The sequence below is a fragment of the Hyperoodon ampullatus genome (genome assembly GCF_949752795.1).
Source record: "Hyperoodon ampullatus genome assembly, chromosome: 13".
Classification (NCBI taxonomy): domain Eukaryota; kingdom Metazoa; phylum Chordata; class Mammalia; order Artiodactyla; family Ziphiidae; genus Hyperoodon; species Hyperoodon ampullatus.
The window spans coordinates 34500338-34572426 of record NC_136926.1 but is presented as its reverse complement, the minus strand read 5'-3'; the positions used below and the strand labels follow the sequence as shown (position 1 = coordinate 34572426).

The window sequence follows — 72089 nt, the reverse complement described above, 5'->3', positions numbered from 1 at the left end:
ACATGTGTCTGCATATGGCTGATTCGCTTTGTTGTACAACAGAAACTAACACAGTATTGTGAAGCAATTATACTCCAATAAAGATTAAACAAAAAAAAGGCAGTCACTAGTTTGCAATCATATGTTCTTTAAAAATAGGCCATAACAACCACATGTTGACATTGACTAGCTATAATAGATTGGGGTTAAGATCCTTGAGTTTGTGTGGCTATGGGCAAGTCACTTGACTCTGGACTAAATACCCCAGGGTTTTCCCTACAAGTCACTAATGGCTGTTTGTCTAGAAGTTTCCATGGTGAAATATACTGCAGAAATAGTTGGTTAAACAAAGATCGATAGGTTTCATTGTTGCAGAGTCTTTCATAAGTTCACGTGCATTGTCAGTTTCCAAGAGTGAGCTATGACATGTAGTGTCTTCCAACTTAGTTGCACGGAGAAAATTTTTTTCCCCAGAGTATCTTACAGGACAAGGCTCCTATAGAACTCTGAGAAATGCTATGCTGAAAGTCCCCTCAGTTCTAACATTTTATGACCACATGCGGTTAATTATAAACTATTAAAGTCAATAGTCACTATGGCTACAATTAAATACCACCGTTTCGAAACATTGTGTCAGATTTTCATACACATAACACAAAAGCAATAAAAGCCAAAATATATCATAAATTTGAACTCTGGAACTTACACATGAAGTGATTGAAAACTCAATTTCAAACGAAATTCTAAGGCAACTTTAGATTCCGTTAAGCTTATTTTTCTATTAGTTTTTGTTCCAGGAGCTATTAAAGTATCTATCCTGACGGGCTATCATTCATTCCATTTCAACTGCATGTTAATTCACTTATAAAAAGAAGCAGGAGGACACGGGGTGGGGGATGGAGAGAGCGCAGCCCCTTTATAATCTGGTTAGGTAATTGTGCATCCTTAATTAGATGAGAAAAACCTTTCAACTTTATCCCCTATTTGACAGGAGCCCTGAGATATGTTCCAGATACAGCACCAAAAAAAAAAAAAAAAAAAAAAAGCTTTAGCAAACAGATGGTATCATTCTGTAACTAAAAACATTCTCTAATCACATTTAAGTTACTAATATGCACTTTAAGGCTTATTAACAAAATACTTCATAGTATTTTTTTTTTTTTTTTTTTTTTTTTTTGTGGTACGCGGGCCTCTCACTGTTGTGGCCTCTCCCGTTGCAGAGCCCAGGCTCCAGACGCGCAGGCTCAGCGGCCATGGCTCACGGGCCCAGCCGCTCCGCAGCATGTGGAAACTTCCCGGACCGGGGCACGAACCCATGTCCCCTGCATTGGCAGGCGGACTCTCAACCACTGCGCCACCAGGGAAGCCCTACTTCATAGTATTGATCAAGATCTTCCTTCTTAGGTCAGTTAACATCTATGATATATATATATATGTACAGATTTTGCAAGTACTTATCCCTCTACTTAAGAAGAAAAGGATTCCTCTTCTTCCCATATCCTACTCCCAGTGCCCTTGACTCTGATCAAGATTTCCAGGGAAGTCTGAGGTTCCCCCAAGCCCTCAGTTTCCTCAGTTCAGCAAACTTGCAGAGAAGGTAACCTCCCCACTCTCCTCCTGCCTAAACTCCCAACTCCCTTATTTACCTAGCATTTCAAAAATACATTGACTTCTCTGCCAGACATTTTATAGTCACCTTGATCTCAACCTAATCCTCACAATGATCTGGCAGAAACACCGCGAGGAGGTTGTCACCCTGCACATTTACGGTGAGGATGTGCAGGCTGGGAAAGCAGAGGGGAAAATTAGGACCCCGTCTCCTCGCTCCGCCCGCGGTAATTCCCACTCTGCCACCAGGGTTCACACTAGGTAGTGGTCATGAGGTGCAAACAGTAGGATGCTTTCCTTTAGATTCTGATCTCACCATTTATTAGACGATGGCTTTGGTTAACTTACTTAACTTCTCTACATCTCAATTTCCCAAACTGTAAAATGTACAGATTGTGGTACACACTTTATAGAGAGATAAGGATTAAATTGGTTAGTATATGCAAGAAACTAACCATGGATTTTAGAACATAATAAATGCTAATTAAAGCTTTTATTACTTAATTTCTTTATTCTTCCAAACCATGTATATTGAGCACCCACTCTATACAAGGCAAGGGAGTTGTGGTCATGGATTCTGTAACTCATTTATTATAATTACTGTAATTTACATGAGCTCTTAACAGAGGAAAAGACCGGAAAGCTGAGGACTAAGGTATAGTAGTGCCCCATGAAGGATGAGGAGTACCCCATGGTAAGGGGATGGAATGAATCTACGTAGACACAAGTATTTTTAAGTAATAGTAATAAATCAGAAAAAAATTAAGCTTGTTAACACTTTTCTAACAGTATTCACACCTCTTCTTTCCAAAACTTCCACTCATCTCTTCAAACTGATTTCTTGGTAGCAGAATCTCTACCATGGTTTAGAGATAAGGTACACTTAGGCTTAAAGAATAAGGTACTTAAACCACTATCTTAAATTCTCAATTAGATAGAGAAAAATGTTCAAGGGACATCAAAAAACTTGGGAAAATGTCCTGTGGAAATCGTCAGTAGTCTTTAGGTCTTGGGAGTGCAGATATAGTTTTTCTGAAGGATCCAACAAACTCATTCTAATTCATTGGTTGGCTTCTATCTTGAGGGACCTTATTATAAATCACAATCAAGACTCTCCCTCCTGAACACTTTTCGCCATCTACTCAGCAGTTGTGTTCTTTTCTTGGGTTTGGTGATGCTTTCGGTACCCTTGAGGGGGTGATTCCTAATGACAGCAGAAGAGTTAGGGACAGAAATGAGCACTGCCCAGCTGACATTACTGTACACAATACAAAGTAGCAGCATCCTTATAAGACCTCTCTAGGCGGCTGCTGGAGGAGAGATCACTCTCAACTGTAATAATATGTAAAAGTGATTATTTTCTCTACAAGAGGCATAAGGATTGGTATCTTTCCTAAGAATTCTCCGATTCATTGGTTTAAGGTATGGGCTGTTATTGACATAATTCCTGTCACAAGATAAAGTAAATCTTAATCCTCCTATGCCTCTTAGTAGCTGCCAAAATCATGATAATTAGAGGTCATAAAATTCCTTCACCATTTCATCCCACTTGCAAAATAAAGAAAGGCCAGATTGAGCAGGATCTCCTTTCACCTGTGTCCCATCCCCAAAATGCAGCACAGCTCAAAATATATACATTGGGAAGTCTAAAAGTACAACTCAATTCCACATTTACTGAGTTCAAACCCTATTCAAAGCACTGCACACTATTTTGGGAGTGCAAGAATGGTTAATATATGGCCCCTACCCCAGAAGAATTTACAATCTAGCAGGGGAGATGGACACTTGGTAGCGATTGTAAAAACATGAGGCAGATCTTAAGATAGAGGCATCCCTGGGAGCTTTGGGGCACCTGGAAGGCTGTGCTTAGACCAATCTCACTGGGGGAATGAATGAAAGTATAGAGGTGTGAGAAATACTTTTAGAAAGAGAAGATTCTTGAGCTGATTCTGGAAAGTGAGTAAGAGATTCCAAGATAAAACATGTTGGGGAAAGTGCTCTGGGCTGAGGGGACTACGTGATCACAGACACATAAGTGTGAAATTAAAGAGAAACTACAAGTATTTTAGGACGACTAGAACATAAATTGTGAGTTAGGAAGTGGCGCGAGATGAAGCTAAACAGATAGAGGAGGTGATCATTTACAAGGTATTTTTGATCAATGAAAAATGTATTATTGAAATCCAAAAATTTTTAAGATAATAATTTAAAATGTTTATTTAGAGGTTGGGGAAGGAAGGATTGGGAGCTTGGGATTAGCAAATGCAAACTAGTGTATATAGGATGGATAAACAACAAGGTCCTACTGTATATCCCAGGGAACTATATTCAATCCTGAGATAAACCATAATGGAAAAGAATGTATATATGTATAACTGAGTCACTTTGCTGTACAGCAGAAATTAACACGACATTGTAAATCAACTATATTTCAATAAAATATTTTAAAATAATTTAAAGTAATTTTTATTTAAAACAATGACTTTTCTTTCCTTTTCTTCCATTTCTCTAGTTCAAAAAGATTTCCATTGACATACCCTTTCCTCCAAGGACCCCTTCCTGCTCTCCTTTGCCATTTTATATCTAAATAAACCTGTTAGTTTCTACTTTATATGATATGCATTTGAATAACGTCTTCCCTCCCTTTCCTTTCCTAGACCTTAAAATCATCTTGCAAAGTAGGATTTTCACACAGTACCCAACATCATAGCTTTTCAACAGCATCTGTGTGGCGCTTTGAACTTTTCTAAGCATTAACATGATTTCTTAAACTAACCCTCTACGGTAATGTAATAGCGTACTTTTCCCTCTAGAGGGAGTGCGAGGAACTTTCTTTCATTCCACCTCTAAAGAAGTGTTTTTTTGTGTGGGTCAAGGACAAAAGGGAATCCTCATAGGTATATAACTAGATCATTAACCACAGAACATAACTCTTATAAGACTAGGTGTAGCCTTTATGGGTAGTATAAGTAGAACTGAACTGGAGAAAAAAAATTATATTTTCTTGGAACTTTCTTCTACATGGGACCAATCTAATGGTTCTCATCCTGTCATGCATATGGTATGAAAGACTTTGCCAAGGATTACCCCTATCTTTGGAAGCCCAGAAGGAATAAAGGTGGGTTAAAAAAAAAAAAAAAAGACTCAAAGCAGGTATACAGCCAGATACTTAGGCCTTCCACTAGTCCAGGTAAAAATGTTTATCCTGCTTGTTTCACCAGGTTATGAAACCATGTAGTGGTCTTAGCTCTGATGTCTTGCAAGGATTAAGGATGCATTTGCCTCAGGAGCTCTTCATTCGTTTAGCTCTTGGGACCCTCACAGGACTGAATGTAATGACACCCGCATTTGGATACCATTCACCTACCAACTAATAGTGAAAAGTAGAACTGTGTAGACATATAGAACAGACTTGTGGTTGCCAAGGGGGATGGGAATGGGAGAGGGAATAATTGGGAGTTTGGGATTAGCAGATGCAAACTATTATGTAGGATGGATAAACAACAAGGTCCTACTGTAGAGCACAGGGAACTATATACAATATCCCGTGATAAACCATAATGGAAAAGAATATGAAAAATAATATATATACATATAACTGAGTCACTTTGCTGTACAGCAGAAATTAACACAACATTGTAAATCAACTATACTCAATTAAAAAGAAAAAAAAAGTAGAGCCATGTAATGATCCTTTGTCTCTGAAATAATGAAAACAAGCACCAGAAAATAAACTCATTTGCTTCAGGTCACAAATCTAATTAGTTTTGAAAAAGTATCAGCATCAGAGTGGTTTGTAATCGTTTAATAGTTATATTATTTCAGCAGGAACTCCAGTTTTCAATAAACTTTTAATGTAATAAAGTAAAAATAAGTCACTGGAGACAAATTAGGATATGAAGCTACTCCAAAAGGAAAATTATTTTAGTAAAGATGATGGAAGGTATTTCTGTTGTGTTGCCTTTGTTTTGTTTTTTCTAAGACAGTAGCAAGACTCTGAGTTCATAACTCAATTTGAATGAAAGAATTCTCTTTGGAAGCTTGGCTGCCAAGGTTTCCAAGAAATCGAGAGGTCATGTATCTGAAGAAGACTACTTTTTTTTTTTTTAAGGGACGACATTTATGCCTTTTCCAAATGTTACAGTAAAACCAGGTGGAAGAGAATGGTTTCAGCAGTTAGAGAAAAAAAAAATTACAAATCTGGGGTTTGGCCATTAAAAGTTATTTACAACAATGGGAGAGGGAAAAAAAAAAGACAACAAGAAGCTGTTTCACATTACATACCTCCCCCCGCCAACCCCAAAGCTTAATACTTGCTTACCAAGTCAAAAAAGAGAAACAGTTGATTCACAAGCTGGAGGTTTGAACTTGAGTAAGACATTTAAAAAACCTACACAGGGGCAGTGTCCTCCCCAGCCCAGGTGCCACTAGGCACAGCACAAGAGACTACAAACTCAACAGGGGAAGGCTGGACACTCAGGGTTTGGGAGTGTAGGCACCTCCATATCTGGCTCAGGGATTTGGGGAGTAAACAAAACCTACCTGGAAAAGAATTGGGGACGACAACCAGCAATTGCCAAGAAGACTACTTCTAATTGTCCTAATGCCACAGAGCTCTAGTCTCCGGAAGAGAGTGAAAGTCTAAGAAATTACTTTTAATGCAAGTTATTTGTTTAATACTTATGTGAGTTATTATAAAATAGGCCTACTTTTCATTTAGAACCAAGACCAAAACTATTTACTTAATTTTATCCTAAATGTGCATGTTCGGACTTAGGACATAAATACACCATAATACAGCCACACACATGCAATATACACGTGTGTGTCCATGTGGACGTGCCCATATGTGCACATTTCTACACAGAGCATAAATCTTACTCCTTTCCTGATTCACTTTAACCTTCTTTTCCTCTTTTCCCTTCATTCACCTCTTCTTCTTTCAAAGATGGATTCAGAATTGTCAAGGCACGGCAATGATGCGGAAGGTTGATGGTGGGAAAGATGATTGTGGAGGAGTACAGAGGGGTTTGCAGAAAGTTGGTCAAAAAAGACAAGAGATGAAAAGAGTTGTTATCTAATAGCACTGGATTCCTTTATTACCCACCGTGACATAATTTTAAGTGACCCTATCAAAATTTCCTTGCAGCAAAACACTGTCTATCAAAAAGCACATCAGTAGAGTAGTGTAGTTACTCAAGGTTGACTCCAAGTTGTAATTCTAAAACAAATGAAAGTGAAAATCGGGGTTTTGTTCTTATACTTGATCCCATTATTAAAAATGTGATCTGTAACTGGTACGATATCACTGGTACCATGTCTAGATGAATAATTCACAGAATCAGAGGATTTCTGCTTTGGGGAAGGATAGCAACTAGAAAAAAGAGTGGATCAATTACCAAGAGCATACTTGAAATAAAGCAGAGTGGCGGGATGCAGTGGGACCTCAGTAAACTGGAGTTTCAAATCAGGGCAAGTCTTTCCGGGGTGAGATGTTTTCTTAAAAGGAGGAGGGGAGTGTGGTCTTGGCTGATTCTGGGGCGAGGACTGAAGAAAATGAAATCAGCAAGGATTTTGGCAGTCCAATGGACTGAATGGAAGCATGAGATATCCAAAATTAGGCCAGATCTCCCCCAAAGGACTCATGCTGAATTCTGGCAGAACAGGCAGGAGGCTGGGGAACCAAGGGCTCTGAAAGGCAGAGTGAAATTCCCCATAATCTCATGATGCTTCCAAAACAAAGTCCCTTTAGAAGGATGAGGTCTGCATCAAACATATGAAGCAACTGGAACTCTCATATATTCCTACGAGCAGGATAAATTAATGTTACCATGTTGGAAACCTCTTTGATGGAATCTAGTAAACACATATATACCATGACCCAGCAATTCTACTCCTGGGTGTCTACCCAAAGGAGATGGCATATACCTACCCAAAGATATGTACAAGGGTATTTATAGAAGCTTTATTTGTAATAGCCAAAGTTGGAGGGAAACCCTAGTAGAGTTGATAGATAAGTAGTGGTATATTTATATAACAGAATACACAGCAAATTGAAAAAAAATTACCACTATTTGCACCAATATGAGTGAATCTCACAGACAAAATGTTGAGGGAAAAAGGCCCAAAAAAAGTTTATACTACATGATTCCATCTATATGAAGTTCAAAAATGAGCAAAACTAATTTTAATTATATAGGTCAAATAGTGGTTAGCTTTGTGGAGGTATCAACCAGCCAAGGAAATGTGCTTAGGTGCTGGAAACATTCTGTGTCTATCTGGTGGCACTTACTTGACTATATACACACATAAGAATTCATCAAGACGGACTTCCCTGGTGGCGCAGTGGTTAAGAATCTGCCTGTCAATGCAGGGGACACGGGTTCGAGCCCTGGTCTGGGAAGATTCCACATGCCACAGAGCAACTAAGCCTGTGCGCCACAACTACTGCACTCTTGAGCCCACCAGCCACAACTACTGAAGCCTGTGAGCCCGGATGGAGCCTGTGCCTCACAACAAGAGAAGCCACTGCAATGAGAAGCCCGCGCACCACAAGGAAGAGTAGCCCCTGCTCGCCGCCCACGTGCAGCAACGAAGAAACAATGCAGCCAAAAATTAATTAATTAATTAAAATTAAAAAAAGAATTCATCAAGCTGTACACTTACATGAAACCTCAATAAAAACATACCAAGGGGCTATCCCTGGTGGCGCAGTGGTTGAGAGTCCGCCTGCCGATGCAGGCGACACGGGTTCGTGCCCCGGTCCGGGAGGATCCCACATGCCGCTGAGCGGCTGGGCCCGTGAGCCATGGCCGCTGAGCTTGCGCGTCCGGAGCCTGTGCTCCGCAACGGGAGAGGCCACAAGAGTGAGAGGCCCGCGTACCGCAGGAAAAAAAAAAAATCCTACATAGAATCATTTAATTTTAGAACTACAAAGAAGCTTAGTGATCATCTTAGCCAACTTTTATTTTACAGCTAAGGAAACCAAGTCTCAGAAGAATTAAGAAGCTTGTTAATATCATGCAGGTAATTTATTCATTTGTTCAACAAGTAATTACTGGAAGTTTATTCTTTGCTGACACTGTATTAAGATACAGGTTATCAAGACGGACACATTACCTGCTTTCATGAAGCCTACAGTTTAGCTGTAGAAACAGAAACTAAACAACCTAAAAAATACGTAATTACAGATTGTGATAAAAGTTGTGGAGGACCAACGCAGGGTGTTTTTAGTGATCGCACCTGGAGCACAAGCCCAGCTCACCTGGCTGACAGAATAGTGCTCTCTTGATTCCAATAAACACTGCCTTTTCCCATAAACTTTGAACTTTTAAAAAACTAGGAGCAAATTCTAAGTCTACATAAATTTATTTCTCCAGATTTCAAAGGGCAACCTTTAATTATAAAAAAGCATGGGAAAAACAATAAATAAATGTAAAGGAGTGACTCTCTCAAGACTTGCCAAAAAAGACTCGATTTCAGTAGGGAGAGCACTGCTAAAATTATTGGACTTGAAATTTGCTTCCCGTTTGTTAAATCTCAGTACTTTAGATTCACGAGGCGAATGACCTGGCAATGGTCTCTCAACCACTTTCGCCTCCCGTGCCTGTTTATTTGACATTTATGTGGATCCAACTGTTATAAAGTAGCCAGAAATTTGGAAAACAGAACCGAGATAAATCAATCTCAAGACAGCCAAAATCTCTGTAATAAAATTAAAATACACAACACACCTGATTTCTTAACCAACTCACGGTCTGTTACTTTGGAGATTTGTTTCGAATGACGCCAGCTTCTGCTTGAGATCTATCTGGGGCAGATGATCTTCCCAGAAAGGCTGCTCTGATTTACCTGCAACAAAACACAAGTCATTAGTAACCTCAATTTTCAACCTCAATTTTCTTTGATAGGAAACACGCATAATACCAGTGTCTTGAGTTTGGGTCCCCCCACCCCGAGAAAAGTACACTCTGAGATGAAGATTTGAGTGAAAGTAGTTCATTTCGGAGCTCACCCTAGGAAGCGTCAGTGGCGAGATGGTGAAGAGAGACAGGAGGGAAGGGCTGTTCACACCTGGGACACATCAGACTGGCAGTGCTAGGAGCCTCGGGATTGGTCCACCTAAGGGCGAGGAGGCTGGGACCGACCATCCATCAGCATTTGAGGGCTGCACCTGGGGACTTAGCTCCCTGGTGCTTCAAGCTACCCCTTGTGTGAGCTGAGCACACAGGCAGAAAGTAACAGCTTTTGCACTGAGACACCATCTGTGCATAGGAAAATGGCAAATACTGAGGGACTATAAAAGGCCACCAACGGTGTTGGCCACACATACTAGTGGAGTGTTAGTGCAAGCGCGTGCAAAGGGGTCGATTCTTACACACAAATGTCAGGCATATACAGAAAGTGCTGGTTTAACAGTTAAGTAGAAACCAGCTAAGAGAGGATTTAAGGCACAAGACCAACTTGCTGTAAAAACTGAATAGCAGTATGTGCCAACAGGCACAGGAAAAGATGCTCAACATCACTAATCATTAGAGAAATGCAAATCAAAACTACAATGAGGTACCATCTCACAGCAGTCAGAATGGCCATCATCAAAAAGTCTACAAACTAATGCTGGAGAGGGTGTGGAGAAAAGGGAACCCTCCTACACTGTTGGTGGGGATGTAAATTGGTGCAGCCACTATAGAGAACAGTACGAAGGTTCCTTAAAAAACTAAAAATTGAACTACACTATGACCCAGTAATCCCACTCCTGGGCATATATCTGGAGAAAACTATAATTTGAAAAGATACTTGCACCCCCATGTTCATTGCAGCATTGTTTACAATAGCCAAGACATGGAAGCAGCCTAAATGTCCGTCGACAGATGAATGGATAAAGATTGGTATATTTATACAATGGAATATTAGCCATAAAAAAGAATGAAGTGCCATTTGCAGCAACATGGATGAACCTAGAGATTATCATACTAAGTGAAGTAAGCCAGACAGAAGAAGATATCATATGATATCACTTGTATGTGGAATGTAAAAAAAAAAAAAAAAAAGATACAAATGAACTTATTTACAAAACAGAAATAGACCCACAGACAGAATAGAAACTTATGGTTCCCAAAGGGGAAAGGGGTGTGGGGATAAATTAGAAGTTTGGGATTAACATCTACACACTACTATATATAAAATAGTTAATCAACAAGGACCTACTGTATAGCACAGGGATCTCAATATTTTGTAATAACCTATAAGGGAAAAGAATCTGAAAAAGAATATATACATATCTATATGTATAAATGAATCACTGTGCTGTACACCTGAAACTAACACAACATTGTAAATCAACTATACTTCAATTTAAAAAAAGAAAAACAATTTAAAAAATAGAAAAGTAAAAAAATAAAAGCAGTATGTAAATAAAGCTATTCTTTTCTTCTCATTACTTAGACCATGGACCATCTGTGGCCTAGGCGTAATAATCAACAGAATTACTTTTCCCAAGGGAAGGTCAGTCTGGGTCTTCACAGCTGCAACAGTTGCAAGTCTTGTGATCAGTTTCAACGGAAGAATGAGCGAATAGTTGTCATGTGTGGTACCAAGGGAATTTATATATATAACAATTCATTTTTAATGTAATGAAGGAAAAAGAAACTAAATGGAAACTAAAGGAATTGCTACACCTTAAATAAATCTTTATCATAAGATTATTTTCTAATACATTCCTCAAGGGTTAAGGAGAGAAATTATGAAATCAATTAAGAGATTGGAATCCTTGGGCTTTTTTAAACTAATCATTCAACTTAACATCAGATAAATTCTCTTTCTCTAACAGATGAAGTCATTAGCACGATATTTCCCTTGCCCCATCTCCTGATTTTTGTAAGTTATATTTCTATACTGTCAAGATAGAACAATACACTTTTCTTTAGCCCAATTTTTGCAATTACATCAGGTTCACTTGATATTTAAGTGAAAGCACTGCTCCTCACCAGTCCTTCTACTGCAGCTTCCCTACACCTAGATTCTTTATTTCGATTTATCTTTTTAGTTGGCTGAAGTTCCCGGCCAAGCAGTTTTTCCAAGCAGGGCCCTTGAGTACGATTTTTTTTTTTTTTTTTTTTTTTTTTTTTAATGCTTGCCTTTGTTCTTCAGTGACATCTTGGCTGGGAATAATACCCTTCCTTCACACTTCCCTTCCTTCAGAGCTACCCTGTAGCCTTTCTCCCTTATGTTAGGTTGTCACACGCTGCTATGAAGTAGTCTGATGCCAGCCTAAAGTTTTACCTTTGTAAAGGACTAGGTCTCAGCCCAGAATTTTCAAGAATTTCTTTTATTCTTGGAAATATTGCTGTTGAGCATTTGTATCCATTTTCCTAGAGTATGAGGGGATTTCTTTTTTGTTTTTTAAGTTAATTTTTATTGGAGTATAGTTGCTTTACAATATTGTGTTAGTTTCTGCTGTACAGCAAAGTGAATCAGTTATACATATACATATATCCCCTTTTTTTGGATTTCCTTCCCATTTAGGTCACCACAGAGCACTGAGTAGAGTTCCCTGAGCTATACAGTAGGTTCTCATTAGTTACCTATTTTATACATAGTATCAATAGTGTATATATGTCAATCCCAATCTCCCAATTCATTCCACCCCTCCACCCCCCAATGAGGGGATTTTTTAACATGTATTTTCTTTCTTTTCTTTTCTGTCTTTTTTCATTTCTGTAAGACCAGGTCGTCACTTCTTTTCTGAAAGGAGTCCTTTTTCCTGTCTTGCCTATTTCTTCCCAATGGTCATTTCCCCTACACTGTAGCCAGAAGACAAACAGTAATGTCACCTCCTCATTCACCTTTCTCCACATCTGGGTCAGGATTCTGCAGCTGCTGAGGCCTAAAGGGAAGAGAAGCAACTTCACATGCTCTGTTGTGATTTTCTATTTTGTTACTTCTGGAGTCTCCCGTTTCTTTTCTTTGCTGCCACTTTTCGAGGGTGATGGCATTGAGCTTTTTCTCCTGATGATGATTTTTGCTGGCCCTTTACTATGTGTTACATTTCTGATTCTGTAAGGCAGTCTGTTCCATCTTAACATAGATATCCCTGGAATTTATATTCTTAAGCTCCCTAGCCAACGCATATGCCCACAAAGATCAGTGATGCTGAGGTGTGTATTCTTACACCCAACAGTACTCACTTTTCATACTTAGCCTCTCTGAGATTCCGTGTGACTTTCTCTGCAAAAGGAGAATAAAATCTTCCCAGCTACACCTTAATTATGAAGTTGTGACAATAAGATACGTGAGTTAGTGTGTAGTCATATATTTCAGAAAACTTTCTCACGCTCAAGAGAGCTGATATTATTCTTGTATGTTCTACTTTCTCTTTACATAAACTGAGGAATTACTCAAACTGGAGTATTTCGTTTCTTTACCAGTTTGGGTACTAGAGTTGCTAAACTAGTTACCAGATTTTTCGGAGATTTTATTCTCTACTTCATTTTACTTAGGAGAGTTGCTACTGTGGATAAATGTAAAATTCCCTCCTTTTTGTAGTTTTTTTATAGAGACCTTAAACCTTGAATATAGCCTGAATGGCATAAATTCAGTGATTATCTTTAAATGTTGATTCATTTATTTGTAACCTGAAACCACACCATAAAGGAAGACTAAGCAGCTAAAAGAGAAAAAAGAGAAACAAGGATGAAGCGGTGAGTTCTTTTTACAACACTCTTCACGCTGGGTAGGTGACTACAGAAAAACAAAGCAGCAGAAAAGAATGTCTCCAGTTCCAGCCCAGGGACAGGCAAAGCCCAAGACAAACAGCTGAACACGCTGAGCTGGGAAGCCCATGTGCATTTTACTATCTATTAAGTCAGGAAGGTAAAGGGCATGAAATACATGTTCCCACTAATTCCTAAAACCAAAAGCTCTGTGCTGGTTCGTGTAATAACCAAGGGGAAGCCCGCCTTGATCCTACGCCGGATGAAGTTCTGTTGGCCCCTTCAAAACCCCTTAACTGTATACCAAGACAGATATAAGGAGGAGTTTAACAGATGTATTTATTTTTATGGCTGAGTTTTCTTAGGATTCTGCCAATGCGGCACCTACCTGTCGAGTGCAGGGATTAACTTTCTTTTCTCCTTCCAAGAACTTATCAATATCTCTGCTCCTTGCTGGAGACTTTCCATCTCACAAAGATCATGAAAGACACTCAGCTTTCCCCCATCTACTTACCTTTACTTCCTGAGGTCAAAAGGCCACTTCTTAGCACACACCCTTTTCTGCTCAAGCCTCAGGAACCCCCGGTCCCACAGCTGTCCTCAGACAGTGACAGTGAAGGCCTATTAAGAAGTGCTTTCAGGGGCTTCCCTGGTGGCGCAGTGGTTGGGAGTCTGCCTGCCGATGCAGGGGACATGGGTTCGTGCCCCGGTCCGGGAGGATACCACATGCCATGGAGCGGCTGGGCCCGTGAGCCATGGCCGCTGAGCCTGCGCGTCCGGAGCCTGTGCTCCGCAACGGGAGAGGCCATAACAGTGAGAGGCCCGCGTACCGCAAAAAAGAAAAAAAAAAAAAAAGAAGTGCTTTCAGGGTCACGAGATCTAGAGGTTTGGAACAGCCTTGGGATGCCTCGTAGTCCCATATGAAAGGACCAAAGAGTAGGGCGAAGAAAACTTGGCTATAAATGACAACATATTTCAAAGCTGGATATATTTTATTTATAAATAACATTTAGATACAGAGGTTTATCAGATATTCTCCAAGTTCCCCAACGTACTAGCATAGACACACCAGAGAGGAAAGAGAATGTGTTTCTGACATACGGCAGCAAAATCCAAGGCTGGTTATATCCAGACATCTCAGTAAACAGAGTGCCAGATCACTTGCAAACAACAAGCATTGGGTTTATTTTGTTATTTGTGGGTACTCCTGAATAATCTCCCTTAATACCTTCATTCCTATTATCTAGGCTGTACAATTATATCACATCCATTATATGACTTCAGGTCAACTTAAACTCATTCTTCAGTTGTCATGAGTACTAACTTAAAGAAAATTATGAACAAACCGTATTGAAATGTTACCCCCTCTGCTCCTCCCACAGACATTCTCCCTGTGAATTTATTCCATCTGTACATGGTGGGAGACAGTCTAACAGAACTGATAAGAGATTGTTTTCACTTATTTCTCAATAGTATCCATTCTGGAAAGTGTAACATATTGGAATTTTACCAGTATGTCTTAGTATCAGTCACACTTCATATGTTGATACTTTGCTTTTTAAAAAACTATCAAATGTAGACATTGATACTCTGAAGCCCAAACGTTTCTAACGAAGGTCAAATTCTTCATCTGTTCCCAGTAGCATCAACTCAGTAACTGTTGGGAAACCCAGGAGATGGGACTCTAAGGACACAGAAAGCTGTGCGGTACCCACATGAGAGTGGAGCGGAAGTCATTCTGTTGCAACAGAGATGGCTTTATTCATTCACACACATATGTTCCCATGACTGCTTTCACAGCATGGTCGCTTTGTTGATCCCACTGTATTTTCACGTTTCAGTTGAGGAAATGATCTTCCCATTTTATGTGTCCTGATATGTATGATTTTCATAATCTCAAAAAAAATCTAATTTGTGGATGGGAAAAGTTCCTATTAGCAAGGTACTAGAGCAAATGCATAGTCTGATGGCAACACAGCATTTATAAGTCCCCAGAGCTCCTTCCAAGGACCCTGCACCCCATAAGCTGACCCTAGGATATCTCCAAGATGGAATCTACAACTCCAGTTGCTCTTCAAGGGGCTGCCGACATTGGCGACTCATGCATTTAGATTCACCTGTCTTATTTTCATCTTGAAATGGAAAAAGAAACCCATAATATTTCCCAAGGATTTCTGCACAGAGAGGAAACATTAACTATCAAACAACTGAGAGAACTGAGACTGAGTTCTGGAAAAGCTGGGCTCCTCCTTTTTAAAAAAACAATACATACAAATACATGCTTTGGTAAGATCCTGAGGGACTTAGAATTTGCCTTTGCTTAATATGATCTTGGACCTGAACCCACTTTAGTAAAGCCTTCAATTCCATATTTGAGGAGGACTGTAACACCATTCCTTTACCTTTCCAGCATGTCTTGTTTAAATATTATAAAGATCACAGTACAGCTCTCGGTGTTTCAGCAGAAAGAACTGCTGGTTAAGGTCACAGACAGAATGCATACAAGGCCAAAGTAAATAAACAAGAGGGAATCATTTTAAAAAAAAAAAAAAGAACTTTAGAAATGAATTGTGCTGCAAAACTACTTTTGCAATGACAGTGTCATGTTTGGCCCAACTACATTTCAGAGGCACTGCATTAATATAAACAGAATCATCTAATGCACTTTTTCAGAACAGTGCTTCTCGGCCAAGGCCTAGTGTGAATTCATCCTACTGCTAGGTGTCGCTGACACTTTGGTCTGCTTTACTGGCAACATTTTTGGCAACGCATCCTATACTAAAAAAAAAGGCTGGAAACCAAGCGTGTGACAAGAGCCCCATCCACCGTGTTACTTCTTTTCATGCTTCTTGGTTAATTCCCCCGCGCCCGGCCGGAAGCTGCCCCGGGGGGTGTCGCCAGCCCTGGCTTCCCTCTGCCGACTCTCCCGGGACACCTGCTGCACAGCCCGCAGGATGGCATTCTGCACGATCTGTTTGCTGGCGATCTGCAGCTTCGCCTCTTCAGGCTCACTTCCAGGTTTCTCACCTAGCCGAGAATACAAAGGGGAGGTGAAAAGAACAAGATTAATTCATTAATCTTAATTAATTAATTAATTTTGGGAACTGTGACAGGCAAAGGCAGGTAGGAAAGGAGAGACTCTAACAAAGGTAATATCTCTAGAGGGACCCACATTAGTTGCGGGGGGCCCTACACAGCACACACCACTCTTGTCTCCACATCTCCCTTTCCAACACAATCTCCATGTGTCTGCCCCAGTGATGCACCCAATTTCTATTCTCATCATCCCAGCATCCTGTGCTGCTAGCGGTGGCCATGAGACATAATCCTGGCCAATGAGGACCCTGGGAAAGTTTTTGGAAGGGGGACGGACTCACGCCCCCTTTGGCATCTTCCCTTTCTTCCTATGCGGGATGCAGACATTACACCTTTAGGTGCTGTAGCCGTCTTACAATAAGCATGAGAAGAAAGCCAACATTCTCGGCATGGTTGGGGAGAAAAAAAAAAAGAACCCATTTGGAAAGCATCATTCAGCATCTGTACCAATCCTGGACCACGTACTTCTGGACTTCTTTGTATCCAAGATAAATACACTTCTTTTTGTTTCATCTGCCATTAGTCAGGTTTTATGGTACTTGCAGGCAAACATATGCTTAATGGATACAACTTCACTTGGGGCTGGAGAAGAACAGATTATTATTGAATTCATATTAAGCTCCATGCTGCTCCTGGAATAGCATCCCAAGGAATGAAACCATTCATTCCTCAGAATCCATCCCCCATGATTTAGAAGAACAGGGGTTGGCACACTTTTCCTAATGAGGACCAGACAGGAAATATTTTAGATTTGTGGGCTCTACAATCTCTGTAACAAATACTCAGCTCTGCTGTGGTAACCTGAAATGAGCTATTAAAAATAAGAAATAAAAATAAATTTAAAAACCAGGCTGCAGGGCTTCCCTGGTGGTGCAGTGGTTGAGAGCCCGCCTGCCGATGCAAGGGACCCGGGTTCGTGCCCCGGTCTGGGGGGATCCCACATGCCGCGGAGCAGCTGGGCCCGTGAGCCATGGCCGCTGGGCCTGCGCGTCCGGAGCCTGTGCTCCACGGCGGGAGAGGCCACAGCGGTGAGAGGCCCGCGTACTGCAAAAAAAAAAACAAAAAAAAAAACCAGGCTGCAGGCCAGATTTGGCCCATGGACCATAGTTCGCCACCCCGATCTAGAATGGTGGGAATTTTCTAATTAGAAGGCAGGCAGTCTACCCAACATTGACTCTTCTTCTTCCTTAAAAACAAGACAAAACCTTGATTTTACTTGGGCAGCTCTGTAACTAGGTAGAGCTAGGTTCTGACCAGTGAGGTGGAAGTTCATTTAGTGAAAATTCTGGAAGAGGTCTTTAAGAGGGAAAAGGAAGGTAAAGGCCCTGTGCCCCCTCCCCATCCTACTGCCTGCAACTCTGAAACAATGGTTGTCTCTACCAGGGCTCTTGGTAACCAGGAGTGAACCTTTAGAATGGAAACCGTTTTCAGGGATTTGGGAGGAAAAAGTTAGAAGGAGCTTGAGCATCCAGTGACCAAGAAACCACCATACCATTCCTCAGCTGCCCACCTCCAGACCTTTTTCATGTTAGAAAAAAAAGTAATACATCTTATTTGAAGCACTATTATTTTGAACTTTCCGTAATCATGCAGCAAACTTCACACAAACTCATACGTGGCAGAATGATCATGAATCTAACATCTGGCTGAAGTGCCATTATGAAAATTTAAAAGTCCACCTGCTTATATTTAGAACAATAAGTAGAATGGGCATCATTCCTTATTCAAAATCGTCTCTTCCAATGTTTCCACTATTCAAATATTCTGCCATAAAAATGTATTTTAAATGGGGGCTGGTTTTCACCAGGATTGATTGACTAACAACAGAATTTATACACCTGTGAGAAAAACATCACACAAGAGAATACTGCATCATTCTGGAAGACCAGACATATCTTTTCTCTTTAGACGTGTAACTGTCATTTACTCAGCATGTGTCACTAGCCCTATCCCCTGAGGGATTTACAGTCTAATGAATGAGGCAAAATGAATTTATTCAAAACTAAAGGATGATCCTCGCTCCCACTCCCACCTCCCAAAAACAGCAGAATAAAGTGAGCAATCTACACCACACCAAGCAGAGAAGCAGCAGAGCCCAGAGTCGCGATGTGTAACATACTGAGACTTTACATTGGCAGAGAAGAATACTTCGAATACTCTCTTAGAAAAAGAGTGAGCAGTGATATCAAGAGACGCGAGGGCACGGCAATTAAGGATACGTGTTTTGAAGCACTTCAGAGCCGGGTCCAAGTTCCTTCTACCACTTACAGCCATGTGATCTTGGGCAAGTCACCTCGCCTCTCTAAGTCTGTTTGCACATCTGTAAAATGGGCAAGTAGTATCTATTTAGGGGTGGTTGCTAGAAGATCAAGTGACATAACACCTATTCATCACTCAGTGAGGTCCCTGAGCACTTAGTGTCCACCACTGTGTACTGGTTGGGGTATAGACTGGGCAGTTGTAACAAAGAAACTCAAACACAGAAGAGCTGACACGGGAAGACATGTTGCCTGCTCTCTCCTGTAACAGCCCAGAGGTTCTCCTGCGAGCAGGTGGTCCTGCTCCACCAGGTTCTCTCAAGAGTCCACTCCCTTCCCTCTCATTACTCTGCCCTCAACTGCAGGGGTGGAGCTTATTAACCAAGATCCCATCTGGGGCTGGAAGGACACCAAAGAGAAAAGGGAGGGCAGGTCAGTTCCTTTTGAGGAATTGCCATAGACCCTGTGAATATCACTCTGCTTGCATTTTATGGCGGGAATCTGAATCATGTGGGCACACCTACCACACAGGCGACTATGAAATATAGTCTTCAACCGGGTAGCCATATGTCCAGCTACAACTCAGGGAGGTTCTATCGCTAAAACAAAGAAGCAATTACTTCCACGCAAGGGCAAGGCTAAATTGAAAAGAGGGAGGATATACACTTCCACTCCCTGATCCTCAGGGAGCTCTGGCTACGACCAACATAGAGCACAAGTGTGTGGACAAACAAAAAAAGTTCAGGGGGCTTCCCTGGTGGCGCAGTGGTTGAGAGTCCGCCTGCCGATGCAGGCGACACGGGTTCGTGCCCTGGTCCGGAAAGATCCCACATGCCGCGGAGCGGCTGGGCCCGTGAGCCATGGCCGCTGAGCCTGCATGTCCGGAGCCTGTGCTCCGCAACGGGAGAGGCCACAACAGTGAGAGGCCCGCGTACCCCCCCCCCCAAAAAAAAAAAAAAGTTCAAAAGGTCCATGTTTGCTCCTGGAAAGAGTATCTTAGCCAAACCAGATCTGTATTAACTCTAAAAAGTCCCTAGTGTGAAGCTACTTTTCAATCTTTGGGTGGAGGAAGGAAGAATCTAAGGATAAGAGTAAGCTGATTTCTTAGAGAGAAAGAGAAAGAGAAGAAAATCTACTCTAAATTTACTTGTGACTTAATATCTGAGCTAAATTGTCTTCCCCTCATCCATCCATTATGAAGACAGGGACTTCCCTAGCGGTCCGGTGGTTAGGACTTTGCCTTCCAGTGCAGGGAGTGTGGGTTCCATCCCTGGTCGGGGAGCTAAGATCCCACATGTCTCACGGCCAAAAAGCCAAAACATAAAAAAAAAAAAACCAGAAGCAATATTGTAACAAATTCAATAAAGCCTTTAAAAATGGTCCACAACCATTATGAAGATAAATTGACTAAAAAGTCAAAGGCAGTCTGCATGATGCTGTGTCTGGAGCATCCCTTTGGTGACTTGCAAGGCTGGTATAACCTTAACTGCCCTCATTACCACTTTGCTCTGGGTCAGGAATATCTATCTACGGTGAGGATGTGGGATAAAAAAGAGTCGCAACAAGCTGGAACACAGAAAGAGAAGGATGAAAATGAGGGTAAAAGCCACTCAGAGCATTTAGAGAATAAAAGCAAAACAAAAAGTTATATATGGCGCCACAAAAGACCCTGAATAGCCAAAGCAGTCCTGAGAAAGGAGAATAAAGTGGGAGGCAACACACTTCTCAATTTCAAGCTATTTATAAACACTACAGAAATCAAAACCATATGGTACTGGCATAAAAACAGACATATAGACCAATGGAACAGAACAGAGAGCCCAGAAATAAACCCATGTATATACAGTCAACTAATATTTGACAAGGGAGCCAAGACTACTCAATGGAGAAAAGACGGTCTCTTCAATAAATGGTGCTGGAAAAACTGGACATTCACATATAAAAGAATGAAACTAGACCCCTATCTCACACCACTCACAAAAATTAACTCAAAATGGATTAAAGACTTAGATGTAAGACCTGAAACCATATAATTCCTAAAAGGAAACATAGGGAAAAAAGTTCCTTGACAAGTGTCTTGGCAACGAGTTTTTGGCTATGACACCTAAAGCACAAGCAACAAAATTAAAAATAAGCAAGTGGGACTACATCAAACTAAAAAGCTTCTGCATAACAAAAGGAATGAAAAATGAAAATTTCAAAAAGGAAAAGGAAACCTATAGAATGGGTGAAAACATTTGCAGATCATATATCTGAAAAGGGTTAATGTCCAAAATATATAAAGACCTTATACAACTCAGTAACAGAAAAACAAGTTATCCAATAGAAATATGGGCAAAGGAGCTGAACAGACATTTTTTCCAAAGAAGATATTCAAGTGGTCAACAGCTACATGAAAAGATGCTCAACATCAGTAGTCATTAGGGAAATGCAAATCAAAACCACAACACGATATCACCTCATGTCTGTGAGAATCCTATAATCAAAAAGCAAGAGATAAATGCTGGCGAGGATGTGGAGAAAAGGGGGCCCTGGTGCACTGTTGGTGGGATTATATATTAGTGCAGCCACTATGGAAAACAATATGGAGGTTCCTCCAAAAATAAACAATGGGACGACCATATGATCCAACAATTCTGCTTCTGGGTACATATCCAAAGGAACTGAAATCAGTATCTTGAAGAGATGTCTGCGCCCCCATGTTCACTGCAGCATCATTCATAACAGCCAAGACATGGAAACAACCTAAGGTGCATCAACAGATAATGGATAAAGAGGTTGTGAGACACACACACACACACACACACACACACACACACACACACACACACAATGGAATACTATTCAGCCATTAAAAAGGAAGGAAATCCTGCCATTGTGACAACATGGCTAGACCTTGAGGACATTACGCTAAGTGAGATAAGTCAGGCAGAGAAAGAAAAATACCATATGATCTCATTTATATGTGGACTCTAAAAGAAAGCAAAAAACAAAAAACTCAAACTAATAGAAGAGATCAGACTTGTGATTACCAGAGGTGGGAGATGGGGGTGAAGGAATTGGATGAAGGTGGCCAAACGGTACAAACTTCCAGTTATAGGATAAATGAGTACTGAGGATTTAATGTACAGTACAATGGCTACAGTTGTCATTTGAAAGTTTCAAATATATATTTGAAAGTTGCTAAGAGAATATATCATAAAATTCTCATCACAAGAAAAAAAGTTTTTCTTTTTGTTTTTTTCTTTGTATCTATGCAAGATGATTGATGTTAACTAAACTTATTGTAGGAACCATTTCACAATATACATAAGTCAAGTCATTATGCTGTCCACCTTAAATTTTTATGGTGATGTATGTCGATTATATCTCAATAAAACGGAAAGAAAAAAGTTACATAAACCTCAGATACATGTTGTGTGTTAGATTCCTTGGCATGCAAGGAAAGATACTCTCTTCTGCTTCCTTAAGTTTTTTTTGGGGGGGGGGCGGGTAGGGGGTGTTACTGTGGGGATACAAGTGTCATAGCCAGACATCATGGAAATGGTCGGCTGAGTCTTACATTTCAGTTCAGAAATTGTAATAACCCAATATAGCTCCAGTGATTGGATTATCTAGATTATTCTCTGCTGTTAGAGAGTTTCACCTCTCCATCAGCTACTTCCAACTAACAACTCTCCCTTTCTTCCAGCCTGACTCCCTGACTTCATGGCTTTAACTTATTCATGACCTGTAGTGCTTCGTGATTTTGCACACTGCCTTCTCTCTGAGAACCTTTCAACTAAGATTCTATTTGCAACTGCCTGATTCTGGCCATTTCTTCAGTTGAAATTCCTGTGCAAGAACATGAACGACTCAACCACCATCATCCCTGAGACACAGGACTTTCATGCCAGGCCATCGATTGAATGCCTGGGATTCATTCTGACCCAATCAGGTTGGATCAAGAGGCGGTGGAACACAGGAAGGAACCACCCAGGCCCCCTGGGGGGCAGAGCACGGGGTGCCGGTGAGGGTGGAGGAAGCAGGCACGCATCCAGTGTAACAACTCGCTGGTGCTCCTCTGGCATTCATGTAGAAGGACAGGGTCTTTGAGAACATCCCGGTGGACACCCTGAATATAAGTAAGTGTAAGTGCATTACGCTGGGCAGAAGGCAGAGCAGCCACAGAAACCCTCAGAGTCTTGCCATTTAATTACACACATTAAATTTACTTGAAATTAATGAATCACCTACATGTTGTAGGTGGCCAATTGCCTAGTGTTAAATGATGTAAACGTCCTCTAGCCTAATTAGTGTTTACCAAATCCTTTTGGTATTTCACAAAAGATGATGCATCAATTTAATTAGCTTTAAACTCAAAATGCCCAATATAAATACGCTGAAATCAAGAATGTAATCTAATTTGTCTTCAGTGTCTTTCCACCCTGAATCATAACCCACTCCCCCCCCACACACACACACTCAGACATCCCTGTGGTCGTGCTTCCCTGAGCCCCCCGGCTCACCCCGCCCTCAGATCCTGCTCTTCCACCTGCCCCAGCCCCGGAAGGCAACTGAGGACCTCCACTGCAATGTGGTTAATAACTGGTCTTAATTCCTTATTTATATCCATTAAAACCATGCCTCTAAGGACCATAGAAAGGTCCTCCTGATAAAAATATACACTGTTTGGGCTTCCCTGGTGGCGCAGTGGTTGAGAGTCCACCTGCCGATGCAGGGGACACGGGTTCGTACCCCGGTCTGGGAAGATCCCACATGCCGCGGAGCGGCTGGGCCCGTGAGCCATGGCCGCTGAGCCTGCGCTCCGCAGCGGGAGAGGCCACAACAGTGAGAGGCCCGCGTACCGCAAAAAAAAAAAAAAAAAAATATATATATATATACACACACACACACACACACACACACACACACACACAGTTTTTTCCCCTAAGAACCTAAGTGTCATTTACCTCTATGACATTAACCCTATTATATTCCAGTTTGGTGGATTTGAGAAAAGGTCAGTGTTCCCATTTTTGAGGCAGAATCCAATTAGTGGTTCTCCCTTGGTCGTACAGAGGAGGGGGGCAGAGGCTGTATCAGAAGCGGCATCTCTAGCTGTTGCCTCTCCCCATTAAATATGCAAATTACAGACGTCCCTATCAGGACAGGATGGGGCTCGACCACCACAGCCTGCCCCCTCCCTCCAGTGCAGCGCTGCTGCTGATGACCAGGGAGCATATTTTTTATCTTCCCCTCTGACTGCTTGAGACTATAAAGACAGGATTATCATTCATCAATGACTAGCACATGAAGCACAGAGAACAAGAACTAATTCTGGTCCCTTTATTAATGGAATGACAGTCTATTTTCCAGCTCTGTAACTACAGGAATTTTCCATGATGGACCAGATGTTAGCTCTCACTCATCTAGGCCAACTGCCAACGAAGCCCTCCTGGCTGCCCTGCTTTGCCACTGAGCAAGGTGAAGTGACATGAATTCCCAGGGGTTTCCAAAAGGTAGACTTGAGATACGGAAAGCAAGACAGGTATGGCAGGAGGGGGACACTTCTAAGTCATATTTGATTACCACTACCACCCCTATCAAACCAAGTACAGGGCCTGAAGAATCACCCTGAGTCTGCCTGCAATGGCCAGGCCTCTCAATTCAGAATGTGGCAAGCTACTCTTACAAACTACACAGAATTCGTTATTAAAATGTCCTATAGAACAAGGTAAGATGAACAGAAAGATATTTATAGAGGATGTGCATGCAGGGCGCTGTGAAGAGTAACACAGGCCACGAGGCCAAAGTGTTTCATTCACGCATGCATTCATTCATAGAAGAATTACCGAGCACTTGCTATGTGACAAATACTAGGCCAGATATCAGAGATGAAAAAGGATGAGTCCTGGATCCCGCCTTACTGGAGTTTAGAATCTAGTGGAAGAGTCAGGCGTTGATCAAATCATCCACTATGTTCATAATTTCGAGCTGCGATGTACGCCATGAAGGGGGAGCATATTACAAGGGGAGCTGATGTAGTCTGGGGGCCAGGGAAGGATGCCCAGATGGAGGACTTGAAGGGTTCACAAGGCATCAGCCCATACAAGGAAGGCTGTGGGAACAAGAAGCAAAGAACTGCGCAGAGGCAGAAAGATCAAACCCAAATGGAAAGTCCCCGGAGTGTGTGGGGCAGAGCCCTATGGGAACCTGAAGGCTGGGTACCACGGGGGGAGGGGGAAACGGGAGATGCTGTGGAAAGTGGTCCAGCCCAGACGGCGGAGGTCCTGGGAGGCTGGGAGGCGTCGGGTCTTTTCCTGAGTAACACTGCATCATCGCCAAATCGGTGCCATGCAGGGCGGCTGGGCAAGTGTGAGGGGAGTTACGTAATCCAGGCGGGAACGTGCGGCTTTGGAGCAGGCCTTGAAAGACAGTTGGAATTTGGAAAGAGAAAAAAAGGGAAATTCTTCCCCTGACCCTGGCGGGCAGGACAGACGTGTGACTCATGGACTTACCGTGTCCTAGAAAGCTTTGCCCTTGGAGAGCTATCTCATTATTTTAGAACATAATTAAACTTACACTATATGACTGGCCTCCCATGTGTTATTTTTAGGAAAGCCATAATCATGCCCATAAAACTTGAAAAGACAGTTTTAATCTAGAAATCAAATTTGAGTATTTTGGCCAAAAAGAGCAAAGGTAATTTTGAAAAAAGAATAACAAACAGGGACCTGTTTCAACAGCTCTCAATACTAGTCATAAAGCTATAGTAATTAAGAAAGTGGGATATTGATATAGCAGTAGAAAAACTGACCAGTAGAATAGAATAAGGAGTCTAGAAACGGCCCTACACACTTGGGGTCACCTGATTTACGGAAAAACCAACACAGTAGTGGAGTAGGGAAAGCACGGCATTTTCAAGCAATGAGGTCGGGCCTAGTAGTTATTCATATGGAAAAACAAAGAATTTTGACTACCTCACATTATGCCTAAAAATCAGTTCCAGGTGGATTTTATATCTGTATTTGAAAAGCAAAATAAGCTGGGGCACTGAGGATTTTTAGGGCAATGGAAATATTCTGTGTGACACTATAATGGTGGATACACGTCATCATACATTTGTCCAAACCCATGGAATGTACCAATATAAACCCAAGAGTGAAGCCTAATGTAAACTACAGACTCTGGGTGATGACGTGTCCAAAGAAGGGTCACTGACTGTAACAAATGCACCATCCTGGTGGGGATGTTGATTAGGGGGGTGGCTGTGCATGTGTGGGGCAGGGGGTATTTGGGAAATCTCCCTACCTTCCCCTTAATTGTGCTCTGAACTTAAAACTGCTCTTAAGGAAAACAGTGTTTAAAAGACTATCAAGCTTTTAGAAGAAAATATAAAAGAATATTTTTATGACCTGGGAGTAGGCAAATATTTCTTAAACAGGACACAAAAAGTAACAACCATAAAGGAAAAAATTCATAAGTCAGGCTACCTTAAACTAAGCAGTTTTTGTCATGGAAACACACACACACACAAACACACACACACAAAGAGAAAAAAGCTTTTCACTGGAGGAAGCTGAGGCAGGAAAAATGTCTGTAAAAATGCCATCTTGGAAATGCTTTAGGTGTTTAATTTTCTGAACACTTGGATAGCAAATTAACTCCATCAAGACTGGGTTATGAGTTCCGAGAGACGCAAAAGGCGGTTTTGACCTCCACATGCATTTCTGCAAAATTCAGCTTCAAGTTTCCCTCCTTTCGCCCCAAAGACGAAGGAACCCCAACTCCTCTGGTTCCTAGTTTTTTGTGGTCAGTAGCAGCTCTAGAATTTCTGTGCAGGAGGGATTCGGGAATGGCAATGCAGAGGAAAGGGGAAACCAAGAATCTGTCCCCAAACTACGGTGTGCGTGACACTTTCCATGAGAATGAAAACAAGTCCATTATCCACATCAAACAACAGGGGGCGGGAGGGGGAGATGGGCCCCCGACCACCCTGTGACAGCCACTGCCCCTCTTCTCAGCTTTTCTAATCAGCTCACTTCTCCCGAGTGGCCATGTCACCCACTGCCTGTCCTCCCCTCCCAGGGCCACCAAACAAACCCAGCTGGCCAAAACTGTGGGCTCCCGCAGTCCCCCATGCCAGGGATGTGCCAGGAAGGGACAGTAGGTGGGGTCACAGCCCAGATGGCCACTCTGGAAATATGGGAGCCCGGTACTAAGGGGACAGAAAAGGTAAGCACCATGTGAGCGCATGTTTAAAAAGGCGACATACTAGACCCGAAGAGAAAGCAGAACCAACCTGGGGACGCTGGGGATCGCGGGCGCCCCTCCCACCCTCGGAGCCAGGTCCCTGCCCCAGGCCTTCCCTCCACCCCCGAGGCTCGGATCCCCCCACCGCCCGGTTCTGCAGCCTCTGCTTCCCCCTAGTGGCCACTTCTGGGGTTGCTGCAGACCCGGGAGGGACGGGGTGTGCGTGTGTGTGAGAATATTTTGAGTGTATGAGTGTGTGAATGTGTGAGTGTGTAAATGTGTGTGTGACTGTCGGCAGGGGAAATCTTTGATTCATGAGACAAGCCTGTGGTTTTATTTAATCAAACACAGAATAACCAGCACATCCATGGTACTTTCTGACCACAGAAACTCTCACAAGGCCATTTATAGATTTGTCCTCCCAAGAGTTCTGGAGCAGCTGGAAATACAGTCCAGAGGTTTCCTGTCCTCATTCAGATGAAAATTACTTGACCGAATTACCAGATCTCTTAAATATTTAGCAGAAGATTCTGAGTTCCTAGGCAATACTAGCCACATGCTCTCCCTTCCTACTCAAAATGGAAAGGGAGGAAGGAGGAAGACGAGGAGGAAGGAGGAAGACGAGGAGAAAGAGAGGAAGGAAGGAGGTGATATCAGCTCTCTGAGTGCCTTCGGAGGAATCCTTAAAAAGCAAAAACAAGGGGCTTCCCTGGTGGCGCAGTGGTTGAGAGTCCGCCTGCCGATGCAGGGGACACGGGTTCGTGCCCCGGTCCGGGAGGATCCCACATGCCGCGGAGCGGCTGGGCCCGTGAGCCATGGCCGCTGAGCCTGCGCGTCCGGAGCCTGTGCTTCGCAACGGGAGAGGCCACAACAGTGAGAGGCCCGCCTACCGCAAAAAAAAAAAAAAAAAAAAAAGCAAAAACAAGGACTTCCCTGGTGGTCCAGTGGTTACGCCTCCATGCTGCCAGTGCAGGCGGCGTAGGTTCGATCCCTGGTATCCTGCATGCCACACGGTGCAGCCTTATAAAAAAAAAAAAAAAAAGAAGAATCCCTCTCATACTGTCCTCCCTAAATATAAACAGCGTAATCCTCACAATCACCATTTTTCTGCTAAAGAAGGAATCAAATTCCCAGCTGTGACAAGTCTTCAGTGCAAGATTAGATTTTAACGTCTTGTCTAAATAATCTCTCAATAGTCATTCTTCATCCCTGGACGATGGGAGTATATTGCAGGACTCTCAGGAGGATAACCAGAGGAACACTATCCTCTGATGTAAAGTAAAAGCATTCCTACTCTCCTTGAAGGAGCAGCTCCCAACCTTTTGAAGATGATTCCTTTGTCATGTCAAAGTATTTCACATAGCCCCTCATGACCCAATGACAAAAAGAGGCTATGAATTCAGAAGTGTTTTTAGATGAATGTAAATGTTATTAATCTCCACAGCCTCCATATACGTTTGAAAACTTGCAGGAGTTCTGTGAGACCGTCTTCCAGCCACAGGAAGTGTGTGCTGCAGGCGCGGCATCCCTGTCCCTTGAAACAGCTCCATGGCCCCCAGGGTCCCTCTTGCTCCCACATCACCCTAGAGGTGCTAGAAGCAGTGAGAGGCAGACAGATGTTATACACGAATTCCTGATGGAGGAACGTGAGCAGAAGCCGTGGCGTGCTGTGGAACTAGCCTTCCAACAGCCATCCTCAAATCTACCTGCTCCTAAATAGTCACTCACGAAACACTGGTTACATGTCTAAATGTGCCAGGTTCGCACAAGACAGGCTAAGTTTTCACCTTCCAGAAGGATGTGATGTCTAAGCTTTCTCGCGGTTTTTAAGGACCATAAAATATTTTAAGACTTAAAAAGATGAACAGGGATAAAGAATCAAGTCTCTCAGTTTTTTAAGCAGAGAAATGGAGACCCAGATACTGTGTGAAGCCACTCACTGGGGTCCCACTCTGTACGTCCCTGAGCTGGGAATAGAACTGCCTGCCAGGAGTCCTTTCCATGACGCCTCCCTGCTGTCACCTGGTCTCCAGAAGGCAAGGAGTTGGCAGCTCGGAATGCAGCCCAAAGATGAACTCGTCATCTGCACAGCATGGAAACCACATGAACACACGCCTGGGCTTGCTTCCTAATTTTTTTTTTTTTCCCCACATCAAGTCATTGTCCTGTTATTACACCTTTTATTTATCCTTCCACTTGCTCCTCTGACAGCAGCCAGAGGAACCTTCTTAAATGGAAACCCAATATGTCACTCCACGGCTCAAAACCTCCCCTGGTCTCCCACTGCAGCTGGAGTGAAAGCTCACCTCTCACCATGGCTTTCAGGGCCCTGCTGACCAGGCACCTGTCTCTCGTCTGACCCCAAGCGCTCCCTCCTTCTCTCACTTGGCTTTGTGTTCAATTCATCACTAGAAGACCCAGTGTTGAATGCACAAATAGCCCGTTAGCACTCACTGTGTGTCTTAGTCTGTTCAGGCTACTATAACATAAATACCACAGATCGAGGGGCTTAAACATCAAACATTCATTTCTCACAGTTCTGGAGGCTGGAAGTCTAAGATCAAGGTGCCCACAGATTCGGTTTCTGGTGAGGGCCTGATTCTTAGCTCACAGATGCCTTTTCACTGTGTCCTCACATGGTGGAGGGGTGGAGAGATCTCTCCGGGGCCTCTTTGATAAGAGCACTAATCATATTGATGAGGGTTCCACCCTCATGACCTAATCACCTCTCTAAATCCCCACCTCCTAATACTACCACCTTGGGGGTTAAGATTTCAACACATGAATTTGGGGGAGGACCCAAACACTGAGCCCAGAGCACTGTGAGACCCTGAGCAAGCCAATTTCCTCCCCTATAAAGTGGGCACAATAATAGCACCTCCCTCATAAGACTGTTATGAAGATTCAATACGTGAATATTTGTGTGCTTAGAACTGTGACTTAAAGCAAGGAGTACCAAAGTCAGGGGTCCCCAACCCCTGGGCTGTAGACCAGTACCGGTCAGCGGCCTGTTAGGAACCAGGCCGCACGGCAGGAGGTGAGCAGCAGGCGAGCCGGTGAAACTTCATCTGCTGCTGCCCATCGCTCCCCCTCCCTCGCATTACTGCCTGAACCATTCCCACCTCCTACCCCCTCCCGAGGAAAAACCGTCTTCCACGAAACCGGTCCCTGGTGCCAAAAAGGTTGGGGACCCTGACCAAGGTGACTGTTAAATAAATTAAAATACAAAAAGCAAAAGAGTTTGGGTCTACATGGATTTCAAGCCGTCCACCTTTGTCTAAAATTCAAAACCTTTAACATGGGGCACTTGACCCTTGGTAGCAATGCCGCATTCAGTTTTCTGAACTTAATCCCGAGAAGAACAGTCTTCCTTATACTGCGGCTCTTTGAAAGTCTCTCATCAAGAGGGAATAAACAGCTGTCAGGAATGAACCTACCACCCATCTGCTGGCAGCAGCCTGGCCTGTGCTAATGGTCCGTCCTTCCTCACGAGACCATCAGCCCCCGGCGGCACAACACCATCTGTTCTGCTCACCACCTCTGACCCCAGGATCTAGCACAGCCCTGGTTCACAGCAGACACTCAGGATTTGTTGGGTGAAGGACTGCTGCACTGGGTGCCCAGTTTCCGTTCTCCAATCTGTTCTGTCTTCTCTCTCTCTGCTCCCATTAATTCCCGGCTCTTGGCCGCCTTTGCTACGTTTTGCTGCTTCACTGCAATGATTGTCCAGCTCAGGAGGCAACAGCTGAGGAGACGTCCTTTTGGCACCAGCCCGGGCCTCCGTGCAGAAGGCACCCTGGCGTAAGAATATCAGAAGGGCTGCTCCAGTTTCTAGGCCACATCTAACCAGGCCAATGACGACTTTTGACATTTTACAGCAAGTCCCTCTCTCTCGTTTTCTATCAGCCTGTTTTTCTCCCTTCTCTCCTCCTTTCCCATCCTTACAAGCCCCCTTCGTGTCAGTTCTCAGCACCCTCCATTTGGTTTCAAATACTTTTCAGAGCAAGGCGGTGTGAAAAGTCCCTTCAGAGGCTGAAGCGTGATTTTGTTCCTCCTGGTCAATCGTTTGCCATGAAGACTCTCCAGGCGTTTATCAACTCCCTGAACCCTGCACACATCGGGCTCTAATGAATCAGGTCTCACAGCAGGTGCTCAGAGGCCGTCAGCCTGTGAGGAGGGGGCCCCTGTCCTAGAGGTACTGGGTTCGAACCCCACCTCCAGACTTCTCTGAGCTCACAGGAAGCCTTGCCTTCCTCACACAATACACGCAAAAACACCTGATTTGTTTTTGTAGCAGAGGAGTGAGAAGGCAAATCACCATGGCTTCCCCTACAAACTGGACAAAGAGAGAACAGAACGCCTTCTTCAACCATGAAGCCGAGTTTCCCTTGAGCAAAATTCTAGTAGACGTGGCTTTTCTTTATTATACCTTTTTATATAACCATGAGAATCTTGGCTCTTGTAGCTCTTGTGTTGGGGTTAATTAGAAAATGAGAACAGGTGGCTGGAAATAGAAAAGGAAGTGAAGAACAAAATCAGATGTTGTATGTCTTTTTTTCTCTCCAGTGATATTTCAGAAGGAAAAAGAAGCTGAAGGAAAATAAACCCAGACGGTAGGAACCGTTTGTTAGACCCACGTGACGGGGGCTCATTTCGCGTCTCGCCCTGGGTCTCAGGGAGCTTTGGCTGTCAGCCTCAAAACTCCAAGTCAGAGCACAGCAAATGCACTGAGCATCTGGTCTGAGAATCAGATTCGGAGAAAAGAAGGGAGGGAGGGATGAAGAAAGAGAGAAACAGTTTCTCTGAGGATGCAAATTAGCTACCCCAAATAAAATTAAATCACACGCGTCTGACTGAAACTGTAGATAGTAAAAAAAACCCAGCTTCATAAGACACATTATAACTAGTTGAAGACTCAAGACTTCACATTTACATATTATTTAAACTGCTGCCATTTTTGTTTTAATGAGTGAAAATAACGTATTTGCATAGGCTTGCACAGAGATCACAATAGAAATGCTTTCCCAGGCGTATTACATAAATATGAGGATTAAAAAATTTATAATAAATATTCAGATGCTATCAATAGTTGAATGTGTTATGTGTTTGCATCGTGGTATATAGCAAATGCGATATGTGTTTGCATCATGGTATATAGCAAATAAAGCTGACGGGATTCTTTCAAATTCTGCCGTAAGTTCAAAATTCCCATTTTGTACAGATTTCTCTTTAGAAAGACCTAAAATCAGCACGACTAGGGGCATAAAGAGCAAAAGGGTCGCCCAGTCATGGCACAGGCAGTAGGAAACAGTGAACTAACAGAAAAGTAATAAAGAGGATGATCCTTCACTGAAAAGGTCAGATCGAAGTGACGGGCCCCAGGCAGGTCACTGACCCTCAGGTGGGTTGGTGGTTCCCGAAACCCAGCATCACCAGAGCCACGTAGTTATAGTCATGTCACAGGGAAGACGGTGGGGGATGGGCTCAGGAATTTACATATTTAGTCACCACGGCAGGTAATTTTGATGCAGTTTCAGATGTTACTTAATGCTCACCCTATTATTTAATGCTCACCTTCAGTCTATACCCATGGAGCATGAGGAAATTCAGTGGACAAGTGAGCATTTCACTGTTTACTTAATTAATGGGGACAACCAAACCGATAATAAAAGCCCCCAAGTGCGAGGGGTGTCTTTTCCATTTACTGAATTAGCTAATTGCCAGATCCCAATGGCACTCTGGGAAACACTAATCAGACATTCATCTTCAACAAGGTTTGACCCATTAATTTCAAAATTCTAACTGTTGCTACATCTATGCCCCTCTCTTGGTCTCCAACCAGGGTTATGGAGATTAGTATTATTTCCAGGGTTTTTCTCTTTAATTATAGTTAAATTTGTCAAAGCTCTCAGGTTCATGGACAATGTAAGAAAACAACTTTTTTTTGAGGGAAATGGGGCTGCTTCTTTAATCATTTTTGGATCATTGAGAGATGGAAATAAATCAAGGAGAAAACCCTCAAAGCCTGCTTTGTTTCGAGGCCAAAGGCATTATTGACCAGAAACACTCTCAAGTTAGAAGCTCTTATCTATGAAAAAATTCCTTCTCATATACATGCTTTAAATGCTTTGTATGTTAAAGTCATGTTGTCTTCTTGGCAGCCTTCAAGCTATTTATTTCAATACTTGATTGGAGTTAATAGATATGAATTAAAATGGATTCTAAGAAGTAAGAAAATTAGGAGACATACTTCCAAATCTCTGAAGCTTTAACAGGTAGAATATTTGCAAATGATAAAAAAAAATGCTGGCAGATAATGTTATCAATATGTGTGTTCAGGCTGAACAATATGACTCGGTATCTTCTGGATCCATCTGGTATACTTAGTGAATCACATAATATACTGGGCAGTTTATTTTAAAATCTAATAGTACAACAATTAGGCCTTTTTAGAAAACTGTGAAAAGGGTGGAGGTTGTAATTCTATCAAATGAACAGAAAAGATGATACACATTTGAATATATATCATAGGCAGATATTACACCTGTATTTGGAATATATTCTCTAACTGTGTGCAGAAAATCTAGAGCAAGATGAAAAAAAAGGATGGTTGAAAAAAAAACCCAACTCATATTTGAATTTAAAATGCACATGGAGGACTTCCCTGGTGGCGCAGTGGTTAAGCATCTGCCTGCCAATGCACGGGACACGGGTTTGAGCCCTCGTCCGGGAAGATCCCACATGCCGTGGGGCAACTAAGCCCGTGCACCACAACTACTGAGGCTGCGCTCTAGAGCCCGCGAGCCACAACTACTGAAGCCCGCGCGCCTAGAGCCCGTGCTCCGCAATGAGAGAAGCCACCGCAAAGAGAAGCCCGTGCACTGCAGCGAAGAGTAGCCCCACTCGCTGCAACTAGAGAAAGCGCTGGCGCAGCAACGAAGACCCAACACAGCCATAAATAAATAAATAAATAAATAAATAAATAAATAAATAAATAAATAAAATGCACATGGAAATGATGTTATGTAAAAAACCATGTTAACCCAGGGGGAGGGAAAAATTAATCCTAGCAAGATGACAAAAAGATAACAAATATACCCTATTAGTGTCTACTCCTATTACAAAGTTCATTTTCCTACACAGGCTAGAATTCTGTGAAGTTGAGGAGCAATCAGTTCACTGCTTGTGGCTTGAGGCAAGGTTAGCACAATTTAGAGGCACCGGTGGATTGCAGATATATGATAATTTTGTATTTATTTTACTAAACGAGTTCTTCATTCACTCAAAAGAAAGTTAACTCTGGAAAAGCAAGTGAAAAATGTGTATCTAATTTCTACTTCATCATCTCTAATCCAGTAAACTCAACTGTTTTGCACAGAGCTAAAACGGTCAAGGTCGTACAATCTGGGATGAGCCAGGAGGCTCCAGTCCTTTCCAGAAATAGGGATTGCAGCTCTCAACATGTAAGCTTGCTTCAGTGTATCCTCAATGGTCACAGGGGGAAAAGGTGCTTGAAGGTGAGTAGCTTAACAAAAATTTTATCACAACATTTGAAAACAACTGTAGCACCTGCCTTACAAGTAATACATAGGACATTAGTGTCATCCTTTATACATAACATTTATATCATGTAACATAAAAATGAATTGGTACAATAATGCATTCCCAGTGACAATGCATAAGGGAAATTACCATATCACTGGTCTTTATGAATGGATATTAAAAGTTGGGAGTAAAAACCATTACCTTTTATTCCATTATGTCTAAAAACAAAATGTATAAGTAACATTGTCCTCAATGATTTGAATTAATTTCCACCTTTCCAGCCCATTAACTGAATACTTCTCAACTCATTATTTCAGCTCCTGCTGTAGACAGCTGGTGTCTCTCTTATGTGTACTCTAGTCTACCAGCCAGATAGGCTGCAGAGCATGAAAACTCACTGAGGAAATATGCATCAGTGCAAGTCCCCATTAAAAAAGAAAGATGAACCCAGCAAAACATTCTATTGAAATGTTTCAACGTCTGTCTACTGCTCATCAAGGGGAGATGTCATCTACGACTTTAACTGGTGCCTAAGAAAAGCAAATAAAATGGTCCATCAGCTACTGGCTCCATCCCATGCTCACCTGGTAACTGGAGAGTGGCGAGGTCTGCAGGGCACATACGTGCCAACACCCCAAGGGTGGTATGAGTGAAGGGCAAGAAATAACAGCAGTAATGACAAAGCACTTCACTTCCTGTCCTCTGTCTGCTCTCTGTAATTACAGTATGACCTTTAACCCCTCAGAGCAGCAGGAACACAGGGACACTCTGGGGTCACGCCCAGTTTTCAAATAAAGTAGAGATGAGAGTTTTCCAAGATGGGATGCTAAGGGTTCTATCTGGGCACTTGTTCTGTCTTCAATCCCTGTCCTTAAATCAGGTACCAGGGAGCTTCACACACACATCCAATGTGGCCTAAGTGGAATCCTCAGCGGATAAGCTAAGAACATCCATAAACTTATCTCTCGGAGTACAAGAGAAGTGCAATACAGTGTGAGCAGACATAGGCTGCATGTCTCACCTCACCTCTTTCTAATAAGGCTGGCACTGCTAACCCTCCTGTCACTTGTTAAAAGTGAGCTTGGCTACATCCCCAGTCTCCAACCAGTGCTCCAGACAGCCTTTGCCAGTTGATTCTTAGAGAAAGCAGTTTGCATCTCCTACATGACAGAACCCACACTGGTCTTTTTTTTTTTTTTTTTTTTTTGGCCGCGTTGGGTCTTCCTTGCTACGTGCAGGCTTTCTCTAGTTGCAGCAAGCGGGGGCTACTCTTCGTTGCGGTGCATGGGCTTCTCATTGCGGTGGCTTCTCTTGTTGTGGAGCACAGGCTCTAGGCACCCAGGGTTCAGTAGTTGCAGCACGTGGGCTCAGTAGTTGTGACTCACAGGCTCAGTAGTTGTGGCGCATGGGCTTAGTTGCTCCGCAGCATGTGGGATCTTCCTGGACCAGGGATCGAACCCGTGTCCCCTGCATTGGCAGGTGGATTCTTAACCACTGCACCACCATGGAAGTTCCCACAGTGGGCTTTGATAAAGGTCTGATTTGCAGCCAGCTTCACCCCTAAGTTACTAAGCAACTTGACAATTCATTTGACCTGTCTGGGTTCAAGGTTCCTTTTCTAAAAATCCTCTGATACTCAGCATTCTAAAATGTGCTATGCAATTATTGTGATAAGCTACTATTTTCATAGCTTTTAAGCTATGTGATTTTTGGCAAATCAACTACAATGTACACAGTATCCAGAAGGATTATAAGCACCTATTAGTGAGAAGGTTCCCTAAATAATTACTTAAATTACCTAAAGTGCCCTAACCCCTCCTCAAAACCAAGCCCCCCTCAATTATTATATTACTGATTATTGGTAGGAATTAAAATGTTCACATCTTATAGCAATGCATTTGGGTTTTTTGCCATTTTGCCCCAACAAAATGCTAGAGTTTTCATTTTTCTGAATTAACACATTTGACTTTTCAGGCACTAGTCAGTTGCCAACTTTTCCCTTTCTGTTTTGCTCTAGGGGCACAAAAAAGTCTGCTTCGCTCTTTCTCCCTGTCTGTCCTCCCCCACAGCAGGCACACAGGACCGCCGTCTAGTGCTGCTTCATGAAACAAGGCACCATTTTGTGTCCAAAAGCAGAAAATCTGATTCTCACCACAATATTTCCATATGCTCCATGGAATAAGAACCATATTCAAACCACATCCCCATGATAAACACACAGGAAAGACGAAAGCTGTTGATAAATATCAGTTCCAGACAGAAAAGTCTGCTCAACACAGATAAAAAGGTCAGAACCCGATTTCGTTCTTGGATCCTTGCACAATCAATGCACAAAATGACATTTGAAATTGTTTTCTTAGAAGTTGACAGAGCATCATTTAAGGTTACAAGAATGTTAATCACAGTAAACATCTTCAGTAACGCTAAACCAGAGTTCAGTAAAACATGTGAGCATGTTTCCTTTTGAATCAGTCATAGGCACTACTTTTAAATATGCTTCTGCTCCTAAAGTCACATCTACCATAATATTTTTCACCATCTGCAAAATGTAAGGCGTGACTGGCCTAGGTGACAGTGACTAGCAATTTGCTACACTAACATACATAGATGTGCTAGTTATTAGAGAATGGTCCCCTTGTCTATCATATTAAAAAAGAGAAAAGAATTAAATGACACAGGAAGAACATCACATGTGATTTTCATTCCTGCATACTCAAATGTTTTTAAATTATATAATCATTAAGGTAGTATGATCTTAGCACCAAAGCAGTCAGATGGATAAATGGAACAGGTTAGAGAGCCTGGTACCTGACATTTGGTAAAGAAGGCAATTTGAATGAACAGAGAAAGATAGTGAGAAAACTGGGTAAATTTTTTTTTTTAAGTTTTAAATCTCTAACTCCAGATGGAGAAAAAATGGTGAATGTTTTTTAAAATGAAGAACTTACACTGGATGCATTAGAATAGATGTATGTGGTTGGAGAGAGAAATGGCCCTGAGGATGGAGGATAAAAGGAAAAAAAGAAAATAAAAAAACAAGAGCTCTGCATGGACCAATGACGATGGTGTGCCGGAAGACAGAGAGGAAGGGAGAATCAAAAATGTAGAGCGAATATATATTTGATCTCGGGGAGAAAAAGTCCCTCTAAGAATAAAAACAAAGAAAGAAACCACAAAGAAGATTGATAAATCTTACTACGTGACAATATAATCTTCCATATGCCAAGAAAAACACAAACAATTTTCAAAAGCAATAAACTAGGAAAAATGTTGGTTATATATGTGAAGAGGGGTTGGTATCTTAATATGTAAATAGGTCTTGCAAATCGATGACAACCCTAATATAAACAGAAGTTAATTATAATGAGCAATTTACAAAAGAAATAGTCATACTGATCCACTAAGCACAAGCATTAGCCTGTGTACTTTCCCATATATAAAAGTACAAAAAGGACTAAACCCACAAACACAAAAAGAAGAGAAAATGGAACAGAGGGCACCAATGAAGAAAGAGCTTTACAAATTTCTGGACAAAGAAAAGCATATAGGATTCAGTAGACATAGGAAATCGTCAGAAAAAGCCACATCCTAGAATATACTAGAAGAGGACTGTCAAGAAGGTGGGACTCAGTCAGCCCAAGAGAGCAGAGAGACTCTGGGATCAGAATCCACAGTATTGTGGAGCAGAAGTAAGAAGTAGGGTTCAACAAAGGCAGAATGTGCAAAAACAACAGCAATATGCATTCATCCTCCTTCTTCAGTCCTATCTTCATCCAGAACAAAAACATGACGGGATGTATCTCTCCGCAGGCAAAAATAAGCCAATAATAATAATAATAATAATAATAATAAAATGATGGCTGGTCTCTCCCTCATGTCCACAAGATGGCTGCAATAGATCCAGGCATCACAACCTCATAAAGCAACATCCAGAGGTGGAAAGTGGACTCCTTCTTCCTTCTCACTATTTCTAAGAACTAGGAACCTTTTACTAGATGCTTTCCTTCCTCCCTTTCCACCCTCTCCACACATGTCTCAACCAGCAGGATTTCTTTCTTATCTATTTGGTTATATGGCCACCCTGAACCAATCACTGGCAACAGGAATGGAACCATCATTATAGCCTAGACTAATCAGTGTTTACCTGAACCACATGGGTGAAAGGTAGATACCAGGACAAAATCAGGGCTCACCCAGATGAAGGAGTTGCTATTGTCTAGGCGAGCATCAGTGTCTGCCACAGCCATGTTGTTAACTTTGCAGAAATATCAGGCAACGCCATCCCATCAAGAGTTTATAACAACAGACTACAACAGAAGTGATGTTTTACAGGGCAGATTCTCATAAACCACTGTCAAACAGCGGTAGTAATAACCATACGACAGCGTTTTGAGTTTTATGACACTGCCCTGGCTCTACCTTAAATATTTTACTTTTCCCTAATCCCCACTGAAAAGTTTTCCCTACAGTCTAGTTGGCATCAGAATACGCGTCACGTTTATTTTCCCACGTGGCCTTCTTTCATACTTTCCACCACCTGAAGTGCTGGACGCCAGTCTTTGTAGTAAATGACTGCTGCCACCGCTGCTGCTGTTTCTAGCTAACCATTACTAAGCACTTGCTATGCTCCTGGCACGGTGAGCACATTTCATGAATTACCTCCTTTATTCCTCTAACCGCCTACAGGAAGTAGTGCTGTTTCTCCTACCTGCAGGCAGAAAGACAGGACCACATGCTCTGCTTACTGCAGAGGAGACCACCATTTCTGCCCCTGTCCCCCAACCCAATCTGAACATGATTGCCCCTGAATTATGGCTATTGCCAGAATTTCTGTCGCTTTTGCTTTTCCTTAAGCCCTATTATGGAAAAGGGTAACAATGGGTGCTGTTCTGTATCACTTATATCTTGAAATGAATGAACAGTCTGCAAGCACAGTTGGGTGAAGTAAAGGGAGGAGACCAATCTGAAAACTGTTTACTCAGCAGAGCAGAAGGAAACAATAAAGAAATACGACCCACCGCATCATTTTGCCATTGCCCTAATGCAGCCTTTCTTAATAACCAAAACAGCCAAAGTAGCCACCAATGATTGAGCACCTACATGATCTACTACTCACCAAAAAGTGGATGTCATTTCGCCTGTTTTACAGATGAGGAAAGCTGGAGCTCAGAAAGGTTAAGTACCTTTTTTTTTTTTTTTTTTTTTTTTGCGGTAGGCGGGCCTCTCACTGTTGTGGCCTCTCCCGCTGCGGAGCACAGGCTCCGGACGCGCAGGCCCAGCGGCCATGGCTCATGGGCCCAGCTTCTCCGCGGCATGTGGGATCTTCCCGGACCGGGGCACAAACCCGCGTCCCCTGCATCGGCAGGCGGAATCTCAACCACTGCGCCACCAGGGAAGCCCCTAAGTACATTTTTGAAGGTAACTCAGCCAGGAGGCTGCAGATCACAGTTCAGATCCAAGCTGCCCAGTTCCAAAACTCATGCCCATTCCTCCTAGGCACCACCCTGTCTCCACACTTCTATATCTTATATTGTTTAAAATGCTCCTTTATCCTGAAACCTACTACCAAGTTTTTGTATCTTTGTCTTAGTGTAAACACTGTCCTTATGGTTCCTGCCTCCAAAGCTAGCCTCGCTAAGAAATGTGCCCTTTGGATGACAAGGACCATAAACAGGTGCTCTTCTCTTCACAGGAAACAATTCTTTAAAAAACAAACAAACAAACAAAAACAGTGTGGGGCAACTACATAAGGGATCTAAAGGAGGTGCATCTCTCAGGGATCTTCAGAGAAACAGAACCGACGGGATAGAGACAGAGCTAGAGACGGAGATTTAAAGGAACTTGCTCACGTGATCGTGAGGGCTGGCAAGTCTAAAATCTTCAGGGCAGACCAGCAGGGAAGGGTTGATGTTGCAGGCGAGTCTCTGGAGGAGGAATTTCTTCTTCCTCCGGGAGCCTCAGTCTTTTCTCTTAAGGCCTTCCAGGGATGGGATGAGGCCCATTCATATTTGACAAAAATCTGGGGACCATCGCCTCGCCAAACTGACATGTGGAATTAACTACGGTAGGAAGGCTGGGTGAAATTTACAGTGGGGATAGCAAATGCACAGCATGTCGGCACAGCCAGCGCCTCTGCCTGAGCCACCACAGACACCCTTCGTCAGCCAAGGCCGTCTTCCCTGGCGAGGTTTGCACAGCTTAGCTCCAGGAAGCCAGGCTGAACTGCAAGACGAGATGAACCCACTGGCCTTCCCCACACCAGCACCATGACCATGGGTCACATTCCACACTCCCACCACCAACAAACTTGGCAGCTCCAGGCTCCTCTGAGGTCCCTAGAGGGTCTAACAGACAGATTTAGAAAATCCTGATAAACAAGAAAACACTTTCTCTCAATTAACATATTTCTGAGCAAAAAGATACAGCTTTATAATAAACTATACACATAATTTTCTAGGAAAGAAATGAGTCCTCATTAAAACATGTTTATATTAACTATCTACCATTACAGCCAGTGCCCAGCCAGTATAGTTACTCTTCACCTGCAGCCCCTCAATCCCATACCGGTCTGAAGTTTTAATAACTGTAACCAATGAAATTTTACATTGGGAAAGTGTTATATCTGCCTTTGGGAGTCAGCAGACAGAGGCAGCTGAGAGTTCCTGTAGACCCTTTTTTGCCCCAAGGTTCTAGGAGGACAACTCAATCAGCATGAGCTTGGCCGAGGCCAATGGAAACGTGCTTTTTCTAGGGAGAGCGCTGGTCAAGCTATGCCAGCGTGATGATGATCACAGAGGCGTCATTAAGAAGACAAAGTTTATCTGCAAAGAACTGGTCCAAGGTAGCAAGACTCCCATAGTCCCACGTCAGCATCTCAGCCTATGGGAGTGGACTCAGGCTGGGGCTTGCTGGGCCCTGGGGTGGCAGGTGAAGGTTTCTGAAATGAACAAGGGCCAGGCAGAGGAAAAAGGCCCGCCACACATCCCAGCCCCCTCCCGCCACCTGAAGCCCTGGACTGTGTCATGTATACCTCCTGTCCACCCACTTTATCAGGTACAATCTCCTCATACAATTATATTTGTATATAAGACTGGCACACCTTCACACATTTGGCATAGTCAAAAATATTCTGATTTTTAACAAAAATACTGCCTTGTATGCATTATGTGGCAAAATATGTGGTATTAGCAATTTTGGCAGAATTTCATCTGATCCTATCAACCACAAAATAAAGGCCAAAAAACCAACTTTGCAGCTGAACACAAATATACTACAAGTTAGAGAAAAGGCCTATTCCTTTTATAATCAGGTCTATCTTTGTTTCCAAGGATCTCTGGAGACAGAGCATTTATTACTTAACTAATTATTTAGAGGTCTATTTCCATGACTGCCAGCTCTGTAAGTTTCCATTGTCTGACCTTAAACAATAAGCACTCACAACTTTGGTCTCATGATCACAGTTCTTTCACTGGATGGCTGAGCAAATTGACCTCTGGCCTTCAGTTTCCTTATGTTGAAATTAGGGGTTGGACTAGTAACTCCAGAGTTTTCTGTCTCTGCTAACCAAAGAATTTATACAGTCCCCTAGTGCATTTTACATGCTCTGTAATAACAATAGCACACATATTTAGTGCTCCATATTTGCTAAACATTTTATTTATGAATTGACTCACAAAAACCATATCAAGTAAGTCAAAGGTTGTGTTTTCCCAATATGACCACAACAACATCTCTGGTCCCCCATGTTCTTCAGAACCTTGCCATTCCTCATCAAGAGATGGAATCTATTTCCCTTCCCCTTGACCTTGTGTGAGCATTTCGGACTGCCTCAATTAACAGAATATGGTAGAAGGGATGGCTTGACTTCCAAGGAAAGGCGATACCGCGTCCACTTGGCTTTTTCTCCCTTGGGGTGCGCACTGTGGAACCCAGCCAACATGCTGTAAGGAGACCCAGGCCACGTGGGGAGGCCACGCAGAGGTGTTCCAACCAACAGCATCCAGCTAGGATCTCAGCTGATAGCCAGCATCAACCATCAGTCGTGGAAGAGAACATGGCCTCAGATATTCGTCATCCCAGCTGATGCCAATGGAGCAGAGACAAGCTATTTCTGCCTTCCCCAAAGTGAAGATTCATGACCCAAATGACTAGTGTCCTTTTGTTAAGCCACTGAGTTTTGTGGTGGTTTGTGATGCAGTAATAGATACCTAGAATAAGGCTGGTAGTATCTTATCCTCATTTTACACACGAGGAAACAAGCAAAAAAAGACTATGTAAGTTGCCCAATATCATACAGCTTGTAAGCAGAATTTGAACCCAAGCACGTTGACTCCACAGACTGGGCTCTGAGGATGCTATCTACCTGCTTAATAAGTAATTGGTGATAGATAGAATGATGAGTCCCTGATTCATAGCCCTACTTATTCCTTGCGATATTTCACTGACCAAATTATTTAATATATTTTACATAATTTTTATACAATTATATGTATTTTCCCCCAAGAAATCATGTTACCAAAGGCTAAGATGGTCCATAACAACATTTTCAGGAAGAAAAAAAAGAAAACAATACCCTGTATCAGAAAGAGTTTTTCTTGGTCTCTTCTATTTGTACTTCCCAAGAATATAAGAAATAGAATTTTTACTGCCTGGAGAAGCAATTTCTCAAGTGCCTGACTCAATTCATTTATACCAAATCTATAAAACTCCCTCCTTCATATTAAGACTGTGAAGATCAGGTTGCTGCCAATGAAGGAAAGAGTTACAGTGGAAGAAAACAGGGGTGAGATCTAGATAACACACTTTTTGTTTGAAAGTTTACAGCATAATCAGATATTTTGAAGAAGGACAAATGATTTGGTGAAAAGTCTTATTTAAACATTGTCTGAGTTCTAATGCATGAGAAATGTTTCATTTCACAACTGGTTAAAAATGATTTAATCATTCAAATCCTATAATTTGATATTGTAATATGCAAAATAAAGAGCCTAACAGAACCATCGTAATTACTACTAACCATGAAAATGCTCAGATCCTCTGCCAGGAGAGAACTTGCTTTGACTGACCATACGCTGCTGCATAATACATGTGAATTTCCCTGGGATTCACTGCATATAATTGCTGAAAGCCTTTTGTGAAATTACACACAAAAAATTTTTAAATATCACATCATGGGGCATAGTAGGTGTTTTTTGGTGTGTGTTGTATTTCATTGTGTAGCTTTCTCATCTTCTGTACATTTTCTGTTTTCCAAATCATTGGTTCAAGAAACTGACATTTTCCCCACATCCAAAGAGAAGAATAGCCATCAGTGACATAAAAGCCCAATAAAAAGCAGCTGGCAGGCTTCCCTGGTGGCGCAGTGGTTGAGAGTCCACCTGCCGATGCAGGGGACACGGGTTCGTGCCCCAGTCTGGGAAGATCCCACATGCCGCAGAGCGGCTGGGCCCGTGAGCCATGGCCGCTGAGCCTGCGCGTCTGGAGCCTGTGCTCCGCAACGGGAGAGGCCACAACAGTGAGAGGCCCGCGTACCGCAAAAAAAAAAAAAAAAGCAGCTGGCAACTGGACTGTGGGCCAAAACAGAAATGAGGGGCTGACTTTGCTTATATTCTAATTGGAATAAAATCGTGTCCTTTCCTGTGACAGAGAAAACAGAGTCAAGACACCGGGCAGTTGTTTTTCTAGTCTCTGTGCCTAAGCATGATAAGCCCCCTGAGGGCAGGGGTCACGTCTGTTTCACTCGAGCCCTGGTCTGGCACAGAGTGTTTGCCTCATAAATTAATTAACATGAATCAAGCTCTGGGAATTCAGAGGGAAGCTTCAAAAATCATCCTGGGGGACTTCCCTGGTGGCGCAGTGGTTGAGAGTCCACCTGCCAATGCAGGGGACACAGGTTCGAGCCCTGGTCCAGGAGGATCCCACATGCAGTGGAGCAACTAAGCCCGTGCGCCACAACTACCGAGCCTGTGCTCTAGAGCCCGTGAGCCACAACTGCTGAGCCCGCGTGCCACAACTGCTGAGGCCCGTGTGCCTAGAGCCTGTGCTCCACAACAAGAGAAGCCACCGCAAAAAGAAGCCCGTGCACCACAACTAGGAGCAGACCCAGTTCTCTGCAACTAGAGAAAGCCCGCACACAGCAGTGAAGACCCCATGCAGCCAAAAAATTAATTAATTAATTAATTAAAAAAAAAAAAAGAAGAATCATCCTGAACGCTGGGGGCACAGAGCCGTCATTAAGCCCTGGACCACTCTGACGGTGGCCAGCGGCAGCAGCAAGTGCCATGTGAGCACCTGTCCAGCCTGGCCCTTCTTTGCCATCATCCCCGCCCCTGCCATCTGCTGTGCATGGTTACGGACCTAGAAATGGGATACCTGGCAGAAAAAGGGGGTGGGGGGATTGATTCTGGGCTGTCTGGGATCTTTGCTCTCCCACCCCCAGCACACTTCCTGCCACGTGAAGACAACAATCCAAGAAAGATGCTCTGAGCTCCTACCCTAGAGCCCCCCCGCCCCCGCCCCGGACCCCTCTCCGCCCCAGGGTTCGTTCCGCACCTGCTCTGCCCCCTGCCCTACGTTCTCTGGCTTTTCTCCCACGAACACTTTTTTTCAACTTTCAGACGTGCAGAGAAGTTGCAATAGTGCTGTGGACTCTGGTATTGGAGACAATCCAGCCTGGCTAGGAACAACCCTGGGAACCACCGCACAAGAAGGGCCAGGCCTCTCAATGTCCTGCCCTGTGGGAGAGGCGGTGCCCATGAGGGTTCCCTTTCAAGGGGTCACTGCCTACAGGGACCCTGAGGGCCATGTACCACATCCAGGCGTGGTCAAGGTCCACCTTGGAGAACCTGTCTCTCATCAGCAAATTGGCAGCAAAGAGCAGTAAGCACAACTGCCCACTTAGACGAAGCACTGAGGGGCCCGACTACTACAGAGTAAACAGTCCCTCCCCGCAAGGAGCAGAAGGCAGTGGTCTCTGGTGGCGTGACCGTGACATTGAGGAACATGGAGCAGAGCCCACCAGGGGAACAATTCTACAGACAAAGAGAGAACCGGCCCTGTGTGCAGGCCTCTGATGCTCTTCAGAGACAGAATACCAACCTTTGCAGCAGTGCCTTTGTTGGGGAGGCAGGCAGCAGTACCGTACGATGTTTAGCGGCATCCCTAGCCTCTCGACCAGATTCTAGTAGCCAGGGCCAGCTTCATGGGCATGTGACTGGTGCAGTCACACGAAGCCCCACATTCGGAAGCCTCCTGGGCTTGATTTAATGCTCTGCTGTTACCACCTTGAAATTCTTAATGATCTTATCTTTGAACTTGAGTTTTGGGATGATGGAACAGAGGCCTGCCCAGAGAGATCCATGCAGTATGTCATTCCCTGCCACCCCATACGCATATAAATATAGCTTTAGTGATGCCCCATGAGCACAGAATTCCAGTGGATCATGATGTGTGTGAGTCCAGTGAGGCTCGAAGCCTCCATGCGAGTATGAGGTAAGTGTGTTATGTCTACAACTGGGGGAGGGGTTGGGGGTGGCGACACTTGCTGTTAGAGCCACAGCTTGCTTAGAACACAGGAAGAAGGCTACAGCAGTCTAAGAAACATGCACGACCAATGGACCCCCTCATAGTCTTTCTTGTCCTCACTGCTCCCGTGTATTAGCCAACAACCTAAGCTGAAAACAGTGACATAGTAGGAAAGGGAAAGACAGGGTGATCCTCAGTCCTTCCTGAGTCATCAGTGAGCCTAAGGTCACATGTTGGTAGAACTTGTGCGTTCAGGAAGTGAAATAAAGACAGTTCAGTACATTTTGTGCAGCATTTCCACTGTTCTGGTCAGAAGTATATATGCATGTTCAAGCTACAAAATTCAAACTGTGTAATTTCATTACCAATAATCATTTTGAACAGTAAATATATACATAATCACCTCTTGTAGTAGTATTACAAAAAAACTCAGGCAATTCAAGCCCAGGGTCACCAAAACCAAGTGGGACACTTAGCATATTAAATAGAATTAAATATTTATTTTCAGACTCATGCATTGTATGTAATACTCTATAAATAATAAACATACTCTTCCTATTTTATGATATGTAAATTGATTCTAAGTTAAATTACATAACAAAAATATGTCTTAAGCCTAAGGGAAAACTGATTTGATGATATACTTATCTTGATTCTTTTCTTCTGTGTTTGAAATCTGCAGTGCTATGCCCTTCTGAAATGTGGAACCAAGAAAACTGTCCCTATTTCTCCATTTGACCCAGACTGTTGTAGGAACACCAAAAGCTACTTAGAACATCACTGTAGAGCATATAGAATCGACACTGCCGGGTGGAATTCCTGGTATATTCCAGGGGTTCTGCCTATTCCTTCTTCAACTGTGATACCACACCCATCCAAGAGTCATGCCTGCAGGCAAACCACCGGGCAAGAAGGTTATATCCCAGGGTCTCAGTGCAAGTCCCCGGTTGAAATCCCTCTAGGTCTGTATGCTCCTGCATTGGAGGACTGGGCTACCTTGGCTTTGACCCCTAGCCTTACCAAGGTGGCACTCATCTGCCTACGATATGCAGACCCTCCTGCTAATTGTCATGATAATCCTGCTTGTCTAGCTGCCATGGTCACTGAGTGACTGTCATCTCCTCACAACAAGTGGGACAAGACCACTCCCAGTATCTAAAGAGTGACGATCCTACAGCCCTGCTAATAACGAGAAGAGAGGTATCTTCCTTCAACCAGAGCAGGGCCTGGCTGGAAAGACCCCATGTGGGCAGAAGAGTCAGAATCTTCTCTTGCTTTTTACTTTAATGGGATGACTATGCGCTGAAAAGAAAGATGACCATTGATTCATTCGTTCATGCATTTATCCGGCATGTACCAAGTGCTTGTATGTGCCCCGTTCTGAGAAGAGAAGACACAGGAGGGACAGGAGTGAGGAATCAGGCAAGCTGCCTGCCTGGTGCGCTTGCCCTTTGACGTGAGATCAATGGTTCTCAGCCCAAATGCACAGTCAACCACCTGGACAGCCTTTAATGAACACTTACACTTAGGGCACACCACTAGAGATTTTTATTTTACCAGCCTGGCTTGGACCCAGAGCACTGATAGATTTTAAAAGCTTCGAGTGTGTAGCCAGCATTGAGAATCCCTGAGCTACAGCACAGATAGTTACAGGTGGGCTGGAACCCCACTGGGACCAAGGAGTAAAATACCTGTGATCACATCAAAATCCCAACCCTTTTAATGTACTGTATGCTGATTTCCTTTGGGTTTTCCCTTGATGTTTAATAAAAGTCCCCCTGGCCCTGCTTGGAGAAACAGAAAAAGACCCATCTGCCCAGGCTGGAGGTAACTCTTTAAGGGGAACATAGCACATCTTAGTCCTGTCCTGCTGGTGGCAGCGGTCCTTAAAGGGAGATGACCTCAAACAGAGTCAGGCCCAGATCAAACACATCTGCTCACCTTACAGAATTTCCTTTTAGGTCTTTAATATACTTCTGCCTTGAGGACATCTTTACTGTCATTTAGAGGTTATAAAGACCATTTCTTTAAAAAGTACATTTATGTGCCTAAAAGCAAAGACAAAGGGGGCTCTGCTTCTCCCTTGGTGGTCCCTGTCTCCCCAGCCCACACTCACACACGCAGGGTCCTTACGCATGGTGCAGTGGCACTGAGGGATGGTCAATAGAAGAGGGTTTCTCTGGACTAAGGCTTTCCTATTCCCCAGGGCAGGCTTCCCAGGAGGAATCAGACCCAGGGAAAGACAGTCACTTCCCGCCCCCAGCAGAATCGACCCACCCCTCCTCTTCGTGCCCCTTTACTCTCTGCCCTTCTATCACAGAATTCTAACCCTTTACTGTACTTCTGGATATCAAAGTCCCGGTGTCCACGCCCAGCAGAGTGTCTGGCTCAGAGAAGATAGGCAGTGAACGAATAAATAGATGAAATTATCTAAAGTGTGTGTCCCCCACCTCCACCCACCTATCCATGGCCTTCCCTGACATCCCCAGCTCCATCCTCACCAAGGACACTATTGCTCTTTCCCCAGGTCAGGTTGCAAGTGGTTCTAAGGGCTCTGCTCTGCTCCAAGGAATCGGAGGGGGAGTGATCATACCTACTCTTCTTCCTGAGTTCCATTCTGAGGGCTAAGAGTTCCACCCTACTAGCCATGCCCCAAAGGCACAAGAAAGAATGGCAAGATAAGTGAAACTTTAAATGTTGTCCTTCTTGACCTAAGTTATTTTTAGAGCAAAACAACTATCATGTATGGATTTGTACAGCATGGCCTGATTGGTGGTGAAGTAATTTATTCTGAAGCATGAGTCAGACTGCAGTTAAGGCTATAGGGAACTTCATTCCAAATTCCCTGGCTAGGGGTGATCAAAATCTCATCTACGGTACTGCAATAAAGACAGAATTTCACTTTTTATTCCTGCAAAAATGTAAAATTAAAATGGAAAGGCAAAAAAAGCAAAAAAAAAAAAAAAAACAAAACAAAACACACATACACACACACATAGAATGTTAGAAATAAATTCCATGGAAAGAAAAATGAACAACTTCTGTCAGACAACACAGATGTAGATTCCATGGAGGCCTCCTGTCTAAATACCAAAAAGACCCATTATATGTGGTTTATGAGATGTGTTCAGAACAGAGACTTTACATTCGTAATCTGAAAATATTTCTTGAGTACCATAAGCTCTATTTCTCTCATTTGGAAAAAAAACAAAAAACAAAAAACAAACATGATATTTTAAAGGGAAAGGAGAAGGCATTTCATTTTTGTCTACTAATTTCAGCAAGTAGATCCTCCGTGACTATTTGGAACATGAAATAGCATTTTAGCCACAAACTAAAGAAAGGCAGTTCTAGGTTGGCATTTTTTTGTGCCTTGCTTTAAAAAATAATGCATGTGACACACCCAGCACATAGTAGGTCTTCTACAAATGTAGCTCCCTTGCCTCTTCTTGCATTCATCTTCTCTGCCCAATAAACATCTGTGCTGAGAACTAAGATGCTAAACCTCTAAGATGCTGAGGAGGCCTATTGAGAAAATATTTTGGAAAGAGGGGCAGGAAGCACATCACTTACCCAAAGTCACACAGCAAGTCAGGGAAACTTTTGAAGAAAAACTCCAACCTCTCTGGTAATCTCTGGCTCATGACTGTGAGGTGGTCTCAACAGGACAAAGTTAATGGTTTTCTTCCTAATGAGATTTATGTAGGACCAAAGATAATGTTCAAAGAATAATATCTAAGAGTGTGTGTGGCCATGACATACAATCACGAAATGGGAACTTAAGGCTCCAGGAAAAAAAAAGGCATAGAGAATGTGAAACAGTATCTCAAATCCCAAAATACGAATTTACCCTATCTACATAGTTAAATATTAAAAATATACTGCATTATACCTTTACCATAAAATCATCATTCAGCTTTTAAATTTAGAGAAGATCAGAATGATTCAGATCAGCAAGACCGCCATCTGCTTTCAAGCATGCAGCTGCGAGCCTTTAAACAGCAACTTTCCGTGATTCATAACTTATTCATCCCAGGATGCACTCCGACACCTGCTTTATCATCAATTCACCTTGTCATGGCATTTTACTTTAAAGTTTTGTAACCTCTACCCAGGTGACACAGTGAACCAGTAAGCCAGTCTTCTTCTACGGAAAGAATCAACTGTATAGTTCCCTAAGATGGATGGTCCAATCTTGAAATCATATACATGCATATATATATAAAACACACATTCTTAGTCATTGCCTTTTAAAACAATAATGTCAGTAATCGCTACCATTTAGCACCCCGTAGTCCAGGCACTTCATCTTTATCGTCACCACCCTGGGAAACAGATATTCTGATCTTCATTTAACAAATGAGCAAATCAGCAAGATGGGATGACTTAGCCAATGCCACAGTGTGGACATGGCAGAGGTAAGCTATTTGCACCCAGGCCTATCTGTCCCCAAACCCAAGCTTCTGCAGCAATCAACTCTGCTTCATATTTGAATTGCTATCAAATAACTGAAATATTCTCATCAGTTGTATAGAGGAGGAGAGACTATACTTAACCCAATACCATTTATTCTCAACCCAAGAAATGTCTTGCATATGGCACTTAGTTAATATGAATGCTTTAGAAATTATAAAGCACTGTGTAAATCTGTTAGAGCTTTTTATTCTCCCTTCTATTTTGGCAGTTCTGGCTGTCCACTGTTTCACCCTCCATCACTGGCAGTGGCTGGGAGAAGATGAAGAATCCAGGAAGTGTGAAAGGACAGAGCCCATTTCAGGGTGGTTGAGAGAGTACCTCGTTTCGTCTAACTTGGAAGAAGAGATGCTCAATATACAGAGATTCTCCCCAAAGGAGACCAGTTTTACCTCTTTTTCTTTGTCTCTAATTCTAGTGTGCAAATTGTCTGTTGCTTGCTATGTATTTAAAACTACGTTGTGTATAGAAAATAAGTGCACCCAATGTCAAATCTTGGTTCTGAAACATCAAATTGATCAGGCATTCTGAACCTTACTTTTATCATCTATAAAAATGGGGGGCTTCCCTGGTGGCGCGGTGGTTCAGAGTCCGCCTGCCGATGCAGGGGACACGGGTTCGTGCCCCGGTCCGGGAGGATCCCACATGCCGCGGAGCGGCTGGGCCCGTGAGCCATGGCCGCTGAGCCTGCGCGTCCGGAGCCTGTGCTCCGCAACGGGAGAGGCCACAGCGATGAGAGGCCCGTGTACCGCAAAAAAAAAAAAAAAAAAAGGGAACAATGGGCTTCCCTGGTGGTGCAGTGGTTGAGAGTCCACCTGCCGATGCAGGGGACACGGGTTCGTGCCCGGGTCCGGGAGGATCCCACATGCCGCGGAGCGTCTGGGCCCGTGAGCCATGGCCGCTGAGCCTGCGTGTCCGGGGCCTGTGCTCCACAGCGGAGGAGGCCACAGCAGTGAGAGGCCCGCGTACCGCAAAAAAAAAAAAAAAAAGGGAACAATGACAACTCTGCTCTACGTCTTTTTTTAAAATGATATGTAGAAGACAACTGAATGGCATGAAAAGATAATGGTACATCCTGTAAACAATCATGTCCAAAAATAACAGCCACGTCAGGATAATCTTTTTGTTTAAGAAAGTGAAAGACGTAATTATAGAGACAACATCTGAGAAGTTGTATATAAAAAATTAACAGTTGTTACTGCTGGAAAATATTGTGATTTTTATTTTCTTTTTGATTATCTATGCTTATTAAAATTTCTAGAACTATAACAACAAAAATTTTCAAATGATGAAATATTGTTTGACTTTAAATGATAATGGGGAATTAGAAAAATGCAGTAATGGGCTTCCCTGGCAGCGCAGTGGTTGAGAATCTGCCTGCCAATGCAGGGGACACGGGTTCAAGCCCTGGTCTGGGAAGATCCGACATGCCACAGATCAACTGGGCCCGTGAGCCACAATTACTGAGCCTGCGCGTCTGGAGCCTGTGCCCCACAACAAGAGAGGCCGTGACAGTGAGAGGCCCGCGTACCGCGATGAAGAGTGGCCCCCGCTTGCACAACTAGAGAAAGCCCTCGCACAGAAACGAAGACCCAACACAGCCATAAATAAATAAATAATTTTTTTAATGAAAATGCAGTAATGATAGAGAAAGACATCTAGGCAGTCAGTAGCTAACTTATCAGCTTTAAAACTCTATGCATTTGATTAAAAAGAAGACCCAACAATATGCTGTCTACAAGAAACCTACACTGAATATAATGATAAAGATATTAAATGTAAAAGGATGGAAAATGATATACAGTCAATTCTCATTTAGAGTAGTTATATTATAAAGTCACTGGAAATAGTGAATTAGCAAATATGGAACCACTGCTCCCAAGGGAAATACAAGGGTTAGGTTCCTGCAAGCCTCTGGTCACAACATTTTTGCCAACTGATCAATACATAACTTTGTTGTATGTATGTTTCTGTTTAAAGACACCTTATTTATTTGTTTGTTCATTTGTTTGTTTTATTTTTTATTTTTTGGCCGTGCCATGCAGCGTGTGGGATCTTAGTTCCCCGACCAGGGATCAAACCCATGCTCCCTGCAGTGGAAGTGTAGAGTCTTAACCACTGGACTGCCAGGGAAGTCCCAAAAACACCTTATTTAATACATGATGTTGATTTCTTAACATCTACCTCACAGCCAACAGCACTATAACTGATGCCTGAATGGAGCTTATCTAATAATCTCCTCCTCCATATGGCATATCACAACTTTCCTGTACTTAGGACATTAGACAACACCTCAGCACCACACCTGAAGGCCACATTAAACAATGAAATCACCAAGAAAAACACAAATGTGTAAAAAACTAAATAGACCACAAAAAGCACATCTGTTTACAGTATGAGAGCTGAAACAAAAAGGTAAAACATTGCCTTGTTCAACCTCAGCTGGGAACATGTATATCAAGCAACTCAAATTTTTTGCCATTCTATACATGTCCTTGAATGACAGAGAAAGCACTGCAAATATTGATTTCCATTGATCTATTTTACTAATAGATTTTAGTGAGTAGGAAAACTTATGAACATGAATGATGAGAATCAACTGTACTGTGCAAACACTGCTCAAAGGAAAGGTGATATGACTAGGTTATTATCAGCCAAAATAGACTTCAGAGCAAGAAAAATTACCAGAGATAAAGATACAACAATCTTAAATGTATATGCACCTAATAAAAGAGCAGCAAAATCATGAAGAAAAGGTGATAAACCAAAGGGGAAACGAAAAAATCAAGTTTTTGCTAGAGGCTTCAGCACTCCTCTCCTAGTAATCAACAGACCAAGTAGACTGAATATCAGCTAGAATATAGAAGAATGAACAACATCATCAACCAACTGTAACAAAATGACGTTTATAAAGCAGTTCACCTGAAAAGAGCAGATACACATTCTTTTCAAGGGCACATGAGCCATTCACCAAGATAGACCACACTCTGCCTCAAAAACAAACCTTACCTAATTTAAAACAACTGAAACCATAGAAAGCTTATTTTTCTGACCATAATGAAATTAAACTGGAAATGAATAACAGAAAGATATGTAGGGAATCTTCAAATAATTGGAAACAACACACTTCTAAATAATTCATGGGACAAAGAGGAGGTATCAAGGAAAATTAGAAAATATTTTGAACTGAATGAAAATACAACATTAAAATTTATAAGATATTCTAAAGCAATGCTTAGATGGTAATCTATAGCATTAGATGCTTATATTAGAAAAAAAAAAAAAGAAAGAAAGAAAGATCCCAAATAAACAATGTGTCATCTTAAGTCTGGAAAAAGAGAGGCAAAGTTAAGGCAAGTAGAAAGAAAGGAATGATAAAGAGCAGAAACCAATGACATTGAAAATAGGAAAAACAATAAGGAAAATTCATGAAACAAAAAGATGTTTCTTTGAAAAGATTTTTAAAAATTAACAAACAAACCTGTAGCCAAAATGTGAAAGAAAAATAAAAACATAAATTTCAGTATCAGGAACAAAAGGAAGCGATCACTACAGACCCCACATAGATTAAGCAGATAATAAGAGAATATTACAAAGAAATTTATTCATATAAATTCAACAAATTAAATGGACTAATTCCTTTATTTTTTTTAATCTTTATTGGAGTATATAATTGCTTCACAATACCATGTTAGTTTCTGTTGCACAAAGCAAATCAGCCATATGAATACACATGTCCCCATATCCCTTCCCTCTTGAGCCTCCCTGCCATCCTCCCTATCCCACCCCTCTAGGTCATGGTAAAGCACCGAGCCGATCTCCCTGTGCTATGCTGCTGCTTCCCACCAGGCAACTATTTTACATTCGGTACTGTATATATGTCGATGCTACTCTCACTTTGCCCCAGCTTCGCCCTCCCACTGCATGTCATCAAGGCCATTCTCTATGTCTACCTCTTTATTCCTGCCCTGCAACTAGGTTCATCAGCACCATTTTTTTTTTTTTTAGATTCCGTATATATGCATTAGCATATGGTATTTGTTTTTCTCTTTCTGACTTACTTCACTCTGTATGACAGACTCTAGGTCCATCCACCTCACTACAAATAACTCAATTTTGTTTCTTTTTATGGCTGAGTAATATTCCATTTTATGTATGTTCCATATCTTCTTTATCCATTCACCTGTTGATGGACTTTTAGGTTGGTTCCATGTCTTGGCTATTGTAAATAGTGCTGCAATGAACACTGCGGTGCATGTCTCTTTTTGAATTATGGTTTTCTCAGGGTATATGCCCATTAGTGGGATTGCTGGGTCATATGGTAGCTCTACTTTTAGTTTTTTAAGGAACCTCCATACTGTTTTCCATAGTGGTTGTATCAATTTACATTCCCACCAACAGTGTAGGAGAGTTCCCTTTTCACCACACCCTTACCAGCATTTATTGTTTGTAGATTTTTTGATGATGGCCATTCTGACTGGTGTGAGGTGATACCTCATTGTAGTTTAGATTTGCATCTCTCTAATAATTAGTGATGTTGAGCATCGTTTCATGTGCCTCTTGGCAATCTGTATGTCTCCTTTGTGAAATGTCTATTTAGGTCTTCCTCCCATTTTTTAACTGGATTGTTTTTTTTGATATTGATCTGCATAAGCTGCTTGTATATTTTGGAGATTAATCCTTTGTCTGTTGTTTCATTTGCAAATATTTTCTCCCATTCTGAGGGTTGTCTTTTTGTCTTGTTCATGGTTTCCTTTGCTGTGCAAAAGCTTTTAAGTTTAATTAAGTCCCATTTGTTTATTTCTGTTTTTATGAAATGGACTAATTCCTTTAAAAACTACCAAAACTCAGCCAAGAAAAACAGAATGGTCCTATATCTATTTAAGAAATTTAATTCATGGTTAAAGAGCTCCCTACAAAGAAAACTCTAGGCCCAGATGGTTTCACTGATGAATTCTACCAAACATTTAAAGAAGAAATTATACTACACCATCTCTTCCAGAAAACTGGAGAGGAGAGACCATTTCCCATATCATTTATGAGGACAGCATTATACTGATACCAAAACCACATAAAAATAGTGCATGAAAAGCAAACTGTAAACCAACATTCCTCATGAACATTGACAAGAAATCCTCAACAAAATATTAATGAACTGAATAATATATCATGACCAAGTGAGTTTTATCTCAGGAATGTAAGGCTGGTTCACTGTTTGAAAATCAATGTGATCCACCATATTAACAGTCTAAAAAAGAAAATCCACTTGGTCATATCATCACAAGCAGAAAAAAAACACTTAACAACATTCAACATCTATTGATGATAAAAACTTGCAGCAAACTAGGAACAGAAAGGAACTTCCTCAACCTAAAAGAGTATCCACAGAAAATCCTACAGCTAACATCATACTTACTGGTAAAAAACTGCATGACTTCCTCTAAGACTGTAAACAAGGCAAGAATGTCCACTCTCACTACTCCTATTTAACATTGTACTAGAAGTCCTTGCCAGTGCAAAAAGGCATAAAACTGGGAGGAAAAAAAAAGGAATAAAATGGCCTCTATTTACAGACAACATGATTGCCCACATAAAAACTCCCAAGAAATTTACAAAATAGCTCCTATAACTAATGAGAGAGGTAGGTAAAATCATAGGAAACAAAGTCAACATGCAAAAACCAATCATATCTCTACACTGGCAATGAATGTTTAGATACTGAATTTTTTTTAATGTCATTTAAATGCTCCTCCCCCAAAAGAAATACTTAGGTATAAGTCTATCAAAACATATGCAAGATCTGAAAACTACAAAATATTGATGAAAGAAATAAAAGACCTAAATAAATGAAGAGACATATCATGTTCATGGATTGGAGACTCAACATGCTTAGGATATTAATTCTCCACAAACTGATCTATAGATTTCATGAAATTCCAATCAAAATCTCAGCAGATTTTATGTAGATATAGGCAAGCTGATTCTAAAATTTATAGGGAAAAGCAAAAGAACCAACCAAAAAAATTTTGAAACAGAAGAACAAGGACTACTCTTGTCCTTCCACAAGGACTACTTGACTTTAAGACTTGCTGTAAAGCTATAGTAATCAATATGTGTTGTTAGTGGAAGGATAAGATGAATGAAATAGAACAAAGAGTCCAAAAATAGGCCCACACAAATATAGTCAAATAATTTTTTAACAAGTTACAAAGGTAATTCAACAGAGAATAGCGTCTTTCCAAAAAATGGTATTAGAACAATGGGACATTCATCTGCAAAAAAAAAATTAAAATTGACCTGTAATTCACATCATATCCAAAAATCAACTTCTTATGGACTGAATATTTGTTGTCCCTCCAAAATTATCATGTTGAAGCCCTAACCTCCCATGTGATGGTATTAGGAGGTGGGGCTGTTAGGAGACAATTAGGTTTAGATGAAGTGATAAGGGTGGGCATCAAATCCCATGATTCAATCTAAATGGAAAATTATAAAACTTTTAGAAAGTCTGCCTGACCTTGGGTTATGAAAAAGTTCTAAAACATCATCAAAAAGTAAAATTAACAGAAGAAAAAAATCAATAAATTAGACTGCATCAAAATTTAAAACTTTTGCCCTTAAAAAAGGTAAAAGTGTTAAAAGAATGAAGTCAAGACACAAACTAGAAGGAAATATTTGCAAATCACATATTCAAAAACAGATTTGTATCCAGAATATACAAAGAACTCTCAAAACTCAACTATAAGAACACAAACATCTCCCCGCAAAATGGGCAAAAGATTTGAACAGACACTTCACGGAAAGAAGATACACATTCAAGAGGGACCTACTGGACTTCCCTGGTGGTGCAGTGGATAAGACTCTGTGCTCCCAGTGCAGGGGGCCTGGGTTCAATCCCTGGTCAGGGAACTAGGTCCCACATGCATGCCGCAATTAAGAGTTCACATGCCACAACTAAGGACCCTGCCTGCCGCAACTAAGACCCCTGCTGCAACCAAATAAATAAATATTTTTAAAAAACAAGGACCTACTGTATAGCATAGGGAACTCTACTCAGTATTCTGCAATAATCTATATGGGAAAAGAATCTGAAAAAGAATGTATATATATATATATGTATAACTGAATCACTCTGCTGTATACCTGAAACTAACACAACATTGTAAATCAACTATACCCCAATATAAAATAAAATTAAATTACAAAAAAAAGAAGACACACCTATGGCAAATATTGATAAAATCCTGAAAAAAATTACCAAAATCATTAGCCATTAGGAAAATGCAAAATAAAATGACAAGGAATACCATTATATGCCTGTTCAAAAGACAAGGATGCAGACCAACTGGAATTCACAAACATTGCTGATGGTAATGCAAAATGGTACAACCCTTCTGAAGAACATATACTTACTATAAGATAGTAGTATAGTATAGTAGATAGTAGTCCCAAGCCTAGGTATTTACCCTAGATAAACGAAAACCTATGTTCACACAAAACATGTACAGGAATGTTTATCACAACTTTATTCATAATCACCAAAAACTGAAAATAACCTAAACTTTTGGGGAAAGGGATAAACACCTGTGAGGCTGTTCATACAATGGAATACTACTCAACAATTAAAAGGAATGAATTCTTGATATAGGCAACAATGTGGATGAATCTCACTGACATTATACTGAGTAAAAGAAGCCAGTCTCAAAAGGTTATATACTGTATGATCCCATTTATATGACATTCTGGAAAAAGCAAATCTGTAAGAGTGGAAAACAAATCAGTGGTCACCAGAGGTTAGGGGTAGGAGGAAAGGTTTGATTACAAAAGGGGTAGCAGGAGAAGATTTTTTGGTACAATGGAACTGTTCTGTGGTCATTATACAACTCTATGCATGAGTTATAACTCAGAGAATTGTACATCCAAAAAAAATGTCAATTTAACTGTATATAAATTTTTTAAATAATAAATTAATTAAAGTTTTAAAAAAAGCCCTTTAAGCCAACAGAAGAGAATTTAAGTTGGCAGACTGTAAACCTTACAGTTAAGACAGTCTGCTATATAATTTATTCATTCATGGATCTCTCAAGAATTGGTAAGAGATTTATATAAAGAAAAGCTATAACACCCTTGCAATAATTATTTTCTTAAATACTTTTGATAGCTCACTCTAGAACTATTTTTGCCAAATGTTTTTCAAACTAATCTTAGAAGTCAAGGGACTGGCTAATGGCTTATAATTATACCATTTTTATTCCCCCCTGAAATCCTTATCAGACCTTGACTAATTCATGTGCAAGAGAAGAGAGATCGTTTTGCTGAAAGAACCTATTACTTGAAGGCAATCCAAACAAAGTCAAGTATATATTAGGTCCATCTACAGAGAGGTGCATTTTAACCCCTGAAGTATATACTAATCACTGGGGGAAAGGGAGGAATTGCCCAGGGATGAGGAAGCTTCTGTCCTCACTTTCCACCCATACTCTATTCTTTAATAGCTCTTCCTTAAGGGAGGAGGGGTTGCTAATCTGATTGTTCGTAGTCTTGAATTCTTTGGGTGAAACCATGGCACTGAAAAGACATTTGAATTTGTGAGCATCTTCTTTCTCATACTGGAATAGGCCAGGAAATATCCTGACATTCTCCTGTGTGCTTTTTTTCACTTCCAACACCAATGTCCAGTGGTCTTTCTTCTTTCTTCCGCTTTGACTTTATCCACAAATTGGTAAGAATGCCTTGATACTCCCCCACAAAACCAACAGTACCATTTGGGAAGTCCAGACATTTTCTTCCAGAACTTTTTCCTTTTCTCCCAAGTGGGAGCTTTTGCTATAGTCACAGACTAAGTAACCTGGGTCAATTTAGTAGCATGCACAGGAGCTAAAATATTTTGCCATGTTGTTTGTGTCACCCTCTTTCCTTTAGCACTGGTGGTATGCATCTAAATCTTCTCAAACTGCTCTAGGAAGAAGGATTCTAACCACAGTTTGGGAGTAAGAAAGCAGGAGGAATAGATTAGATATTTAGGAAAAGCAAAGGGCCTGCCTTTGACCTTTTGCCTCAGCCATGCCTCCCCCCCCACCCCAGCTTAGTTTAACCTATGTTTAGGGATATATGGTATTTACAGAGAAATTCTGTAATTTTTTATTTCTCATTTAACTGTTATAAATTTTGTGTAATTCCTTTAAAGGGAAGAAGCAATGAGTGATAGCAGCCTTCAGGTAACTGAATTCTCAAATAATTAGTAGCCTTGGCCCTTACCTTTAAGGGGTTTAACATTGGTATGCACAAAACTAAAACCCTCTTAAATTACAAAGCCTATGAAGGGGGAAAAGTGTAGAATTGAATTGTCTACCCTATGTAAACTGAAAAACCACCCAAAGAACCTGCCCAACTTAAGCCCTGTTCCTTATAATCTGTAGGTGAATCAAAACAAGAGAATGCAAGACTACTTTATACTATATGATGAGAGTGAATCATAACTAGAGTTATATAAGGTTATTTCTCCTTCATTCCATTATACTCTGGACTTAAATTTGCTTCATGAATCTCTGTCACTTTTCACCTTGCCTTTAAGGTAAGCAAAAAGGCAGCAGAACCATTCAAAGGCCGGCCAGTCTATACAGGCAAGGCCGGAACTAGGACTCAGGCTTCTTGTCTCCCTTTGCTAAAATCCAGAAAAGCTACAATGGGTTTGGAAGGGCACAGTACCCACTAACCCAATTTTATGAACAGCTCACTGTTAATTTGTTATTATATTCATCTTGAATTTTCTAACACTTTTTATTAATTTTGGAATAACCATAGCAGTTGCCTCTGTTCCCTCCCTTCCTATCAGGTTGGCTTGGAGAAAGGGATGGGGGAGTATTTCCCCTCACTTAGTGCAAAACATCTGGATCCCCAGATTAAAGAGATTTAGAAGAGCAAGAGTCCTAGAAATGAGGTTGTAATGCTGAAAATCCGGCAGAATTAAAAAGCAATTCATTGTTCTGATTTTCTTTCAGAATAATATCACTACATGAGTTAGAAGACTTATGATCAGTAGATGAGAAGGTAATTGACATAATATTTTTAGCACCCTGTTCTTACTGCCGCAAAATGCTTATGACTTTTCAAGAGAAACTCAAAATTGAAGAAATGACCCAAAGTGTTTCCCTGTGAGTTTCTGTACATATCCTATTCAGGTCAATTTGTGCTATCTCTAACAGTTATGGAAAGATGGAACTAATAAAAACTTGGGGAAAAATGGAAAAATAAAGCCCTACCCAAATGGTGGGCTCCAGAAATCCCCCACTGCTCATTACACAATCTTCCACCTATTACCATGCTTTTATAAAACGCCTAGTTAACATCACCCAACAATCCTCACTCCACAACACCAGCCCATCCCCCACCTCGGAAGTGTAAGAACACTTCCCTTTGGCTACGTCTGACCTAGGACCAAAAAGCAGCTATCCCTGAAACTAAGGTACTTTGTCTGAGGCATAGAAAAGAAAGAGAATCTGAAGTCAGAAAACTCCGGCTGAAGCTGGCAAGACTATCTGGAACCACCACCTCCCTGGGGGTTGGTAAACTAGAGATGACACTGCTTACCTCAGAGGGTAATCTGAAGATCGAATGAGATAACGACCTGAAAATGCTTTTATAAAGTGTTAAGTAGCTTATAAATGCAACAAGGAGCTGCTGTTTCCCAAAGTCACAGATTCTGGGTTGATTGAGTGTCCTTCGCTGTACAGAACACTGTCTCCCCTTGAGTTATTTGGGGTGGGCAGCAGAAGGGCTCCTGGGCTTTCCTCTAAGGCATTTCTCTGAGTCACTGCCTGTGGTGAGTGTCAGAACTACAGGAACTCATTCCTGCCTCCTCAGCTAGCCTGCTGATTGGAGGCGGCGGGGGTACTTCCTTTTCTCCAGTTTTGCTATTTGAATTTTTTGAAGGCCAGGCTCAATTCTTACCTTTTAAAAATTCATTATACCTCTCCTCCTATCTGAGGTCAGTGGCCACAGCAAATGCAAACCAACCTTTTAAGTTAAAGAACCATAACAAAATTAAAGACTTCCAGGCCCCTCTACTCTTTTCCTTACTTTTTTTTTTCTTTTTTCCCCCACAACGGTCTTCAATGATAGCAGAGCCTGTCACTTAAGAGAGGGGGAAAAAAGACTGAAGCTCTCTTCCCTAGAGAGAGCTTTCTACGTTAATAATGACCACGCTTTCCCCGCCACTCCCTAACTCTCCTGACCTCACCCGAAACACACGCCCATGTCCTTGCTGGGGGGCTGGGGAGGCTCACTCAAATACACACGCGCATACGCCGGTCCACCGGTCAACCGCAGGCAAATCTGACTCTTCGCCAACTTGTAGCCACAGAGAGCAGCAAAGGGACTGAGTCCTTCACCGCCAGCTCCAAAAAGACACTGCAACCGCCAGCGGCGCCGCAGGAGCAGCCTCTGTACTGCAGCCTCCGGCCGCTGGAGTTTCAGATCTAATTCCTTAAGGAGTACTGCTCCTCCGCCCTTCGTCCCACTCCCTGGGCTTCACACGCTTCTCTCCCCAGGAGGAGGTCGGGAGGAACGGGGTCACTCGATCACTTCTACGGAGGGGGAAGTGGCACTGAAGAAGGGTCCCACGGAAGTAGCCCGAAACCCACTACTCTTTGCCCCACCTCTCCACCCTCCCGCTCAAGTAGGCGCCTGTGCTGCCGTGAAGGTCCCAGTTCTCAAGGTGCCTGAGTCCGACGGGATACAGCGCAGCAGGCGGCATTAGCAGCGGCGGGGCAGGACGAAGGCTGAGCTTCTTACAGGACAGATGGGGCGGGACTGGGGAGAGGGACACTCTCCCTGCCGTCCCCCGCTCACAGGCAGTAATAACTCCAAAACGCACAGGTGGGCCGAAGAGAAAGATCTTTTCTCCCTATCCTCTCCCGTCTCTTCCCTGCTCCCCTTCCGGACAGCTGGTGAAAAAGCAAGGTGCTGATGTACCTGGAGCGAACACCATGATTTCCTCCAGCCGCTGCGCCCCAAGGTAAGGAGAGACAGGCAGACGGACGGACGGACGGAGGGTGAGCGGCAGACCAGGTCTTGGGGTCCGGTGCAGGTGGGCGCGCGGGGCACGCGCCGGCCGCGGGTCGGGACGGTCAGCACGTCGGACAGCTCCACGGCGCGCGATCCCGGGGCCGCAGGTCCCGCCGCAGCGGCGCGCTCAGCCTCCACAATGCACTGCTCTGCCGGCGGCCACCGCGGCGGCGGGAGGAGCAGAGCTGATGCCTGCTCAGTCCGTCCCTCATTCCCGCACCAGCTCAGCGTACACTGCCGCTTGGGGAGCAAAACCCTTCTACCGCTTCCACAGAGAAGGACGGACGGAAGAGGAAGAGAGAAAAGGTAATTGCCCGGCTTCCCGGCAGGGGGACAGCTAATTGCTTCTAATTACCTGCTGTCTCACGCCCCCCTGGATACTGGACTGACATTTAGGATGGGTTTGCCCTTTTTTTTAACATACATAACTCAAAGAGCTTTACTCTAGAGGCTGACTCTTGAGTTCTCCGCGTTGGGCTAGCTCTGAACCGAGGGGTGGGGCCTCCAAGTTCATCGGTCCTTGAAGTCCAGGGCTGCTCTCTCGCCCCAAGTCCCAACCTTCTAGTAACGTCAGAAAGGAAGCTGGAGGGAAGGACAGGCTGACGATGGAGCGCGTGAGGAGGGCGCCGCTATCAGGCCCCGCTCCCAGGCGACTCTGAAAGCTCCCAAGCTTGGAGGCCCCCAAGGTCATCACATTAGGGACAGCTGGGCTGGCCAGCGCAGAGGAAAGACCTTGGTGGGGCGGGTCTCCTCCACCAACACACACACACCCTGTGAAAGGTAGGGCCAACAGAGTTCCCTTCAAGTGTGAGAACAGCCCTGAGGCCCATCCAGAAACATCAATCTTTCACCTGCCTTCACCCAGCTGAAAACCATGCCCCGGTGTACACCCTGTTCTACTCTAAAGATGCCGGGACGTGGGCTTCCCTGGTGGCGCAGTGGTTGCGAGTCCGCCTGCTGATGCAGGGGATGCGGGTTCGTGCCCCCGGTCCGAGAAGATCCCACATGCCGCGGAGTGGCTGGGCCCGTGAGCCATGGCCACTGAGCCTGCGCATCCGGAGCCTGTGCTCCGCAACAGGAGAGGCCACAACAGTGAGAGGCCCGCGTACCGCAAAAAAAAAAAAAAAAAAGAAAAGAAAAAAGATGCTGGGGCGTGCCCCCAGGCTCACTTCATGCTTCAAATACGCTGCTCATTTTAAAGCATTATCTCGTTCCCCCAAGAAATGCTTGTGCAGTGTGGACAGCCCACACTAGATATTGCCCAGATAGAAACAAATCCATCAGGGTTACAACCCCTGAGCTAGGGTGACTTAAGAATACTCTAGCCTCAAATCAAATGTCAGTGGCTTTGGGTTTTAGCCTCTATTTCTGCAGCTGAATGGAGTTTTCCAAGAACGAAGGGTGATCAGGGTCATCTCCAGTGTTTTACAGGGCTTCTTCACTTGCACCTCTCCCTGGAAAATGGAGCTTTTCTGAAAATGCAAGATTTCTTAATAATCTGGTTGGTGGCCGTACGTTCTACACTCTTTTGGCAAATATCAAGCATTTTTCAAATAGCTTTATTGGCACTAGTTTTGTTCAAAGGCATCTGATAGATTGCAAATGCAAATAGTTCTACAGCTATTGAACTACAGTTTGCATGGAGGCATATGGGCAGCCTAAGCATAAAACAATCAGTACTGCTCTTAGCACCTGGCTCAACATGGGCTTGAACAGATGGGGCCTACCTCAGCAGCAACAAGATACAAGTCAGCTGACGGGCAGGATGAAGTGTGTGCATGTCAGGATGCACTCTTCCCACTTCCCTACGTTACTCCAAAAGCCAGGGACCAATGATGCTTCACTCTGTCTTCTTTGCTTTATCACCAACAGAGGTGCGAAGCACTATTTGAAAAAATCTTTTTTTTCCCCCAAAAGATAGGTATTATATTATCCCAATTTATAAATAAGGCAATTGAGGCAGAGTGAATCGTTATTTCGAGGTTTCGTAAGTTTTGCCTGCAGAGTCAGGAGTCAGAGGATATTCCTGGCCCCCTTACCTATGACTTTATAGTTCCTCTTTTATTTATTTACTATTTATTTATTTGAATTTTATTTTTTATACACCAGGTTCTTATTAGTTATCTATTTTATACATGTTAGTGTACACATGTCAATCCCAATCTCCCAATTCATCCCCCCCCACCCCCACCCCCACCGCTTTCCCCCCTTGGTGTCCATACATTTGTTCTCTACATCTGCCTCTATTTCTGCCTTGCAAACCAGTTCATCTGTACCATTTTTCTAGATTCCACATATATGCGTTAATATGATACTTGTTTTTCTCTTTCTGACTTACTTCACTCTGCATAACAGTCTCTAGGTCCATCCACGTCTCTACAAATAACCCAATTTCGTTCCTTTTTATGGCTCAGTAATATTCCATTGTATATATGTACCACATCTTCTTTATTCATTTGTCTGTCAATGGGCATTTAGGTTGATTCCATGACCTGGCTATTGTAAATAGTGCTGCAATGAACATTGGAGTGCATGTGTCTTTTTGAATTATGGTTTGCTCTGGGTATATGCCCAGTAGTGGGATTGCTGGGTCATATGGTAATTCTATTTTTAGTTTTTTAAGGAACCTTCATACTGTTCTCCATAGTGGCTGTATCAATTTACATTCCCACCAACAGTGCAAGAGGGTTCCCTTTTCTCCACATCCTCTCCAGCATTTGCTGTTTGTAGATTTTCTGATGATGCCCATTCTAACTGGTGTGAGGTGATACCTCATTGTAGTTTTGATTTGCATTTCTCTAATAATTAGTGATGTTGAGCAGCTTTTCATGTGCTTCTTGGCCATCTGTATGTCTTCTTTGGAGAAATGTCTATTTAGGTCTGCTGACCATTTTTTGATTGGGTTGTTTTTTTAATATTAAGCGGCAGAGCAGTTTATATATTTTGGAGATTAATCCTTTGTCTACTGATTCCTTTGCAAATATTTTCTCCCATTCTGAGGGGTGAAATAATCTTTAAATGATTGAAAGACCTCTTTCTCTAAAGACGCTCAAAAGGGCTCTCTTTTACAACCTTAATTTTTTAATGAGTTTATTCTCCCAATGCATAAACAATTACTCATTATTAAGTTCAAGAAAAAGCAATATAGTGTAGGAAAAGAAAAATAGGCTTGGGAATCGGTCAGATCCCAGTAGAACATTTCCACTGTTTACTAGCTCTGTGATCTTAGGTAAGTTACTTAACTGCATTATCTGCAACAGAAGGATTAAGGTATCTTGAAGGTTTGTTATGAGGATTAAATGTGATAATGGATTAATAGATTAATTAAGAGAGCACAGCCCCAATTAAACACATTCCAGGAAATTATTGACACACTGGGAGTAGATGACACCCTACAGGAATGCCAACTAAATATGTTAGATCAGCACTTCTCCAGCCTGACTGTGCACATGAATCCCATGGAGATCTTGTTAAAATGCAGACCAAGATTCAGCAGGTTGGGCTGGGGCCTGACATTCTGCATTTCTAACAAGCTCCCTTGTGATGTCCACACTGTAGGTGCTGGTCCATAGACTATATTTTGAGTAGCCGGGTGTCGACGTGTCAGCATTTAAAAAGAAAGAAATTACTCTATCTTCTCCAAGGTCAGAGTTCATCTTTCCAAGTGTCATAAATTTATTTATTTGCTTGTTTGTTTGTTTGTTTATTTATTTATGGCTGCGTTGGGTCTTCGTTGCCGGGTGCGGGCTTTTCTCTAGTTGTGGTGAGCGGGGGCTACTCTTCGTTGCGGTGTGCAGGCTTCTCATCACAGCAGCTTCTCTTGTTGCGGAGCACGGGCTCTAGGTGCGCGGGCTTCAGTAGTTGTGGCACTCAGGCTCAGTAGTTATGGCTCACGGGCTCTAGAGTGCAGGCTCAGTAGTTGTGGCACACGGGCTCTAGAATGCAGGCTCAGTAGTTGTGGCACACGGGCTTAGCTGCTCTGCGGCATGTGGGATCTTCCAGGACCAGGGCTCAAAACCGTGTCCCCTACATTGGCAGGCGGATTCTCAACCACTGCGCCACCAGGGAAGCCCCCATATGTTAAATATGGAAGGAACCTAGATGGATTCCCACTGATTTCCAAGCTACACAGAGGCCAAGATGGTAGCAGAAAGAAAGAATGCCTGAAAAAGGTCCCAGAGCTCATTTGATTAGCCTGCTATGGCAACAGGAAATAACACGACCCAGTAAAAACCAAAGCAACAGGTCAAGGACAGTTCTCAGCCCCATCCTCAGCTCTTCTCTGTCTTTCTTCCTCCCATCATCTCTTCATTTTCTCTACCCAACACACCACTGCTACCTAGCCAGAGGACAATATACTCCCATTCCGGTGTTTTGTTTTTTCGGTCACATGGCTTGTAGGATCTTAGTTGCCTGACCAGGGATCGAACCCGGGCCCTCGGCAGTGAGAGTGTTAAGTCTTAACCGCTGGACAGCCAGGGAATTTTCTCCCATTCCAGTTTTTGCTTGTTTATATTTTAGTAAGAACAATTAATTTTATTCCCAATAAAACCAAGGCACTTTAATAAATTTTTAATTTACAGTTATTTCATTAGTAAATTTTATATTCAACAATACTATCTCTAATTTGTACTACTTAGTGGAATTGTTTTGATGGTTTACTTTCAATACCCTAAAAATGATACTAGATTTTTTTTATATCTTAATGTAAATGATCCATTTAATAATAGAATGCTTTCTAGGAAACTAAAAATTCCCTTCTATTCTACCACAACAGCCAGATTCTTTGATAGATCATTTATCCAATCTTGGCCCACAATGTCACTCTGGTTTTTTGTTGTTGCTGTTGTTTGTTTGTTTGTTTTGGCTGTGCCACACAGCATGTGGCATCTTAGTTCCTGAACCAGGGACCGAACCCGTGCCCCTGGCAGTGGAAGCATGGAGCCCTAACCACTGGACCGCCAGGGAAGTCCCCTGTCTCTTTTTAAACACCTCCACTCAGGGTGAGTCACTCTCTACTCAAACAATCCATTGCATTTCGAGACAGTCACCTACCAAAGAGGCAGCCCCCAATCACCACCACCATCTGTCTCCTCCAGGACCCTCGTTCCCAGTTAATGATGGTAACGGTGACAGGAAGCAAGAGAGTAAACAAGTTGGACGAGATGCCCAACTTTCTTGCTCTGGTGCTGAGCTTGTCACACTGGGCACTCCTACCCCTACAGACACTTGAACAAGGTGCTGGATGGACTGAAAGGCACAGGAAAAAGAAAAAAGTCATCTAATAGAATTATTTTACTTGCAGACTTGGGAGACTATTTTATACAAAAATGAACATGGAGGGGCTTGCCTGGTGGCTCAGTGGTTAAGAATCCACCTGCCAATGCAGGGAACACGGGTTCAAGCCCTGGTCCGGGAAGATCCCACATGCCGCGGAGCAACTAAGCCTGTGTACCACAACTGCAGAGCCTGCGCTCTAGAGCCCGTGTGCCACAACTACTGAAGCCCGCGTGCCTAGAGCCCATGCTCCGCAACAAGAGAAGCCACTGCAATGAGAAGCCTGCGCACCGCAACGAAGAGTAGCCCCCGCTCGACGCAACTAAAGAAAGCCCATGTGCAGCAATGCAGCCAAAAATAAATAAATAAATTTATTTTTTTTTAATGAACATGGATATACTATGAAGCAGTGATTCATGTGACGTACGAACATTAAATTGGAGATGCCAAAGAAATCACCATAGGCAGATTAGGGCTGTAACTCTCAGACTTCCCCAAGTCTCTATCCATCCCCTCTAACATTTATTTATTCCACTTTGTCTTTAGAGCTTTCACAGATATAAAACTTTGAAAACCCATTCTGAAATATGCCCACTGTTTCCATGATTTGCAGTTTACCTTGGCTCTAGCCATACCCTGATTCTTTCCATCTATACTCATTTTAAATGCATTACTCAATCAACTAAAATTTAAAATTTTTTAGCATCTCTGAGGACAGTTGAAATGGACTGAAAAGAAGCATTTTCATTATGAAGCATTAAACCATAACTGTTTCCGAATGTCTTAGTTTGTAGGTTTCAAATGATTACAGAAATGAAGTACTGGAGAAGAACTCTTTTCTTCTTCTAAGAGCTGCCAGAAGTTGCTGAATTGGATCTAAGGAGAAGCATAGATGTGAATTAAGCAGAAATTTTTAAAGGAATAAGAGAATGTGGTATAGAGGGGCAGGAAAATAGAAAACCTGAAGGGGGAAGAAGACACTGAAAGAGCAATCATTGTGCTATCCAAACTGTAAAGCCTTAAAGAGAGTGCAGTAAAAATATACAGAGAGAGCAAATGACATAAATTGGAAAAAAATGAAGATAGAATATGGAATAGAGAAAGGGAGAATAAAAATAATCACTGTATGGGCTTCCCTGGTGGCGCAGTGGGTGAGAGTCCGCCTGCCGATGCAGAGGACACGGGTTCATGCCCCGGTCCGGGAAGATCCCACATGCCGCAGAGTGGCTGGGCCCGTGAGCCATGGCCGCTGAGCCTGCGCATCCGGAGCGTGTGCTCCACTACGGGAGAGGCCACAACAGTGAGAGGCCCGCGTATCGCAAAAAAAAAAAAAGAAAGAAAGAAAAAAAAATCACTGTACCACATTAAGAAAAGTAATGGGAAATGTTAAAGAATGTTGCAGGCTTAAAGAATACAGGACAAGGTCTCTGTAGGTTTGCATTTTATGAAGCAGTTTATAAGTCCTGTGAGATTCTTTAAAAGGGACTATGAAATAGCCATATTTTCTGAAAGAAAACATCAGCAAAACCTCCCAAAGTACATTAGAACAGTTAAAATTTTGTACAATGTTTATGCAAAATAAATATTTTTCTGAAAAAACAATCTAACTTTGAAGATTTTTTTCCCCTACCAAAGAGCTTTGTATCCGTGCTCATCTTTGTACAAAAAGTTCTTCCAAATTACCAAATAAAACTTCATTCTACCTGATGATAGGAGAGAGAATCAGTTGAGAACAATATTCAAATTAAAACCAACTTGGTCAGTTTTTAAAGAGAAGCATAAAGCATTCAACTCATCTTCAAAATTGTGAACAGATACTATAAAACTCTACTCAAATTCTGAATGCATAGTTCTGTCTGTTTATATATAGGTTCCACGCTAAGTCAATTTCAGAAGGGAATAATCAGTGAGAAAAAAAAAACTAGAAATAGAAGAGGTGAAGAGAGAAGTAAAAAGAGATAAGAAGGGAATATGGGAAGGGAAAGAAAAGAGGCAAGAAATAAATGGACCTCTCTGGGAAGAGCAAATATAAAGGGAAAAAGATACAAAAGACAGAAAAAGTGGCATATTGAGAGACTCAAAACAGATTTTTTTTAAACAAAAGGAGAAAGAAAAAGGGAATGACAAGCTTGTTTTGTGTGTGTGTGTGTGTGTACACACACACACACACATACACACATAAAATGACAAAGAAGAGAGCCTCAATACAGTCCAAATTGGGAAACTGGATGCTCTTCTCATATCCTGCTCACTTGGGCTCTATGTTTGGGAATAAATGTAATCATTACCTTTGGAAATACTTATTAATTTTTTAAACAACTGTTCAAAGCTCTTCATCTCTATTCAAAGGCTTAGTTCAGAATTAGGAGAGTCACAGTTTACTACACAGGGATTTTGGTATCAGAGAAGAATTATTCTTTAGACCACAGTAGCTAAACTAAGATCATAACAATGCTGACTCACTGGTTAGTTTTTAGCCTATTTTAAAAATCAGCTAAGAGATTCTTTGCAACCACGGAGTAGGCAAAGATTTCTTAGATGAAACACAGAAAGCATGAATCATAAAACAAAATAATTGATAAATGGGACTTCACTGAAATTAAAATTTTCTGCTATCTGACAAACACTGCTAGGGAAAGAAAAATGCAAAGTACAGACTAGGAGAAAATATTCACAATATATATATCTGACATATATATTGATAACTCTTGCAACTCAATAAGAAAACCACCCGGATAAAACTTGCCAAAATGTTTAAACTAACACTTCACCAGAAGAATATATTACTAATTGCCTATAAGCACATGAAGACTTGTCAGCATCATTAGTTATCAGAGAAATGTACATTTAAACCACAGTGAGACATCATTACATACCCAGTAGAATGGGGAAAAGTAAAAGGACTGACAATGCCAAGTGTTGATGAGATATAGTGTGATAAGATAGGGAGCAACTGGAACTCTGGTGGGAATGTAAAATGTCAACAACCACCCTGGAGAACAGCTTGACAGTTCCTTATAACATTAACTTCATACTTACCCTAAGATCCATGCATTCTACTCCTAGGTGGTTACCCAAGAGAAATGAAAACTGAATCCATACACAGACTTACGCAGAACATTGACAACAGCTTTATGCATTACAGCCAGAAACTAAAACAACCTCAAAGTTGATCAACATTGTATGGCTACACAAATTGTGGCAGAGGCCACAACACTGATAAATTTCAACAATGTACGGAGCAAAAGAAACCAGACACGACAGAGTATATACTGTATGATTCCATTTGCATGAAATTCCAGAAAAAGCTGAAGAAGCTATAGTGATAGAAAGCAGACCAGTGATTGTCTGGGGCTTGGGGACACAGGGAGGTGGATCCGGACTGACTGAAAAGGGACACAAAGGAACTTTTTGGGATGATGGAAATGTTCTATATCTTTACTGTTAGTGGTGGTTACATGGGTATCTACATGTGTCAAAACTCATTGAACTATATATACTTACAATGGGTGTGTTTTATTTCATGTAAATTACACTATAAGTTTATCTAAAACTGAGTTTGTAATAATTTAATGTTTCTAGTAAATAGAAATATGGGTGAGAATATCCTAAAAATGGAATATTTCAAGAGCCAGATTTAACTATAAAGTACGTTAACTCAATTTTTCCTCATTCCTTAATGTTTTAAATCTAAAATAATTTCACGTTTTCTATTCAACACTTTTGAATCATTGTATTTAGCCACTATGAATGACTGAAGAATGAATAAGTAGATATAAAATGTTAGAATTTATTTGAAGAATAAGCATTACTCTTTTCTTCATTCATTCACCAAATATTTATTGATCAGTACTAAGAAGAGTATTAGACACTAAAGATTCAGAGGCATAAGACCCAGTAGCTTAGAGTCCAGTAGAAAAAAAGCGATAAGAAAAAGAAGCAGAGGAGAGGAAAAGGGAGAGAATAACACTAAGACCCAGCTGAGGTCTGCAAACACTTATGTAGAGACGTGTCAGGGGCTACGGTCACATGAAGTCAGGTACAGGTATGTTAAAATATCTAAAGTAGGCCCAAGAAGGAGTCACTCACGCTAAGCCCCAGTCAGCAAACCAAAACTTAGCTAGTTTCTATGCTGGGATCTCCCAGAAAAGGAAGGCCTAGGTCCACCGATCAGCACTTCCCTGCTCAACACAAGTATCCAGACCAGCTCCAAGACATCCCTTTGCTCCATGAAGGGGGTAACCCTGCGGTGATCAATCGGCAAACGCCCAGTATAACTTCCTTGCTCCTGATCGCTTTGGTCTATAAAAATCTCTCA

General features: G+C 42.3%; 1 protein-coding gene across 1 annotated transcript; it reads right to left on the bottom strand.

Annotated features, from left to right (window-relative positions):
* Positions 1-16128: 16128 nt before the first annotated feature.
* On the bottom strand, positions 16129-62886 carry AKAIN1 (A-kinase anchor inhibitor 1; the record flags this gene model as incomplete). Its single annotated transcript, XM_079717448.1, has 2 exons — positions 16129-16325; positions 62850-62886. The coding sequence occupies 2 exons, from the start codon at positions 62884-62886 to the stop codon at positions 16129-16131; spliced, it is 234 nt and encodes a 77-aa protein (XP_079573574.1).
* Between the last annotated feature and the right edge of the window lie 9203 nt (positions 62887-72089).